A 72089-nucleotide genomic window follows, 5' to 3' on the forward strand; every position below is an offset into this window, starting at 1 on the left:
TGGCCACCTGACAATCAGCACAGCCAGTTCAGCCTGTGACCCTTAATGAGAGGAAAAAAGGACTAACCTGTTGGGAAGCAAAAGTCAGATGAAGGTTACTTTCCTTTGTCTCACATTCAGAGAGCTGCCCTCCCTCAGCCTTCTCTCCTGATGATTGTGAGAATGGTGGGGATGATTAAATAGCAATAGCAAGGCTGTCACCTTCATAATTGTATCTTATGACCTCTTAACAGAGTAGCAATGATTGCAGATAAATTTTCCTAACTCATCACAAGACTTTTTTCCACCTGCCCCCACAATATTGTCTTCCTTAGATTTACAGATTAGTCATTATCTTTTTATTCTGTCATATAAATTCAACTGAAAATTTGAATGACTTGATTATTCCACAACTCTATTTTCACATAAGAAACCAATATTTCCATCTCCATCACAGAGTCTGATGGTAGATCCAAATCCAGACAAATAACAAAGAGCATTCTGAACTGTTCTAGGAGCGTGTAAAACAAACAAACACAAAGATGTCTTATGTATTTTTCTGCACTTAACACATATAATACCTAAATAAGATGCAAGAAAAACACATAGAAAAAATGAAATAAGACATCATGAAGTATTAAACTAAATATGAAGACTCAAATGTATAAAAATAAACACTAATGATAATAATAGTGTTTGCTATAGGTATAAAGCTTAGGAATGTCAAGGCCATTTTATTTTAAGACTTTTTTTTTTCTCAGTAGGGTTTCTGAAGGTAAGGAGAGCAAAAATTGTTTCTTCTGCACTAAAGATAAGGAAAATTGTTTTTAGAGGTAAGTAATACTATACAATCTCATGTAACCAAAACATGGCATACTTTGGACTAGAATTTTAGTCATTTTCTAATAATATATGTCAGAGGCAATCACAGAATTATTATAGGCTTAAGTTAGAACCTTTCATGTTAGTGTTGGGAGTTGAGAAAGTAAAATCAATGAGCAATATTTACAGAGCACTTTCATTCTGGGTCCATTGCTGTACTAAAAGTACTGTGAGACATATGAGAACAAGAAGAATATGCAGAGGATTTCCTTTTGCCTTCACAGTGGTTACTCCCCATGCAGAGCTCACCTAAATGTCATTTTTCCAGGAGGTAACAGGTGAATTATTTGCAGTGCTTTCTACAGAGGCCAAATTGCAAAGCGATTCTTTGGTAATTTGCTAAGCTTCTAATAGAATATTTTAAGGTAGAAAAAAATCGAATTTTCTAGAATTCTACTGAGACCCTAACTGAATCCCATTAAATAATTAGAAATAAAAAAGAGAGAGAGGAAACATGATCTATTCTTAAATATGAGGTGTGTAGGGAGAACCTCACGGCTGCAGAAATCCAGATAATCCTTTACTTTTTTATTCAGTAAATGTTTCCCATAAGAGATGCATTTCAGAAAAGAAAGGTGTTTGGTACCTAACAAGCACCCAATATAACTCTCCACTAGGTTTAGGAGACTATTTAGGGACAGAATTTTAAAGAAAGACATCTACCAAGAAAGTAGATCATCAATTCTCACTGCAAATTTCAAAAATCCAAGTTTTCCTTCCTTTAAAATATTCCATAGGAAATATGAGGACTTTTCCAAGACTATCTTGTGACTGGGTAATTAGAACAATAATCAATTCCCCAACTCAAGGAGAATGACCCTAAGGGACATTCCTCTGTGTTTGGATGGGAGGGTGTACTACAGGAAAGGTCATTGAGGAGGGTAAACGTCAATTCCAGTCTGCTCCTCTCTCATACTGTCATATTCCTGCACATGCTTATTTATTCAAAAGGAAAAACAAAAATAGCAAGGAATGAAACTAGCTCAATTACTTAATACTACAAGAAACATTGTGAAATAGGTGTATGTTTGTTCCAGCAGTGTCCCATTTGCATGTGTCTTTCATCCCCTGCCCCAGACGAGATGTCCAAGTGTTTCCCACACCCGCCTCCCCAGCTGTAGAAGCTACAACCTCCGTTTACATCCCATAAGCATATGTCCTCAGATAATTGTCACCTCGTAAAGAATCTGAGAAGTACTTTTTTGGCTATGTGGCCACACCAGGTTCTGAAAAAAAGCTTCTGGAGTGGAGAATCAATAGGTATAGGACCCAGTATTATGAAATGAGTATAAGATTTTACACAAACCAAGATGCTTGTGAATCATAGTAAGTGTGACCATTGGAGAGATTATCTGCAATGAATTTTCCAACTCTGATGCATTATAACATTACAGAAGAGATGTAAATTCCAAAGTAGTGAGTAAATGTAAAAGTGCTTTAAATACTAATATGTAATCATTAAATAAATGCTGTGCAAGTCATCCCTTGAAGTACATTCACAATGTGCTGACAGGACACTGGTTTGGGGAGGAGAATGAAAAGAATTTTGTTGTTTACTGGCATCATTTGCTTTCTGGACTGTGGCGTTTGACCTGCCCAGACGCGCCATTGCATATTATTCCGCCTCTACCTTCCAAATGTGAAGGATTCATCCCAAAGTCATGGCCTAATATGTCTGGGGGGATGGGGGGGAGCTCTATCATCAAAGAGACCAGAGGCATAGGTTTTTGAAAAATCATCTCCAGCCATGGAAATCATCAAGCCATATTCACACTGATTTGCTTTTTCACAACAAAAATGGAAATTCAGATACCCTTTTACCAGGACACTGTCTCCAGCCCTTGACCCACTGTGTAAGCCCCACCTCCCTCATTATCACCTGGCTTTTTGTCTCTCCTGCATGTTATTTCCATCATAATGGAGCATGACTAACAATAGGGGCACCATGCCAGCTCCCTTTGCTGCCTGATGCTCCAGTGGGCTTTGGATGTGTACACATGTTGAAGGGACATTTAAAGGATGTTTGTGTGCTGCACAATCAGAAAAACAACATTTCCGCACTGGCTCCTTTGATCTCCTAAAAGCTGGCTATCATAATACAAGAAGATTTTTTAATGGCTATAAGTAAATTTAAGTGGCTCCAGCCTACCACATGAAGCTTCACATGGCTCCAATGGCTCATTGAGGATTGCTTGTCCTCAAACCTCAGTGGGCTCAATTATCACATTTCAAGTACACTTGGGTTCCAAGAATACCCTCAAATTAGAAAACAAGAGAGAGAAATAAAACCCGTTGTACTAGGATGGTAAGAGACAAGAGTAAAGGTTGGAAAATAAACAGAAAGATACGAGGAGAATCCGTTTCATCGGAAAAGTCCTATAGAGCTTTCTGTCCTGAATAATTAGCAGCTCTAGGGCAAAACAAATGGTGTGCTTCACTTTCCTTTGAACCTGGTGCTGGTATGAAACACACAGATAACCACAAGTTGTGATTATTTTGCAAGTTGACAAATTTAATTGAAGCAAATTTCAAATGGGAATAATTCAGAGGAAACAAGAATTAGAAGACTTCTTAAAGCAGCGGTTCTCAACCTGTGGGTCGTGACCAAGAGGAACTGTATTAAGGGCCATGGCATTAGAACTGTCTTAAAGGAAGCATGTGACCAGGATGGTCGGTCTCTCTCTCTCTCTCTCTCACACACACACACACACACACACACAGACACACATACACACACCATTCTAAAGGAGGAAACTGCTTGAGAAAAGGAACACAAATAAACCAAAGTATAATCTGTTCTGGGAGTTGTGAAAAGAGGAGTTGTTAGACAACATATTGCACAAGGTGGGGTGGCCACGGGAAAGACAAACTCAGTTTGTTAGTAATGTTTGGAATTAGAATGAGAAATATTAAGAGCCTTTGAAAAAATGCCAGCGAGGTTGCAGATGACAGAAAAGTGAAAGACTTAGCATATATCTGAAGGGCAGGATCAGCAGAAATTGTTGGGTGGCTAGTCGAGGTTACTGAACAAAACACAAGGCTAAAAAGTAGAAGACGAGAACATGATTTGAAGAAGGTGAAGTCTCATGGACATTGGATCAGATGTACCACAGAAGACAGATTTGAAAAATTGACAACAGCTAAAAATATAGTTCTTGGTGTGAGGAGAGAGAGAAAGGCTGGACATTTGGTAAGAGAAGCAAAGAGACTGAACTTAAATTTGTATAGTTTAAAAGAAGTTGGAAGTTCCAGGGATGGGCTGATGAGGAGAGTTATCAGTGTCAAAAATGAAGGACCAGCAGGAGGGCATGGGACATAAAAATTAAAATGGGAAAGTATTTCATGGTATGTGCACTCAACATGGCAAATGTTCAAAGAATCCCAATAGTATAAGAAATAAAGACTGTTATTGGTTTTGTCAATTTGTGGATTATCAGTATAGTTAGCAAATTAATTTCAAGAGAAACATAGGACAAAACAAAATCCCAAAGGGAGAGTGGATGAGAGACATTAAACTGAAGATTTAGATCGTGACTGATCTTTGACATAAGTAAAGAGAAGAGCAATACCTTGATTCTTTTGTAGATTGAAGGGAAGGAGATTACAGGTGAGGAGAAGTTGCAAGTGAAAGGAGAAATTGATGTATATTACATGTCAGGTACCACCAAGCTCTATCACAACTTTGTAGAACTTTTGGAAGAGAAAGTGTCTCAAGTTATCAGGTTATTCCAGGTTATCATCTTGGCTCCCATTTCTCAAATTAGACCTAGATTTCTAACAGTTAAAAATCATCTGGAATCCTTGATATCAATTCTCATTGATATGATGCTATAATCTGGACCCAGGCCCGAAGGATGGAGGCACGGTGTGCATGTGCCATGCCCATAGGCCACCTGGGTGACTCAGTCTCTTAAGATGCTGAAGTAACTAAAGGGAAACCAAAAAAGAAATCAGAATTTGAACTGGTGGTAACATTTAACATGACTGTTAAGCAAACCTGATAGTACATTTGAGTTGCCATGTCCTCAGCACAAACAGAAAAAATAAGAGAAGATATCTAGGATACTGTGCTTGACATAAAATTAGGATCTTGGACACAGAAAGATTAGAAATCAGGATGTCTGGCAAGGGATAGAGAGACACAGACAAGGCTGGAACAAGTAGGTATTATAGAATGACTGTCAATAAAGCAAGTCAGTTATGAGGAAAGGGTACAAAATCTCAAGCAAGGATACTGGACCAAATGAGAAGATAAATAGCAATTCAGAAATCTAATAATTTTCCTCTGCAGAATTGTGATTGGTCAAGACAGCAGGAAGCCATTTAAAGCTGAACTCATAGAGTCTCTGATTATGCCCCTAGAAGCAAGTCAAATGTATCCAAACTTAGTTAGGGAGAAAGTAACAAAGACAAATACAGGCAAAATGGAAATTGAGAGAGAGGAATAACATTGGGAACAAACACCAACATACTTGTGCAGAATGATGGTCACAGACATGAGTAGTGATGGTGCCTTTGACCAATATCTCTCTTGTACATATTTTAGTTAATTATGATATCCTCTCATTTCATCCACATAGTAACGATGTTAGCAAAAATAAGGGTAGAAATAATAATCTCCATTTCTATTTTAGAAGAGGGTGAACCAGCATATTAAAGCAATTATCTCGAGGTCTGAAATTATTAGTAATTATTAGCACAACAAACTGGAATGTTGGTCAACTGAGTACTACCCTGTTTCCCCGAAAATAAGACAGTGTCTTATTTTAAGGTGTGCTCCCAAAGATGCGCTAGGTCTTATTTTCAGGGGACGTCTTATCTTTCCTGTAAGTAGGTCTTATTTTTGGAGGATGTCTTATTTTGGGGGAAACAGGGTAATCTAGTGTATTTTTTTGGTGTCCTACTTTATAAGTTCTAATGAGATTAAAGCAAAATAGGTACAAATACAAATATTCTACTTTTTTATTTTTGCCTTCTTTTCTCTCAAGTTGAAGATATGACAGATTCAAAATTCCACATTCCAAAGTTAAAAGGAATCCCTTTTCTTCTGCCATCTAGATTTCTTAATGAAGGACTAATTGGATCAAGAAGGATTTGCAAAAAATCCCATGCGAGCTCCCTGAGCATTCTCTCCTGGATCTTCAAACATTCCACAAGCAAGGCCAGGAGCTAAGTCACACCTACCCCTCCTTCCCTATCACTCCCTTCCAGACTCACCCCCTTCTCCTACTCCTTCCAGGTCTTTCATAATTTGGAGAATTAGACTAAGATCATGATATCTGCCCTATGAATGGTCCTGCAAATGCAGCTAGTTCTTTAGAAAAATAGCTCTTCATCTCTTGGAGAGATACAAGGAGTATTTGGGTGAGTGGATTGAAAAGATAATAAAAATAACCAGCTAAATCTCAGATTTTTTTTTAATTACCAAAAGAAGATTAAAGAAAGATTAGCTGTTCTCTGAATGGCAGAGTTTCCAGGAGACCAAATAAGTCTTCTATAAACTGATTTGCCTTCCTGACGGTGATTTACCAGACTGACACCTAATTTGTTCAGAGTACAGTTGATGCCTCAGACACAATGGTGGATGACAGCCCACATAACCTCTCTTTCAGCTTTCATCTCATATATTCCATTTGAAGTTGAACTCCAACAAGAGAGAAGCATAGAATTAGTATTACCTTGGATTGGTTCAGTCTCCAGAGGGAGCAGCAAAAGCTTTTCTGGAAACAATAAACCCTTTAAACATGACAGGAGGAATGGGACCTTAGGAGGTCTCTGAAAGTATTCATTATTAAAGAAAGAGAGGGAAAAACCCTCGTGGGTGACTTTGGTTTTTTTTTCTTGCACAGCAAAAGCAGTGGATGAAACTAATGCCAGTTTTACATACAAATTTAAAGATCTGGGATGGTTTATGTTTAAATCTCTTTTTCCCCTTCCCCTTAGCATATTAAGTAGAGAAAAGGAATTCATCATGAACTATATTTGTCATGACATTAATATCCCCCTTCTGTTTAATCTTTACTAAATAAAATTAAAATAAAGATTGATAATTTCAACAACAGAAGCCAAAGAAGAAAAACACATTATATCTGATCATATATATGGTCTAATTTAATTATCCAAATGTACACAAAAGAAGTATATGTGAGAATCAGGAATTAGAGAATATGTTAATTGAAACTTAACCTTGTGGACTTCCAGAAAATTTTTACAGTGAAAGTACTACACAAACACACATACTGGATATATAAATAGTGTCTAGTAATAAAAACACATTAGTGTAATATCTTTATTGCTGATATTTCACAGAGCATCTTATATTTCTAATATTTTTGTAGAGTAGCTTGTAATAGCTTCCCTAACTATAATATTTAAGAGAACAAGGCAGAAGCAGCCTCCATATGACATACTTTACATTGACACTGGAGTAAAATCACATTGTTTGCCTTAAACTTCATATTTATACATATGGTATAAATTGTACATTTTGTATTCTTTCCAGGCCTTGATATTCTTGTCTATGAAATCTGTATAATAATATGTTATTATTTTTGAAAGAATCAGAGAGGCATATATATGAATTGTTAACAAACACCCATGCAGGGGGAGCTAAGGAGCATTGTGGCTCAGTGTTTAGGATGAAGGGAGCATGGACTGAGCATAAGATTGGGTAGGGCTGGGGTATATGAAAAAGGTCTCAAAGCTCACTTTTTGGATGGTACTGGTCCAGGGCTGCAAGAGGGCCAAAATTGTTATCCCATTGCAACTAAAGAGATTGTATGTTTTAATTATCTATTACAATACAGGGATAGCATTACCTCAAAATTTTATGGTATGGAACCAAAGATGTTAATATCTCATGATTTCTGTGTGTTAGGAATGCAGCAAGTCACAGCTGGGAGTCTCTGCCTAAGGGTTTCTCCTAGGCTGTAACCAAGGTTTTGCCTAGGGCTGCAGCCCGTCTCAAGGCTGCCTGGGAAGGATAGACATCCGAATTTCATTCACTTGGCTAGTGCCAATCCTCAGAAGATTGTCTACCAAACTCACTCAGGTAAAGGTTGACAGGCATGGGGCTTTTCATCAGGTAAAGGGAAGCATGAACAGAGATGTTTTCAACATCTCAATAGGTTGCTGGCCCCATGGGACAGGTCATTGAGTATAAAAAGTTGCTCCAAGAAGAGTATTGCAAGTCAACTTCTTTACTAGGTGCAAAGAAACTGCAATGAACTGCAACACATCTGAAATTAATTAAGTACCCAATTCCTCCACCCATTAGAATTCTCCTGTAAGGAGACAGAGGCTGATTATAGTAAAGTGAGCTGATGTTAGCAATTTCTCACAAAAAGCCACTTCCCGGGTATGTCCTGGGGTCATGACACACTAACTTGAATTTCCTACACACTATTAATTGATGTCCCTGAGGGATCACAAACTTACCTATTCAAGGAAGATTCAGTGATAATCACCAGGTGGGAATTAATGAGGCAAGAACATGGAACCACACATTTACAAAAATTTTTCTGCAGCTAAATGGGATTAAAAGTAATTAGGTTCTGAGTCTAGATCTCTGTTACACAGAAGAAAAATAAAATAAAATAAAATAACCAGAGATTACCATAAAGTATAACATACATGTGAAGAGTTGATCTCTTAATAATTTTGTTTAATTTCTTTGGGTTGAAAGTGACGCCATTGAGGATTTAAAATTTAAATTAAATTAGCTACAGTTTTTTTTTTTTCTTTTTTGGTAATAATGTCTCCTATTTTACAAAGTACTTTCACACATTATCTGTAGCTAACTTCAATCATAGCCATTTTCCCCTTGCAAAAGCTCATGAGAACTTTCCCCAGGTGAAAAGTTTTGTCCAGATTTTTATTATCATTGTCACACTTCCTAACCACATTCTTTCCAACACACACAGGTGCACACTTAAACCCACACACTTACACACTTGACCTGATAAACACCTATTAATATTTTAGATCTCCACTTAGCAATCGCATCCTCTAGACTGATTCTCATCTGGGTGTGGACCTTAGCATTAACTAGAAAGGCCATCCTCAAACGAATGATATTGTTGTCATTTGGGAAAAGGCCAGGTGTCCATAGTTTTGTAAAGCTTCCCAGGTGTTTCCTATGTACAGCCATTATTGAAAACCCTTTCCTAGATCCATACATATTTGAAATTAAGCAATACCATTTTAAAATGTGAAACATAGAAAAATAAAAATTCCCTTTTCTATAATTTTCCTGGTAGATGAGAACTTTGGAGACATAGACCCAAGGGAAGACCCTGAACTCACACTATATGGGCTCCATGACCTAAGCGAAGTCGAGAATTTAAAGTGCACTGCTTTGTATTAGAGTGGTAACTCTAATAATTTTACTATTTCTTTAATACTATATAGATACTTTGATTTTAAATGAGACTTATAGAGAAATGGCAGTGTTTAACTTAAAGGAATTATTTTCATGATTATTTTCATACTGCAATAAGTTGGAAAATGCTACAAGATCTATTTTCAGGCCCAAGGGTGATTACCGTATAAAACAAGGTTAGTTTTCAGGAGCAGTAATCCCACAGCCCATTATATTTATGATCTGATCTTTATTATTACTAATTATTTCTTCAAGTAAATATCACTCAATATTTTATACACTCCAGGCAATATTCAAGGCACTGATGATGCACCAGGAATCATACAAGGTACATGTACTCCTACAACTTTCAGTTTATTTGAAAGGTAAATATAAAATGGGCAAACCAATACATAAACAAGAAAATGCCAGTTGTTGATAGGTGTTCATGATGAAAAGGGACTAGAACACTACCATTTTATTTTTCATAATTATGTGGTCACCATAATTATAGTAATTATTTATTTTTTTTAAGATTTCTGGGAGCAGATGGACTGGACATAAGAGAAGGCATCATCTCACCATTCAACAAATGTTTATTGAGCTTTTACTGCATGACTGCATGGCAGGTACTGTCCTAGGTGCTGGAATTGACACTTTCTATTGAGCTGTGCTTATATGACTCAGATTTTATATTTTGACTTTCTTTACCTATTTCTTTACCTTTTAACTTCTCATTTTTCACAAGAACCACATTCTTCTTCATGGTTAAAAGTAACATTTTGATTGAAAAATATCTTTATCATATCATCTTTTGTAGTATGACTTCAAACTAGCCAATTGTTCTGCCTGAGTTGTCACAACAAGGTCAGTGTTCTGGTTCAGTAACACTCAGCCTTTCCCATACTTTGATTTGGAAAATGCATTGTCTAATAGGAAAAGCTGGAGGTCAAAGGTATGCCTCCAGCCATATAGGGTTTTCTTGGCCATGAATTTTGTGGAAAAAATGTGAAGGATTAATTCATGGGAAATGTATTCCTTTGCTAAACTTTTTTTTTAGCATTGATTATATGATAGAAACTGAAAAAAACACAGGAGTTATAGCAACCAATCAAACTAACCATGCAAATCAACAAACAAGTCCCTGGCCTCATGTGCCTGATTATTTTGCCGGTGAAATTTGTGAGGGAAAGTTTTTGTTAGTTTCAAGATTGTCTTAAGTGTATATGCTTATTTACTTGCTTGTGTATTTATTTCTTTGTAAGATTTTCTGATGATTCTGAGTACATTGTATAACAAATAAGAAAGATATTTCCCAAAGCTTTGATTAAAACCTGTTTCCTAGGCCAGGTAAGGTAGCTCATAGCTATAATTCTAGCACTTTGGGAGGCCAAGTCAGGAGTTCAAGATCAGCCTGAGCAAAGTGAGACCCGGTCTATACCAAAACTAGAAAAACTAGCTGGATGTCATGACAAGCACCTCTTGTACCAGGTACTTATGAGGCTGAGGCAGGAGGATTACTTAAATGTAGGAGTTAAAGGTTGCTATGAGCTAGGCTGAAGTCATGGTACTCAAGCCTAGTTGACAGAAAAAGACTTTGTGTCAAAAACAAAAACAAGTACAAGAAAAACAAAATCAAATAAAACTCTCCCTCCAAAAAGATGAACAATGATGCAAATCAGAGTTGGGATTATGGCAACCTGAGTCATAGGAAGGTCAAAATACTTATAGGGTAACAAAAACAGTGAACTAGAAAAGGTAGCTGGTCAGAAGAGAGAAGGGATTTGATCATAGAAAAATGTTAGAGACGCAATAAGAGATTAAACAATTTATAAAGCTACTTGGGCAATGTAGCTGATGTTGTCTGACTGTGTTTCTGAATCTTTTGATATTTTTTTCCAGCAGTAAAGTTCCCATTACTTAAGTCAGGCATCCTCAAACGTTTTAAACAGGGGGCCAATTCACTGTCCCTCGGACCATTGGAGGGCCAGACTATAGTTTTAAAAAAAAACTATGAACAAATTCCTATGCACACTGCACATCTCTTATTTTAAAGTAAAAAAACAAAATGGGAACAAATACAATCACACCACCTCATGTGGCCCGTGGGCCGCAGTTTGAGGACCCCTGACTTAAGTAAATGTATTGGGCACTCTGTTGCCTGCAGCATTAATAATAATTTTAAAACTCTATCATTTAATCACCTGAAAATTTGAATTAAGCTAAAAACACCAACTTTGTTTATGTTTCTATATCCAAGCTATATATCAAGCTGTATATTTGTTATACAATGTGCTTGTTGTTTCTATATCAACAAGCTTTGATTCTGAAATAAAGTGTTATTACATGCTAGAGTTCAGGTAAGGGTGGCTGAGGGAGCTTTTTAACTCATTATAATGTCACCAATTTTTTCCAGGGACCTCTCTCTCCTTGAGTGGGTCTGTGTGAGCTTCTCCACTTTCCAATCAAACTCAGAATTGCAGTAATTTAATCTTCATCACAGTACTCTATACCATTTCCAGGAGAACAGGGAACCCATTTTTAGAAGAAACTTGCTTAGGAAATTCCTCCTAATCCAATTCATGTTTTTCCACTCAGCAGCCTGGAAGTGGCCCACCTCCATTTGCTAGTACTATGCTCTCCTTAATTACAGGAACTAATTGACACTTCTCTGTGCCATACAGGCTTCTCCTGCTCTTAAAGCAGCCACAAAGCTAAGTCAGCATGAAGAATTTGACCCTGTAACTGAGCTGCTCTTTTAATTAGGGGTGTAGTAAGAAGGAGGAAAAAAAAGAGAGAGAGATTGTGCATACTGCCTATGGAGTGTAAGCAAGCCCTGTGGATACATTTACATATCTAAATTTAGCCAACTTTAGGCTTCTAACAAGCTCTGTTTCTTCCTTTAACTCAGCACTTTAAAGGGATTTGCAAAGAGTTCCCTGAAGTGAAATTAAACATGAGAATAAACATGATATGTTCTTATATTTTCTAACTAGAAGATTCTTATACATATATTTGGCATATACTTTTAACTTCCTGACTACTCTTGATGATTTTTCATTACTTTTATAAATTGATACAAGAATATAGAATTTAATATTGACATTAGCCTCACTGGATTACAGAAACAGTAAGCTATATATTACTTTAATATAGTGGGTAACTGTGGCAACTATAATTCAGATGAATTGTGCTTTCATTTGGTTAATTAGCTAAATATTTTAGTCAAAAATGGCCTGGATTAAGATACACAAGTGTATGTTTTGGGATACATCTATGCTTGATCAATATCAGTCATGTGCTGAAATATGCTTTGATTGTTGTTTATCTCTTCAGTTCATTGTTTGAGTAGTTAGACTACTCAGTCCAGCCTCATGAGTAGCCTGCTCCCTAGAAAGAAAAGGCTAAACCAGAAGGGCCTGTAATTGGGAAGTTCTTTTTTAAATTATTATTTATCATTATCATTTACTTAATCAAGGGGAATGGTGAATACATTGGATTGGCATAGGAAAATCCTAGCCTCATTCTAGTGTGCCATGTTCTTAAAATTAATTTTTTATTGTTTTTTTGTTCTTAAAATTTAGAGACTATAAGTCTATAAACAATATTATCTAGACTCTTTTGTGACTTAGGTTCTCATCCTCAGTAGTCCTCAACCTTTTTGTCACCTGGGGCTGGTTTCATGAAAGACAATTTTCCATAGATAGGGATGGAAGGGGGAAATAGTTTTGTTGTAAGTCTGTAAGCAGTTGATTTATATAGTGTCTGTGCAGTCAGCCCTCTCTGCTGATGATAATCTGTGTTTGCAGCTGCACTTCAGCACTAGCATCACCACCTCAGCTCCACCTCAGATCATCAGCTATCAGATTCTCACAAGAAGGGTGCAAACTAGATCCCTTGCATGTACAGTTTATAGTAGAGTTCATGCTCTTAGGAGATTCTAATGCTGCCTGCCACCTTCTGATGGGAGCAGAACTCAGGCAGTAATGTAAACAATTGGGAGTGGCTATATATACAGATAAAACTTAGCTCACTTGACTGTTGCTCATCTCCTGCTGTGCGGACTAATTCCTAACTGGCCACAGACCAGTGTTCATCTATGACCCAGGGGTGGGGGACCACAGCTCTACATGGGTTGAATTCAATCAGATGTACTTGCTTAATTTGGGAATGTTAATCATGCTATTATTGATTCCAAAGAAATCCATAGTGGTGTTACATTTCTGTATAGCAGAATTAACATAGGACCTAGCATCTTGTCAGTAGCTTCACTTATATCAAAAGGTGGAGGATCGGGCATATATTGTCTGCTAGTGAAAATATAGCAGGTGCAAAATGTTTCTGGGGTCAACAGTTATAGGTGGCAGCTTCTTGGTCCCAGCTAATGTGATATTATCCTGAAGCCAATAATCCAAGCCTGACACTTAACTTTCTGATCATGGAGGATGAAGCAGCTCCAATCACAAGCCAAATCCATTGTGCTGTGCAATTTATTTCTCCATGCACACCCTGGATTTTAACTCTTTCATCATTGGAATAATTTGCAAGAACCTCAGTCCTTATATTAATTTATATCCACTTAAAATAACTACAACATTTTATTTTAACTATTTTGACACTAACTAATATATTATTGGTTTAAAATGTAGCTGTGAGTAACAAGCAAACAAATGATCAAAATTTCATATTGGATATATGGGATTAGTTATCAAGATTGAAGGCAGTATGAATTTAGTATTATCAAAGGAAACGATAGTAATGGTACCCAGTGGTGAAACAGGTATTGGAATTGTTCCTTGTAATCTGATGTAAAGTGCCTGTTGAGGGACAGCTGACAGTGAAAAACAGCACTGTATAATGTTTCCAGAAAATACAAGGACTGTAGAAAAAATGGTGAATTCCAATTGCATTGGGGAGATTAACATACAAAATGACAAACCAGGGGTTTTAAATTCTCAGTATCCTCAGTGAAAGAGGTATAGTTTATTGCTTTCCTGTAAAAATGATTTTATATTTTATAGTCATAGTACTGACATATTAAAAAACTAGACTTAGACAAAACCTCTGTATTGTTAAACTAAAATGTAATTTGTATTCACCAGCCTTACTAATGAAAGCTGAAACCTTGGTTATGGTGAGATGTTTAGAATGAGTATACCAAAACTAACAATTACAGAAATACAAGCCCCAAACTGATATCCTCTTCTATCAGCAACCCCTCTCTGATCTGAGGATCATAGTTGGTGTTTGCTTGAAGGCCAAAACAGTGTCTCAGATTCTGTCTTTCCCCATTATTCTTAGTTACCTCCATGTAGATAATCACAGTCAGATTACATTAAAATTCAGAGGCTACCCAAAGGTTTAATATGGAAGATAAATACATAAGATAAAACAATTATTAGATTTTTAAATTCATGATAATTTATATTGGCAATATAATTGAGGAATATATATAGGAAGTTGCAAGATAAAATGGACAGAGATATTTACATCATGTTGAATTCACTGATTAGGTAAATTACTATTTTGGATTCCATAAGTGAGATTTAAAAGCTAGAAATAGTTATAGTTGTTTAGACCATTAGTTAACTAATACCTACATTTAAAAATATCCTGCAGTGAATAAGTAGAAAATCCAGAAATTCCTTGATATAAGAAGAAAAAAAGTCCAAGTATGGAATGGATTTACTGCAGATGATTATCTTATGCAATCTCGTAACACCATGTTTTGAGAGCATCTAGAATTCTATTTACAAAGTTATGAAAAATGAACTGCTGATGGGAAGTCCTAGCACCCCTGAAAAGTGCTTTGCATATTCTCTGCAGGATGATTGTAGAAAAGATGATAGAATATAAGGTTCATCACAGTGCTTAGCTGTGAGAAACAAGGGATGTATGGAAATCAGAATATTTTGATTTGTAGAGAACTTTGATGGTGTCTCATTGATCATGAGGTCCCTAGAAATAAAATGTTACTTAATCTAAGCTGAGTCACAGATTTGCAACCAGTTCCCCTCCATCAGTATCTGTATCTGAAATGGTAAAGATTGTTTTCCTTTGTAAAAAAAAAATGGGAGAGGAGACAGTGTTAGAGAGCTTTGAGGAATATCCTTGAAATAATTTCACAAGAATGTGCTCAAATTTTTCTTTGTGATGCTCTTCAAAGTGGTTGGCATTTGCTTTATGGTATAAACTGGCTATGCACTGGGCAAAGAGAAATATCTGGAATTTTTGTAGAATGATTGAATCCTAAATCTGAGCTACTTCTAATCTCAGAGACCCCCTAACCTCTAACAATCTACTATCAGAGTAAAAACTTACGGGGTTAGGTGGTAAATGACGCTTTGCTCACGACAAAGTAAAACTGCTAGGTTTATTCCCGTTCTTTCACATATAGTTAGAGTAGATATACTCAGCAGGTTGCAGAATTCCCTTGCTGATTGTTTGACCCATCAGGTAAAAACTTTGGGAAGAGCCAAGTGAGGACCCAGGAGCCCCTCATTCTCATGAAAACCATAAACAAATGCAACATTTGATTTATGGAGTTCTGCCAAAGATCAGTTCCATTATCAATCACTTAAAAGACATAGGATGGTTACACATAGCCCACCTTGTTTCAAATTACCAATATGGACAGTATAAAAAATAAATGAATATAGTAAATTACCATGATTATTGTGAATTTAATGAATTTCCAACATCAGTTGCAACCAATCCACAGTCTCCCACTAGACAAACCAGCACAGTCACAGACTGATATGTAACTATTAATACTTTGGGTATGTTTTCTTTTATGCTAGCTAGCATGCAGAACTCAGCAGGTTGCTCTCACCTGACTTGAGCAAAAGTACAACTTCATTCTTTCACATCAGAGTTATGGCAACTCAGTTCTGTGATTAGTCTGCTGTAAATTTGATTCTCTCAAATCCCTCAGTACACATTGGTTTAGTACATTGTTTTTCTCATGCTGATAGGACCTGATAAGCAGAAAGTTGCAAAAAAAATTATGTCTTGGTAATTTGCCTTTCTTATCTCCAAGGGTCAGGAGAAAAAAAAAATACAGAATAATTTCAAGTCCCACTACCTTGATTAAACTTTTAAAAGTTATTCATCTGTGGCCTGTTGAGATATTCTCATTAGAAGGAAGAGAAAAAATTAGAACACCTTGTAATCACTACTACTAAGAAATAGCCGTTTATTTTTTGACATGGTTCTTGGAATTGTAGGGGCCACATATAATATATTTGGTTCCTTTTCCCCTCGCCAATTATTGAGAAGGTCCCAAATTGGCATCTTTGAGTAAGATCCAGGAAAAAATAAGCCTCTTGACCTGGTATGGGATTCAGTTCAAAAAGTTTTGCTACTTGGCACTTATCATATCACGGCAGATCAGGATGACATAAGCAGGTTTGAAAATCCTTGATAAGAAATGAGGCCTGTTTATTAAATTAAGCTCACACAATTAAGGTTGAACACTCCTTCTAGAAAAAGTTCTACATACTTCATTAATGAATATTACTTCATTCACCTTGAAAGTATACCCCTTGGGAATCTATGTGCTTATACTAGCACCTAGTCCACTTTTACTAGGATGAGTTCATGAACTTAATTGCCAGATCTCTTATGATGACTACTCTCATGGCCATTCAAGAAAAAGGGTTCCAAAAGTGCTTTGAAGGGTGGGCTAGGCAGTAGAATTGGTATTTAGCCTCCCAAGGGGAGTACTTCAAAGCTGACCATGGTGATGTTCCGCAATGAGGAGGTATGCATTAATTTTTTAGAATGAATTTGTGTATTTAATTGTCTAACATTGTAAGTTGTGGGCTTCTAGAGATTTGGTGCAAAACTATCCTATCATGTGTGAATGACTCTATTTTTAGGGACTGTATTCTCAAATTTTGGTTTCAGGAGTTCTTTACACACATAAAAAAATTGAAAAGAATGAGTTGACTATGGCCAACTAGAGACATAGATTGTCAGATAGTCCCAAATAGAGGAAGAATTTTCAGAATAGAAAGAAAAGCCTAGGTGAAATACTGAAGGAAAACAACCAAAGATCTCATGGAAAGAAGCAGTGGAGCAGAAGGAGCAAAATTCTGCTGGAGACTAGAGCCCAAGGGATTTGGAGCAGAGTGGAAATGGTGAGTAGAAGTGATTACTTTTTTTCCTCCCTTTACAAATGCAGAGGTCTGCCAGATCCTGATCCATTAGAGAGCACACCTACCCTGATGAATGCAGGTGCTGCTGCCATGGGTGAAGCGAAACTTCTTGAGAAAAGATGCTGTGGTTGGAGGCCCTTGTAGGGTCACTTCACTTCATCAGGCTGAGATGGCAAGTGCCATAGTGCCTTCTCACATACTGGGTGCCTCTATTTGGCTGAAGAAGATACAACCCCTCAGGCTCCCTGTCCCTGGATCCCACACAAACATTCCCCAACACCCTCCTAGACTCTGACAACCAAAAGGAATGAAGAGACACAGGAGAATAACAGTGTCCTGTAGGCTGCTCCATGGGGACTGGGAAGGGCCACAAATATTTTTTTTAGGACAAAGGAAGGTGGAAAACATGTTCTGCTGCACCAGAGAGCCCTGGTCCATGATCTGAAGTTATCTGCACCCCTCTCGGTGGAGAAAATCTTCACCCTTTGGGTCATTCTCTTCCTCTTTTTCTCCCCTGTCCATGTCCATGTCCATAGAGGCATCTGCAGCTGAAAGGCTGTTTCCACTCAGGACTAATGGCAATTCATCAGGAGACCATTAAACCAGAGCACTTGGAAGGGGTTGCCTAGCCTCTGATAGAGTACCTACCACACCCAACCTTCCATGGGCTGGAGCCTCACTCCCTCCCAGCTAAAAAGAAGCAGTGAGCACTTTTGTGTGTCCCAAAGACAAAAGCCACCACCTCTTCTGAGGTATTGTGCAGCTAGAAATACTCTGTATGAGATTCAAGCTGCCTATCTATTAGGCAAGGAGCCTATCCTCCCTGAAAGCAAGTCCTTGACATAATGACAAATCCCCCTCTGGAGCATTTTAGCCACAGCCCACACCTAGTCTGGTAACCCTACACACCATGAGTTAACTCTTGGTGAAAATGGGCCACTATGGGACTAGGAATCTGGACACTTTTGTTCCTTTCAAGGACAAAAACCACTGTCATTGCCAACAGAGGGAGGTGTGAGCAGCTTATGTGTCCCACAACTGCCTGACTTTGCTAATCTTGTGAAGAGGTGACACCTCTCCTGTCACAGGCCCATAGTGCATTTATCTTTCTCTCACCTAAGCATTCTTCTGGAGCATGGGAGAGCCTCAGCCCTCACTACCACAGCTACCACCTGAACCCAGGAATGCTTGAAAGCAGGTTTTCCAGCTCAATCTTGGTCTAGACTCCAAAAACTGAAATATCCTACCAGAGACTTAGGAACTAGGGATTATCTAACCTTTTTCTATCACTGCTGGCACCAGAACACTCTCACAGGGGTCTGAGGTCCAATCAACCAAATCACCAGAAAACCACTGTGGGCACTTACCTACACAAGCTGAAAAGTAAGATCTCTTTATCTCTACACTGGTAGCATAATTCCTTGATACAGGGAAAATTAGCCACGTGCCGAAGAATGAAACTCAATCTCTATCTTTCACTATATAAAAAACTAATTCAAGATCTGTTAAAGACTTAAATTTAAGACATGAAAACATAAAATTTCTACAATGAAGCATAGGAAAATTTTTTCTGAACATTACGCTAGGCAAAGAATTTATGACTAAAATCTCAAAAGCAAATACAGTAACAACAGGAGGCGGAGCAAGATGGCAGCCAAGTAACAGCTTTCTTGCATCTGGGCACCGTGAGTCTGGGGAGATAGAACTCCGGGCATCTCTGGCTGGTGGGATCTGCCTATCATCACCCCTGTGTGGATACAGGAAGTCAGCGAAAGACTTCTGGACCCCAAGAGGAGGACTAAAACAGTGGAAAACCGGCAAGTGGTCGCGTCTGTTCAATCAGTCAAAACACGCCCGCAACTGTAAGTTCAGTAGCAGCGAGACTGCAAACCAGAAAGGCCTTACCTGTGAACTGTTTTGGTGTCTTTGGATTTGGCACTCAGTTAACTGCCTTGGGGAGAGACTGAGTGGGAGTGTGGAGAACTTTGGCCGTTGTCTAGGGCCCCAGTCTGAGCTGCTGAGCCAGACGGAGCTAATGGTGTTTGATGGTGGGTCACAGGGAGCCATTGTGAGCAATCTGCCCGGGCAAGCTCCGCCCTCAGGGTCGCAGAGCTAGAATTGGGTGGGAGCTGGTAACCCAGCGACCAAGTAGCCTAAGGGCGGGGTCTGAGCCGCCTTGCAGCCCTAACCCTCAGGGGCAGAGTGAGACCAGTTTTGGCACACTGGGTAAGTGGATAGCCACTTCAGCAGTGATTCCAGCGACAAGCACTTTCCTGGGAAAGCTTCTGCTCAGCAAGTTTACAAGTTCAAAGTGTCTTTTAAGTGGGCTGAAGAGAGATTTAGGGTGTCTACCTGCTGGGGTTTGAGAAATCAGCAGCCTCCAGTCATATCAGAACTGTGATTAACATCTCATACCCCAGAAGACCACGAGTTGCCCAGACAATATTCAATAACATATACATACTGCTTTGTTTTTGGTTGTTTTTTTTTTTTTTTTTTTTTTTTTGGTTTGGTTGTTTTTTTGTTGTTTATTTTAATGTTGTTGATGTTGTTATGTTTTATAAGTTCAACCTTTTCCATACAGATCATTTTTCTTTCTCAATTTTTCTAGTTTAATTATAATTTCCCATTGCTGTCTTTTTCAATAATTAGAACTTCATTCTTGCTAGTGTTTCTACTGCTGTCATTCGGTTTTTCACTCAATTTTATCCCGTAAAGTTTACTGTTTGGTTGTTTTGGTTTGATTTATAGCATTTTTGTCTTTCCCCTCTACTTGGTGGAGGTGGTGTACTGTGTCTGATCAGGTTAGCAAAGAGCTGCTGACCTCAAGGGAACCACCCAACTGGGCACCCCCAGAAGGTGTTTTTATTTTTTTAAGATTGTGTCAAAGTACCCTACTGTACACCTATATTATTCTGTCTCCCTCTTTCTGTGCCTCTCTTCTTTTGGTCAATATTCCTTTTACCCACACCCTCTCCTTTCTCTATTTTTCTTTTTTTTTCTTATCACTCGGTCCTCCTTTCTTTCATCCCTTTTTTGCTCTTCAACCTTCTCACCCTTCTGGTCTTGTAACCCTTAGTCCAAAGGCACGACAACTTAAAGAGCAAGAGGAAGTGAGAGGAAAATTAGGGCAAGGAAACAGATAAAAGAAATCACTCATGAGGAAGAATCAGCAGAAAACTCTAGGCAACATGAAGAACCAGTCCAGAACAACCCCGCCAAGAGAACATGAGGTAGCTAATGCAGATGATTCCAACTATGAAGAAATGTTAGGAATGACAGACAGGGAATTTAGAATACACATGTTGAAAACAATGAAAGAAATGATGGAAACAATGAAGGAAACTGCTAATAAAGTGGAAAATAACCAAAAAGAAATCCAAAAACAGAATCAAATAAGAGATGAATGATATGAAGAATATAAAAAGGATATAGCAGAGCTGAAGGAACTGAAACAGTCAATTAGGGAACTTAAAGATGCAATGGAAAGTATCAGCAACAGGTTAGACCATGCAGAAGAAAGAATTTCAGAGGTAGAAGACAAAGTTCTTGAGATAACTCAGATAGTAAAAGAGGCAGAAAAGAAGAGAGAGAAAGCAGAACGTTCACTGTCAGAATTATGGGACTTTATGAAGCGTTCCAACATACGAGTTATAGGAATTCCAGAAGGGGAAGAAGAATGCCCCAGAGGAATGGAAGCCATACTAGAGAATATTATAAAAGAAAATTTCCCAATTATAACCAAAGTTTCTGACACACTGCTTTCAGAGGGCTATCGGACCCCAGGTCGCCTCAACTGTAACCAAGCTTCTCCAAGACACATTGTGATGAACCTGTCCAAAGTCAGGACAAAAGAAAAGATTCTGCAAGCTGCCAGAAGTAAGCGCCAGTTGAGTGACAGGGGCAAATCCATCAGAGTGACTGCAGACTTCTCTAATGAAATTTTCCAAGCAAGAAGACAATGGTCATCTAACCTTAATCTACTTAAACAGAGCAATTTCCAGCCCAGAATTCTGTACCCTGCTAAGCTAAGCTTCAAAATTGATGGAGAAATCATATCATTTACGGATATACAAACATTGAGGAAATGCGCCACAACAAGACCAGCTCTACAGGAAATACTTCAACCTGTTCTGCACACTGACCACCACAATGGGTCAGCAGCAAAGTAAGAACTCAGAAATTAAAGGACAGAACCTAAGATCAACACTGATGCAAAAGATAAAACTAAGCAATGGGCTCTCACCAAATAAGATGAATAGAATACTACCACACTTATCAATTATCTCAATAAAAGTTAATGGCTTGAATTCCCCACTGAAGAGACATAGATTGGCTGACTGGATTAAAAAACACAAGCCACCTATTTGCTGTCTGCAAGAAACACACCTGGCTTCAAAAGACACATTAAAACTCCGAGTCAAGGGTTGGAAGACAATTTTTCAGGCAAATGGAATTCAGAAGAAAAGAGGAGTTGCAATCTTATTTTCAGATACATGTGGATTTAAAGCAACTAAAGTCAAAAAGACAAAGATGGTCACTTTATATTGGTCAAGGGAAAATACAACAAGAAGACATTTCAATTCTAAATATCTATGCACCAAATTTAAATGCTCCCAGATTCTTGAAACAGACCTTACTCACCCTGAGCAATATGATATCTGACAATACCATAATCACAGGGGACGTTAACACTCTTCTTACAGAGCAGGACATATCCTCTAACCAGAAATTAAACAAGGATAAAAGATTTAAATGATACCCTCGAACAACTATGCTTGACAGACACATATAGAACACTCCACCCCACAGATAAAGAATATACATTCTTCTCATCACCCCATGGAACAGTCTCCAAAATTGATCATATCCTGGGACACAAAACAAATATCAACAGAATCAGGAGAATTGAAATTTTACCTTGTATCTTCTCAGACCATAAGGCACTAAAAGTAGAACTCAATTCTAACAAAAATGTTCGACCCCACTCAAAGGCATGGAAATTAAACAATCTTCTGTTGAATAACAGATGGGTGAAGGAAGAAATCAAACAGGAAATCATTAACGTCCTTGAGCATAACCACAAGGAAGACACAAGCTACTAAAACCTGTGGGATACTGCAAAAGCAGTTTTGAGAGGAAAATTCATCGCTTTAGATGCCTACATTCGAAAAACAAAAAAAGAGCGCATCAACAATCTCACAAGAGATCTTATGGAATTGGAAAAAGAAGAACAATCTAAGCCTAAACTCAGTACAAGACAAGAAATCTCCAAAATCAAATCAGAGGTCAATGAAATTGAAAAGAAAAAAATCCTTCAGAAAATTAATGAAACAAGGAGTTGGTCTTTGGAAAAAATCAATAAAATAGATAAACCATTGGCCAGAATAACGAGGAATAGAAAAGTAAAATCTCTAGTAACCTCGATCAGAAATAACAAAGGGGAAATAACAACTGATCCCCCAGAGATACAAGAGATCATCTCTGAATACTAACAGAAACTCTATGCCCAGAAATTTGACAATGTGAAGGAAATGGATAAATATTTGGAATCACACCCTCTCCCTGGACTTAGCCAAGAAGAAATAAAGCTCCTGAACAGACCAATTTCAAGCACTGAGATCAAAGAAACAATAAAAAATCTTCCAACCAAAAAATGCCCTAGTCCAGATGGCTTCACTCCAGAATTCTATCCAACCTTCAAGGAAGAGCTTATTCCTGTACTGCAGAAATTATTCCAAAAAATTGAGGAAGAAGGAATCTTCCCCAACACATTCTATGAAGCAAACATCACCCTGATACCAAAACAAGGAAAAGACCCAAACAAAAAGGAGAATTTCAGACCAATGTCACTCATGAACATAGACGCAAAAATTCTCAACAAAATCCTAGCCAATAGATTACAGCTTATCATCAAAAAAGTCATTCATCATGATCAAGTAGGCTTCATCCCAGGGATGCAAGGCTGGTTTAACATATGCAAGTCTATAAACGTTATCCACCATATTAACAGAGGCAAAAATAATGATCACATGATCCTCTCAATCGATGCAGAAAAAGCATTTGATAAAATCCAGCATCCTTTTCTAATTAGAACACTGAAGAGTATAGGCATAGGTGGCACATTTCTAAAACTGATTGAAGCTATCTATGACAAACCCACAGCCAATATTTTACTGAATGGAGTAAAACTGAAAGCTTTTCCTCTTAGAACTGGAACCAGACAAGGTTGTCCTCTGTCACCTTTACTATTCAATGTAATGCTGGAAGTTCTAGCCAATACAATTAGGCAAGACAAGGAAATAAAGGGAATCCAAATGGGTCAAACTCTCCCTCTTTGCTGACGACATGATCTTATACTTAGAGAACCCCAAAGACTCAACCACAAGACTCCTAGAAGTCATCAACAAATACAGTAATGTTTCAGGATATAAAATCAATGTCCACAATCCAGTAGCCTTTGTATACACCAATAACAGTCAAGATGAGAAGCTAATTAAGGACACAACTCCCTTCACCATAGTTTCAAGAAAAATGAAATACCTAGGAATATACCTAACGAAGGAGGTAAAGGAACTCTAAAAAGCAAACTATGAAATACTCAGAAAGGAAATAGCAGAGGATATTAACAAATGGAAGAACATACCATGCTCATGGATGGGAAGAATCAACATTGTTAAAATGTCTATACTTCCCAAAGCTATCTACCTATTCAATGCCATTCCTATCAAAATACCAACATCGTACTTTCAAGATTTGGAAAAAATGATTCTGCGTTTTGTATGGAACTGGAAAAAAACCCGTATAGCTAAGGCAGTTCTCTGTAACAGAAATAAAGCTGGCGGCATCAGCATACCAGATTTTATTCTGTACTACAAAGCCATAGTGGTCAAGACAGCATGGTACTGGCACAAAAACAGACACATAGACACTTGGAATCGAATTTAAAACCAAGAAATGAAACTAACATTTTACAACCACCTAATCTTTGATAAACTAAACAAGAACATACCTTGGGGGAAAGACTCCCTATTCAATACATGGTGTTGGGAGAACTGGATGTCTACATGTAAAAGACTGAAACTGGACCCACACCTTTCCCCACTCACAAACATTGATGCAAGATGGATAAAGGACTTAAATTTAAGGCATGAAACAATAAAAATCCTCCAAGAAAGCATAGGAAAAACACTGGAAGATATTGGCCTGGGGAAAGACTTCATGAAGAAGACTGCCATGGCAATTGCAACAACAAAAATAAACAAATGGGACTTCATTAAACTGAAAAGCTTCTGTACAGCTTTTCGGGAACAGCTTTTCTGTCTAAGGAGACCATAACCAAAGCAAAGAGACAACCTACACAATGGGAAAGGATATTTGCATATTTTCAATCAGACAGAAGCTTGATAACTAGGATCTATAGACAACTCAAATTAATCCACATGGAAAAAGCCAACAATCCCATATATCAATGGGCAAGGGACATGAATAGAACTTTCTCTAAAGATGACAGACGAATGGCTAACAAACACATGAAGAAATGTTCATCATCTCTATATATTAGAGAAATGCAAATCAAAACAACCCTGAGATATCATCTAACCCCAGTGAGAATGGCCCACATCACAAAATCTCAAAACTGCAGATGCTGGCGTGGATGTGGAGAGAAGGGAACACTTTTACACTGCTGGTGGGACTGCAAACTAGTACAACCTTTTTGTAAGGAAGTATGGAAAAACCTCAAAGCACTCAAGCTAGACCTCCCATTTGATCCTGCAATCCCATTACTGGGCATCTACCCAGAAGGAAAAAAATCCTTTTATCATAAGGACACCTGTACTAGACTGTTTATTGCAGCTCAATTACAAATCGCCAAAATGTGGAAACAGCCTAAATGCCCACCAACCCAGGAATGGATTAACAAGCTGTGGTATATGTATACCATGGAATACTATTCAGCCATTAAAAAAAATGGAGACTTTACATCCTTTATATCAACTTGGATGGAAGTGGAAGACATTATTCTTAGTAAAGCATCACAAGAATGGAGAAGCATGAATCCTATGTACTCAATTTTGATATGAGGACAATTAATGACAATTAAGGTTATGTGGGCAGCAGAAAGAGGGACGGAGGGAGGGGGGTGGGGCCTTGGTGTGTGTCACACTTTCTGGGGGCAAGACATGATTGCAAGAGGGACTTTACCTAACAATTGCAATCAGTGTAACCTGGCTTATTGTACCCTCAATGAATCCCCAACAATAAAAAAAAAAAATACAGTAACAACAATAAAATATCCTAAAGACAATATTGGAGAAACTCTTATAGATACTGGCCTAGGCACAGAATTCATGAAGATCCGCAAAGCAATGACAGCAATAATAAAAAGAAAATAAATGGCACTTGATCAAAGTAAAATCATTTTGCACAGGCAAGGCACAATCAAAATAACAGACAACCCACAGAATGAGAGAAAATATTTAATGCTATGCATCTGATACAGGACTGATAACATAAATCTAGAAAAGGCTTTGTGCCCCTAGCACAGTGGTTACTGTGCCAGCCACATACACCAAGGATGGTGGGTTCAAACCCAGCCAGGTCCAGATAAAACAATGACAACTGGAACAAAAAATAGCTAGGAATTTTGGCAGGTTCCTGTAGTCCCAGTACTTGGGAGGCTGAGGCAAGAGAATCACTTAAGGTCAAGAGTTTTGAGGATGCTGTGAGCTGTGACAATAGCACTCTACTAGGGGTGACATAGTGAGAATCTGTCACAAAAAAAAATCTAGCGGCTGGAGACAAGATGGCTGACTGAAGCCAGCTTTCCACAGAGGCTCCCATCCAGAAGGAGAGTTAAAGGACAAAAATTTAGCAAGTAACCTAGTAGATTTGAGCTGCACCAAGAGAGAAGGTTGAAGAATGCACAACAACCCCGCTGAGGTGAGATGCGACCACAAGGATACAAACAAAAGTACAAAATCCATCAACAAGTGAACAGGAGTCTGGTCCCCCATGAGGGTGGCTCAGAATGCCCCACAAACAAATGGGAAGAGTTCAAATGTCCTCCGACTACACTCCACGGGAGAGACCCTCTAAAAACTGGACTTACCTCCCCTACTAGGGTGCCATGGCATTCTCCTGCCAGGCATAAAACTGTATATATTCTCTACCTGCAACTCTGAGCTCCCAGCACTCCCCTCCACTCTCACTCTGAGGTCTGGAAGCCTTTCCCCCAGGAGTCAAGATTCTTGGGTGATTTCTCAAGGGATGTGGACAGTGCCTAAACTGCATCTGGTCAGTGCTGACTCTGGGGCACGGGAGCGAGGAGAGGATGGTCGGCTGAGAGGGAACCACACCAGAGCAGCAGTTTCCTGAGGCTCGGATCAGCAGCCGTCTTTTAGCAGCAATATGGCCCACTCCCGCATATTCTGAAGCCACACCCCTTGTCTCCCTGGACAACCAGAGGAGGCCAAAAACAACCCATGAGTAAAGGATTTGCCTGAGGCGGAACCAACTCACAGACACAGGAAGCTCCCAGGGTGGGGCTGACCAACAGGACCGCTTTACTAAGCCTAAGATGTACCTGGCCCTCAGGGGATTGTCAGCCTATAGACAAAGGAAGGCAGCAGATAGAAATGACAGGTAACCTAATACAAACCTACAAGAGCAAAGACATGGCTTTGGAACTCAAAACAGCTTCTCTTCTGCAGGGGAATTTAGCAGTTCTGTTCAGTTCTGTCAGTGACATCAATCAGGGGCGGGCTGGACCTGAGAGAACACCCCCAACCACCCAAGGTTGTCAGGCCTCACCTCCTCCTGTAGATAGAGGCAGAGCGCAGAGGCCTGGCAGCTGTCCTTGTGATTCAGGCAAGTGCAAACCCCTGGAGTATCTGTTCACTAAAGGCAACTGGGTCAGCCAACTGCAGGGCTATCAGTGACTGGGTGTGACAGATGTGCAAGGTGGGGAAGGAGGAATCAACCTTACCAGACTGATCTATTTGCTGGGTGGCTCCTCCTGACTACATGCAGCGCTGGAGCAAGCCATATCAGAGTAGTCACCAGAACCCTGTGATCCAGTTCCCAGAGACCTCTTAAGCTATCCCACCCAAGACAGGTGCTGACTGAGACAACTGATTTGGACCTTCTGAACTGAGCCAATCGCCTGAGGACTATTCAGGTGGTGCCCTGGGTGTGTGGTCATAGGAAGGTTTGATTTTCCTTTTCCAATTGTTGCCTGTGGTGGGTGGGGTGACTTAATTGCTGGTATTTCTCCACAGCTGAGACTCCAACCCAGAGTAACTGTTTCACTATGGTCGAACAGAAACTAGCTAAAAACAAGACAGAACCACTTAGCCCCACCACACCAAACAGGGCCCCAGTTTCTCAGGCCACAGCACTGTACGGGTCCTCGACAAAACTCCAGGGGAAAAAATCAAAGGGAGTAAAACAATCATGGGGTGGAATCAGCAGAAAAACTCTGGTAACATGAATAACCAGAATAGATCAACCCCCCACCCAAGGAAAGATATGGCAGATGTAATTGAAGATTCCATTCATAAACAACTGGCTGAGATGTCAGAAATAGAATTCAGAATTTGGATTGCAAACAAGATGAATAAAGTGGAGGAAAATTTGGAATTAAAACTTCGAGCAGCAATTCAAAAGTCAGAATTAGGAATTCGAGGAGAAATTCAAAAGTTGTCTCAAGAATTTAACGAATTTAAAGACAAAACCACCAAAGACTTAGACACACTGAAGCAAGAATTTGCAGCCCTCAAAGATATAAAAAATACAGTAGAATCCCTCAGTAACAGAGTGGAGCAAGCAGAAGAAAGGATTTCTGACATTGAAGACAAAGACTTTGAATGTTCCCAAAAACTCTCAAAGAGGAAGAGAAATGGAAAGCAAAAATGGATCATTCTCTCAGAGAGCTCTGGGATAATTCGAAGAAGGGCAATATCCGAATAATTGGAATTCCTGAAAATGATGAGGTTGCCTCGCTGGGCACAGAGGCCCTTCTGCATGAAATTATGAAAGAGAATTTTCCAGACATGCCTAGAGATTCTGAAATTCAGATAACAGACAGCTTCAGAACCCCAGCATGACTCAACCCCAATAAGACATCCCCCAGGCATATCATAATTAACTTCACTAAAGTTAATATGTAGGACAAAATTCTCAAAGCAGCCAGATGTAAGAAAGCCATTACCCACAAAAGGAAGACTAATAGAATGACTGCAGATCTCTCTGCTGAAACTTTTCAAGCTAGAAGAGGGTGGTCATCGACTTTTAATCTCCAGAACCAAAATAACTTTCAACCCTGGATTCTGTATCCAGCTAAACTGAATTTCATTTATGATGGATAAATTAAATACTTTAATGAAATTCATATTTTCAACAAATTTGCCATAACCAAACCAGCTCTTCAGGATATTCTCAGACCTATCCTCCATAATGACCAGACAATCCTATACCACAAAAGTAAACTCACTCAGAAACTTTTGATCAAACACCAACTTCCACACTGGCAAAAGGATTAAAAATGTCCACTGGACTTTCAAAAAACTCGATACCCAAAATTTAACCAGACTTATCAATACTCTCCATTAATGTGAATGGCTTAAACTGTCCTCTAAAGAGGCATAGGTTATCTGACTGGATACAAAAATTCAGGCCAGATATTTTGTACATACAAGAGTCACATCTTACTTTAAAAGACAAATATAGACTCAGGTTGAAAGGATGGTCATCCATATTTCAGGCAAATGGTAATCATAAAAAAGCAGGTGTTGCAATTTTATTTGCAGACACAATAGGCGTTAAACCAACAAAAGTAAGGAAGAATAAGAATGGTCACTTCATATTTGTTAAGGGTAATACGCAATATGATGAGGTTTCAATTATTGATATCTATGCACCCAACCAGAATGTACCTCAATTTATAAGAGAAACTCTAACAGACGTGAGCAACTTGATATCCTCCAGCTCCATAATAGTCAAAGATTTCAACACTCCTTTGGCAGTGTTGGATCGATCCTCCAATAAGAAGCTGAGCAAAGAAATTTTAGATTTAAACCTAACCATCCAACATTTATATTTAGCAGACATCTTGAGAACATTTCATCCCAACAAAACTGAATACACATACTTCTCATCAGCCCACGGAAATTACTCAAAAATCGATCACATCTTAGGTCACAAGTCTAACCTGAGTAAATTTAAAGGAATAGAAATTATTCCTTGCATCTTCTTGGACCACCATGGAATAAATATTGAGATGATTAACAAAAGAAATCTGCATACTCATACAAAAACATGGAAGTTAAATAACCTTATGCTGAATGATAGCTGGGTCAGAGATGAGATTAACAAGGAAATTGCCAAATTTTTGGAACAAAACCACAATGAAGACACGAGTTATCAGAACTTCTGGAATACCGCAAAGGCAATCCAAAGAGGGAAATTTATAGCACTGAAAGCCGTCCTCAAGAGAATGGAAAGAGGGGACGTTAAAAACTTAATGGGACATCTCAAGCAACTGGAAAAGGAAGAACATTCCAACCCCAAACCCAGTAGAAGAAAATAAATAACCAAAATTAGAGCAGAACTAAATGATATTGAAAACAAAAGAATTACACAACAGATAAATAAATAAAAAGTTGGTTTTTTGAAAAGGTCAGTAAAATAGATAAACCATTGGCGAACCTAATCAGGAAAAAAAGAGTAAAATCTCTAATCTCATCAATCAAAAACGACAAAGACGAAATAACAACAGACTCCTCAGAAATTCAAAAAATCCTTAAGAATATTACAAGAAAATTTATTCTCAGAAATATGAAAATCTAAAGGAAATTGACCAATACTTGGAAGCACGTCACCTTCCAAGACTTAGCCAGAATCAAGTGCAAATGTTGAACAGGCCCGTATCAAGTTCTGAAATACCATCAACCATACAAAATGTCCCTAAAAAGAACAGCCCTGGACCAGATGGTTTTACGTCAGAATTCTACCAAAACTTTAAAGAGGAATTATACCTACATTACTCAACCTGTTCCAAAAGGTAGAAAAAGAAGGAAGACTACCCAACACGTTCTATGAAGCAAACATCACCCTGATCCCCAAACCAGGAAAAGACCCAACAAGAAAAGAAAATTATAGACCAACATCACTAATGAATATAGATGCACAAATATTCAACAAGATCCTAACAAACAGAATCCTAGCAACACATCAAACAAATTATACATCATGACCAAGCCAGTTTTATCCCAGGGTCTCAAGGATGGTTCAATATATGTAAATCTATAAGTATAATTCAGCACATAAACAAATTAAAAAACAAAGACCATATGATTATATCAATTGATACAGAAAAAGCTTTTGATAATATCCAGCATCCCTTCATGATCAGAAGACTTAAGAAAATTGGTATAGAAGGGACATTTCTTTTTTTTTTTTTTGGCCGGGGCTGGGTCTGAACCCACCACCTCCGGCATATGGGACCGGCGCCCTACTCGCTGAGCCACAGGTGCTGCCCTAAAGGGACATTTCTTAAACTGATAGAGCCTATCTACAGCAAACCCACAGCCAATATCATATTGAGTGGAGTTAAATTAAAATCATTTCCATTCAGATCAGGAACCAGACAAGGCTGCCCATTTTCTCCATTGCTCTTTAACATTGTAATGGAAGTTTTAGACACCACAATTAGGGAAGAAAAGGCAATCAAGGGTATCCATAGGGTCAGAAGAGATCAAGCATTCACTCTTCGCAGATGATATGATTGTATATCTGGAAAAGACTAGGGATTCTACTCAAAAACTCTTAGAAGTGATCAAGGAATACAGCAGTGTCTCAGGTTACAAAATCAACATTCATAAATCGGTAGCCTGTATATATACCAACAATAGTCAAGTTGAAAAAACAATAAGGACTCTATCCCCTTCACAGTAGTGCCAAAAAGATGAAATATTTGGGAGTTTATCTAACAAAGGACGTGAAAGATCTCTATAAAGAGAACTATGAAACTCAAAAAAAAAGAAATAGCTGAAAATGTTAACAAATGGAAAAACATACTATGCTCATGGCTGGGAAGAATCAACATCATTAAAATGTCCATACTACCCAAAGCACTATATAATTTTAACGCAATACCTATTAAAGCTCCACTGTCATACTTTAAAGATCTTGAAAAAACAATACTTTGTTTTATATGGAATCAGAAAAAAACCTCCAATAGCCAAAACATTAGTTAGAAATAAAAACAAAGCAGGAGGACCAGACCTCAGACTACCAGACCTCAGACTACACTACAAATTGATAGTGATCAAAACAGCATGGTACTGGCACAAAAACAAAGAAGTAGATGTCTGGAACAGAATAGGGAACCAAGAGATGAATCCAGCTACTTACTGTTATTTAATCTTTGACAAGCCAATTAAAAAAATTCAGTGGGGAGAAGATTCCCTATTTAACAAATTGTGCTGGGTGAACTGGCTGGCAACCCACAGAGGACGGAAACTGGACCCACACCTTTTACCATTAACCAAGATAGACTCTCACTAGATTAAAGATTTAAACTTAAGACATGAAACTGTAAAAATACTTGAAGAGAATGGAGAGAAAACCCTTGAAGAAATCGTTCTGGGTGAGTATTTTATGAGGAGGACCCCCCGGGCAATTGAAGCAACTACAAATATACAATACAAACTAAAAAGCTTCTGCACAGCCAAGAACACAGTAAGTAAAGCAAGCAAACAGCCCTCAGAATGGGAGAAGATATTTGCAGGTTATGTCTCCAACAAAGGTTTAATAACCAGAATCCATAGAGAACTCAAACGTATTAGCAAGAAAGGAGCAAGTGATCCCATCGCAGGCTGGGCAAGGGATTTGAAGAGAAACTTCTCTGAAGAAGACAGGCACACAGTCTACCAATATATGAAAAAATGCTCATCATCTTTAATTATCAGAGAAATGCAAATCAAAACTACTTTGAGATATCTTCTAACTCCAGTGAGACCAGCCTATTATCACAAAATCCCAAGACCAGAGATGTTGGCATGGATCTGGAGAAAAGGGAACACTTCTACACTGCTGGTGGGAATGCAAATTAATACATTCCTTTTGGAAAGATGTATGGAGAACACTTAGAGACCTAAAAATACATCTGCCATTCAATCCTATAATTCCTCTACTAGGAATATACCCAGAAGACCAAAAATCACATCACAACAAAGATATTTGTACCAGAATGTTTATTGCAGCCCAATTCATAATTGGTAATTCATGGAAAAAGCCCAAGTGCCCATCGATCCATGAATAGATTAATAAATTGTGGTATATGTACACCATGGAATATTATGCAGCCTTAAAGAAAGATGGAGTCTTTACCTTTTTCATGTTTATATGGATGGAGCTGGAACATATTCTTCTTAGTAAAGTATCCCAAGCATGGAAGGAAAAGTATCCAATGTACTCAGCCCTACTATGAAACTAATTTATGGCTTTCACATGAAAGCTCTAACCCAGTTACAACCTAAGAATGGGGGGAAGGGGGAAAAGGAAGGGAGGGAGGGAGGAGGTGTTCAGAGGGAGGGGGATTCGTGGGATTACACCAGCGGTACATCTTACAAGGGTATATGTGAAACTTAGTAAATGTTGAATGTAAATGTCTTAGCACAATAACTAAGAAAATGCCAGGAAGGCTATGTTAACCAGTGTGATGAAAATGTGTCAAATGGTCTATGAAACTAGTGTATGGTGCCCCATGATCACATTAATGTACACAGCTATGATTTAATTAAAATAAATAAATAAATAAATAAATATCTATTGAACACTCAAGCAAATCATCAAGACATAACCAAATAACCCCATTAAAAAGTGGGCAAAGACAGGAACAGAAAGTTCTTATGAAGAAGACTGCCATGGAAATTGTAACAACAACAAAAATAAACAAATGAGACTTAATCAAGCTGAAAAGCTTCTGTACAGCTAAGGAGACAACAACCAAAGCAATTAGACAACCTACACAATGAGAAAGGATATTTGCATATTTTGAATGAATCAGACAAAAACTTGATAACAGGGATCCACAGAGAACTGAAATTAATCCACATGAAAAAAGTCAACAGTCCCATATATTATTGGGCAAGAGAGAGGAATAGAACCTTCTCTAAAGAAGATAGATGAATGGCTAGCAATGTATGGGAAAATGCTCATCGTCCCTAATTGTTAGAGAAAGTCAAAACCACCCTGAGATATCCTCTAACCCCAGCGAGAATCACCCACATCACAAAATCTAAAAACTGCAGATAGTGGCGCAGATGTGGAAAGAAAGGAACACTTTTACACTGCTGCTGGGACTGCAAACTAATATAACCCTTTTGGAAGGGAGTATGGAGAATCCTCAAAGAACTCCAGCTAGACCTCCCATTTGATCCTGCATTCCCATTACTAGGCATCTACCCAGAAGAAAAAAATCATTTGACCATAAGGACACTTACACTAGACTGTTTTTCACACTCAATTTACAATCACCAATATGTGGAAATGGCCTGCATACCCCCCAACCCAGGAATGGTTTAACAAGCTGTGGTATATGTATATCATAGAATACTATTCAGCCATTAAAAAATGGAGACTTTACAGCCTTTGTATTAACCTGGATGGAGATGGAATATATTATATTCTTAGTAAAGCATCACAAGAATGGAGAAGCATGAATCCTATGTATTCAATTTTGATATGAAGACAATTAATAACACAGTGGGGGTGGGGGAAGGGGAGAGCAGAAAGAGAGAGAAAGAGGGAAGGGAGTGGGGGAAAGGAAGACCAGAGAGAGGTAAGAAGGGAGGTGTGGGGGTCTTGGTGTGTGACACATCTTTTGGGGGCAAAGCACACATGTAAGAGGGACTTTACCTAACAAATGCAATCAGTGTAACCTGGTTTCTGTAACCTCAATGAATTCCCAGCAATAAAATAAATAAATAAATAGCTTGGAAGAAAACAGTTGTATTCTCATATTTGCTACTCCAGTCTATTTTAGCAGGTTCTTTTTGAAAGAAGTACATAAAAACAATCGGATTTCTAACATAGCTATGTAATTAGAAGAGGGAGGAAAAAATTAATAGCTTTTTCCTATTATTGTAGTTATTCTTGATACCATCCAAAACTCAACCATAGTAGTTTTTCAAAGTTAGTTAAATATGGTATCTTAAACTATATCAATAAACATTTCATTCTCTTTTATATTAAAACTCATTTATCTAACTTGAATGTTTTATGCATCTTTTACCTATGCATGTTTTGAAAAGTTATGCAATAATCATTTGGAAACTATTGGTTCACTGACTTAGGCAATAAGGTGGGTAGAGGGAAGGGGATTGGTAGGATTACACCAGCGGAGCATCTTACAAGGGTATATGTGAAACTTGGTAAACAGTCTGTGAAGCTAGTAATGATGCCCCATGCTCATATCAATGTACACAGCTATGATTTAATAAAAATAAATAAATAAATAACAAATTTTGACACATTTCATCTATGTGATATCTCAAATTTATGCTTATTAATATCACCACTAATATCATCAGAAGGCACTTTAAGTATTGAAATATTGGAAACCTGTTAAGTTTTCCAAACTTTTAATTTTTAATTGAAATCTTGAATTTTATCATCAGTAACAAATACTGTCAGTTATTTTCATTGAAGTTTTAAGTACACTGTATTCACTTTATTTCTATTTTTGAGAAAATGTGTGCCAAAAATGTTATTATGAATAACCATGGATTGGTTTCACTCATTCAAATAAAAATGGAGTTCCATGGAAAAGGAACAAGTTTAGCTCATAACTCAAACTATTACATAAAACTTTTGTTAAGACAATTATAATACTTCCATAGGCAGAAATGCTTTATATATACTTCCCATTTTATGACGCAGATTCTTAAAGTTATGTATTTAAGCACTAAGACTTAATAAAATTAATACTTTTTACTGCTATTTCAAAGGAATTCTTAAGTGACATGAATTTCTTTTGTAAATTCATGATGATATGGAACATGATGACTATTAGTACGTACTGTTTGATGCCAATTCCTGATTCATGGCAAAAGGCCAATATATTTATCCACTATTGTTTTGTACCATCAGTAAAAAAATATTAGCACAATGGAAGGATAAATAACATTGTATTAATTCATTCAAGTTTCTATTAAATATAACAGAATACCATTGAGTGAGTGGTTTAAACAACTGAAGTTTGTTTCTCACAGTTCTTTTTTATTATTATTATTTGTCCTACATATTTTTATTTATTTTTTTATTGAATCATAGCTGTGTACATTAATGTGATCATGGGGCACCATACACTAGTTTCATAGACCGTTTGACACATTTTCATCACACTGGTTAACATAGCCTTCTTGGCATTTTCTTAGTTATTATGCTAAGACATTTACATTCCACATTTACTAAGTTTCACATATCTGGAGGCTAAGATTATGGTGCCAGATAATCCAGTCTTTGGTGAAGGCCAGTGTCCTGGTTTTCAGATTGTCAGATTATTATAACCTCATGTGAAAAGAGCAGAAAGATTAAGGAAACAAGTCTTTTTATAAGGCCATTAATCCCATTTAATAGGGCTCCACCATCAGGTCCTAATTACCTCCCAAAAGCCCTACTTCCACCATCACACTGGAGGTTAGGATTTTTAATTTATGAATTTTAGGAAACCACAGACATTCAGTTCATAGTAAACATCTTAATGTTATTATGAAAATCATTATGATGTTCAGAATCCCTGAAATGGCCTTTGGGTCCCCACAAGTCTACGGGCAGCAATCTGAGAAGAGCTGCTTTAGAGAGAAAGCTGCCAAGTTTTTAATGGACTTTAAGTAGAGAATTAAACTGATACATTGAAAAATCAAATGATTTGGTAACCCAAGCAACTTTCTTTCCTTCTTTATTTTTTTTTCTTAATTGTTTGGGATTCATTGAGGGTACAAAGAATTAGGTTACACTGATTGCAGTTGTTAGGTAAAGTCCCTCTTGTCATTGGGTCCTGCTCCCAAGAGGTGTGTCATACACTGAGACCCCCACATCCTCCTCTCTCCTCCTCTCTCTCTGATCCTTCATTCCCCTAACCCCCACCTTGTATTAGATTATCTACTGCCTTCATATTAGAATTGAGTGCATTAGATTCTTGCTTCTCCATTCTTGTGATGCTTTATTAAGAAGAATGTGTTCCACCTCCATTCAGGTTAATACAAAAGATGTAAGGTCTCCATCTTTTTTTATTATTATTAAATCATAGCTGTGTACATTAGTGCAGTCAAGGAGTAAAATGTGCTGGTTTCATATACAATCTGAAATATTTTCATCAAACTGTTTAACATAGCCTTCATGGCATTTTCTTACTTATTGCATATAGACATTTGTATTCTGCATTTAGTAAGTTTCACCTGTACCCATTCTAAGATGCACCATAGGTGTGGCCCCACCAATTACCCTCCGTCCACCCCAACCTACTCCATCCTCTCTCCTCCCTTGGCCCTTTCCCCATATTCTTGTGCTAGAGTTGGGTTATAGCCTTCATATGAAAGCTATAAATTAGCTTCATAGTAGGGCTGAGGACATTGGACCCTTTTTCTTCCATTCTTGAGATACTTTGCTATGAGGAATATGTTCCAGCTCCATCCATGTAAACATGAAAGAGGTAATGTCTCTATTTTTCTTTAAGGCTGCATAATATTCCATGGTATACATGTACCACAATTTATTAATCCATTGGTGGGTCTATGGGCACTTGTGTTTCTTCTATGACTTAGCAATTATGAATTGGGCTGCAATAAACATTCTGGTACAGATGTCTTTGTTATATTGTGATTTTTGGTCTTCTGGGTATATACCTAGTAAAGGAATTATAGGATCCAATGGCAGGTCTATTTTTAGATCTCTGAGTATTCTCCAAACATCCTTCCAAAAGGAAGGTATTAGTGTGCATTCCCACCAGCAGTGTAGAAGTGTTCCCTTTTCTCCACATCCACACCAACATCTCTGGTTTGGGTGTAGTTTTGATTTGCATTTCTCTGATGATTAAAGATGATGAGCATTTTTTCATGTGTCTGAAGGCTCTGCATCTGTCTTCTTTAGAGAAGTTTCTCTTCAAGTCCTTTGCCCACCCGATATGGGATCACTTGTTCTTTTTTTGCTAATACGTTTGAGTTCTCTGTGGATTCTAGCTATTAAACCTTTGTTGGAGGTATAGCCTGCAAGTATTTTCTCCCATTTTGAGGGCTGACTGCTTGCTATACTTATAATGTTCTTGGCTGTACAGAAGCTTTTTAGTTTGATCAGATCCCCGTAGTGTATTTTTGATACTGCTTCAATTGCCTGGGGAGTCCTCCTCATAAAATATTCACCCAGGCCAATCCTTTCAAGAGTTTTAACTGAACTTTCTTCTAGTATTCTTATAGTTTCATGTCTTAAGTTTAAATCTTTTATCCAGTGAGAGTCTATCTTAGTTAATGGTGTGAAAGATGTGGGTCCAGTTTCAGTCTTTTACAGATTGTCAGCCAGTTCACCCAGAACCATTTGTTAAATAGGGAGTCTTTTCCCCACTGAATGTTTTTAATTGGCTTGTAAGTAGCAGGGTTCATCTCTTGGTTCTATCTCAGGTCTGGTATCATGATTCCTCCTGCTTTGTTTTTATTTCTGAGTAATGTCTTGGCTATTCAAAGCTTTTTCTGATTCCATATAAAACGAAGTATTATTTTTTCGAGATCTTTAAAATGTGATAATGGAGCTTTAATGGGAATTGCATTAAAATTATATATTGCTTTGGGTAGTATAGACATTTTAACAATGTTGATTCTTCCCAGCCATGAGCATGGTATGTTTTTCCATTTGTTAACATCTTCAGCTATTTCTTTTCTTAAAGTTTCATAGTTCTCTTTATAGAGATCTTTCACTTCCTTTGTTAGGTAAACTCCCAAATATTTCATCTTCTTTGGCACTACTGTGAAAGGAATAGAGTCCTTGACTGTTTTTTCAGCTTGGCTATTGTTGGTATATATAAAGGCTACATATTTATGGGTGTTGATTTTGTAGCCTGAAACATTGCTGTATTCCTTGATTACTTCTAAAAGTTTTGTAGTAGAATCCCTGGTGTTTTCCAGATATACAATCATATTATCTGCAAAGAATGAAAGTTTGATCTCTTCTGACCCTATGTGGATACCCTTGATCGAGGTCTCCACCTTTTTAATGGCTGAATAGTACTCCATTCTATACATATACCACAGCTTGTTAATCCATTCCTGGGTTGCTTAGGTTGTTTACACATTTTGGTGATTGTAAATTGAGCTGCGATAAACAGTCTATTGCATATGCCCTTATGATAAAATGATGTTTTTCCTCTGGTTAGATGTCTAGTAATGGTATTGCAGTATTAAATGGGAGGTTTAATTTGAGTTCTTTGAGGATTTTCAATACTTCTTTCCAAAAAGGTTGTATTTGTTTGCAGTCCCACCAGAAGTGTATAAGTGTTCCCTTCTCTCCATGCCAGCATCTGCAGCTTTGAGATTTGGTGATGTCGGCTATTCTCATGAGGGTTTGTGTTTCTCTGATAATCAGGGACAATGAGCATTTTTTTTCAAATGTTTATCAGCCATTCATCTGTCTTTGTCACAGAAGGTTCTGTTCATATCTCTGGCCCAGAGGTTGATGAGATTGTTTACTCTTTTTCTGTTGATTAATTTGAGTTTTCTATAGATTATATTTATCAACTCTTTGTTAGATTGATACCCTGAAAATATCTTTTCCCATTCTAAAGTTGTCATTTTGCTTTACTTGCTGTGTCCTTAGCTGTGCAGAAGCTTCTCAGCTTAACTAAGTCCATTTGTTAATTTTGTTGTTTTTTTGGCCAGTGAAGCTTTGTCTTAAAATTTTTTCCCAGTCCAACATCATCAGGAGTTTTCCCCACACTTTTTTAAAAGATTTTTATCATTTCATCATTTCATTTTATTATTTTATCATTTCATCATTTTATTATTTTATTTTTATCATCTTGAGTCAATTTTTGTAAGAGGTCAAAGTTATAGGTTATAGGTCAAATTTCAGTCTTTTCCATGTGGTTATCCAGTTTTCCCAGCACCATTTGTTGAATAGGGAGCCTTTTCCCCACTGTATGCTTTTTTTTGGTTTATTAAAGATTAGATGACATGTAGAGACTGGTTTCATCTCTTGGTTTTCTATTCTGTTCCATATGTCTATATCTCTATTTTTGTGCCAATATCATGCTGTTTTGATTACTGTGGTTTTGTAATATAGTCTGGTAGGGTGATGCCTCCAACTTTGTTTTTATGACTAAGAATAGCCTTAGCTATACAGGGTTTTTATGACTGGGTGTTATTTGAAGCATTAAGCCATAAAGTTAGGTTTGCTTAATAGCACTGCATCACTAAGTAAAAGTGGTATGCATAAGACTGAACTCAATCAATCACATATACAAATAAACTGCATGAGTAGGTCACTCATTTTTGCTGTTTATTTGCTATAATTATACTGTCAACTCTGTAAAATCATATCCATAGCCTCCTGCTGAGTTCTGGAAAGAATTCAAGTCTAATATAGATTGGTCCACATCATATGCTTGCATCATTGGAAGAGACAGTTGTATAATCACAGTCACACTCGGTTATGGCCCTAAAGACAATGCTAAAGGAAAACCCATCAAATAGAAAAAAAATTCCCTCTCTTTATGGATGGAGCACAAGTCAATGTAATTGATTTACATCAATTTCGCAGGCTGACTAATAGAGTGGTCAGATGATGAACAAGTTAGCAAGAATAAGATTACATGGTTGCTGTTAAAGACATCTAAAATGATGAGATGAAACGAGAGATGTGAAACTTTTGGGAGAAGTTCAAAATTTGGGAATATTTCTGTCCCATCAAAATATTCACTGGTTTCTCAATAATCAAGTAGGCAACAGCTGGTCACATTGGCTCATTCCTGTAATCCTAGCACTGTAGGAGGCCAAGGCCGATGAATTTCTTGAGCTCAGGAGTTCAAGATGAACCCAAGCAAGAGGGAGACACCATCTCTACTAAAAAATAGGAAAACTATCTGGACCTTGTGGTGGGCTCCTGTAGTCCCAGCTACTTCAGAGGCTGAGGCAAGAGGATTACTCAAACCTAGAAGTTTGAGATTTCTGTGAGTTATGATACCATGGCATTCTACCCATAGTGACAGGGTGGGAGTCTGTCTCCAAATAAATAAATAAATAAATAGTAGTAATAATAATAATAATCAAGTAGGCAAAATAACTCTTCCATCTTTTTTTTCCCCTCAATCTCCTCTATGGTGGTTAATTTGGCATGCAAAAAAAAAAGGCCAAAGTGATACAAAGGTAAATTATTTATGGGTTCAAAAAATAGGTATGATTAATCCCCCAAAAGACCAATTTGACACAAACAGTACACAAATAGATTTAATATTCAATCTATCAGCCTATCCAGAGGGGAAGGCTAGCCATCTGCTGCTAGGACAGTTAGATTGGAAACCATACCTTATTATAGTTTAGACAAATATTTTTCCTTGCTTGGATTGTACTTATAACAAATATTAAATTGCATTATCTTTCCATCTGCCAAAACTCTCTATGGACCACCCGAATAACTCATTTGCCACTATAATATCCTAGACTAAGTTAAAACTTTTTTCCAGCAAAAGAAGCATATCAATGAGGTAATGCTGATGCAATTCACTAGCTTTACCATCACTTGGAAGTAGTTTCACTGCTGGACAGCAGAATACCCATTTTAGGAATCATTTACAAAGCCAATTAGGAGATGCTTTTCAATATGTCAACATGATGCTACTTTCCCATAATTATTTTACCAAAGTACAATGACAGACATAAAATAGAAATGTGATTTGCACCTCTGAGTATTACATATAAGGAACCATTCACTAAATAGTTGTTTACTAGTGATTTGACTTTAAGGGCTTCTTATTGAGAGGTTTTCATACCCCAAGATGAAAACTTCTATGGAAAACAATATAATTCTTCATTTTTATTGGAAATTTGAGATGCCTCTTAGTAAAGTTTGGCTCTTAAGGCATTGAAGGGGAAACTCTGTTTATTAGGATAATTAGTCCTTACTCTTTCAGAGAAATTAATTTACTGGCCTAATCAATGTAGATAAGAAGGAATATGTATGAAATCTTTTGGATACTCTGAAGTTTCTCCTAGTACTGCTGTGTCCATCACAGCAGTAAAATTCTCTGGAGTAATTTAGAAACTCATATACTTAGAATAACTAAAGACATTCTGATTAGCCTAGGACTTGATTTATTTATATTTATTATGCTAGATTCTGGTTTGCCTAGGACTTGATTTATTTATGCTTATTATGCTAGTATAATATTAATAAAACTCTCATCCTCTAAAATGTCTCAGATTAAAAGGTAAACTATACAATGATTTTAATCATATTACAAAACTTTAGATATTTAGGTACTTTAGGATTTATGATTTGGATTACTCTTTCAGTAAAAAACTCCTGACAAGCTAGGGTGGTGGTTAAACACAAGAGAAATGGACAGAGAAAGAAATAAGTTAAATATGTTAATCCAGCTTTGTGGAAAGCTGTAGAAATAAGAATTCTAGAACCGACTCATTTTTTTTTTCTGTTATCTACTTAGTCACACATCTCAAGGGTATCTCAAGATACATATCTTCATTTACATCTATGTATAAAAAGCAAGCATGAAGATATATATGTATGTATATATGCATATGTGTATATCTATTCTATATTGATAATACTTAAGCTATCTAAAACTATAGATCTAGATCTATAGAAATATATAAATTGATTATGAGATCTAAATAATATCTATTTATCTATGTACAATATACATCTCTGTGCATGTGTATAGAATTTACTTTTTTTCTATAATATTCCAGGATATGGTAACTGTGATGATAACTTAAAGTAGACTGACTTCATTGCATACAAAAAAAGGATTGAATTAGAGAAAGAATTAGCAGATAGTTATTGATGGGCCATTCTACTTGTAATTGAAGGTAAATACATTTCCATTTCCTTGAGGAATATTTGCATTCTGCCAGGAAGCAAGTTGTTGCTGCTATGGTCTATAACTGGAAAATTAAGTATGGGAAGAAGTGTGAGGAAACTTCTTAGTTATGTAGGTCTTTTGGGGACAACTTCACTCTGAATTCAGTAGATTGAGCAGTAGGGTCAGAGGTTTTGTTTTTTTTTTGCTTGTTTGTTTTTTTTTTATTTTTATTAAACCATAGCTGTGTACATTAGTATGATCATGGGGCACCATACACTTGGTTCATAGATCGTTTGACACATTTTCATCACATTAGTTAACATAGCTTTTGTAGCATTTTCTTAGTTATTTTGCTAAGACCTTTACATTCCACATTTACTAGGATTCACATATACCCTTGTAAGATGCACCGCAGGTGTAATCCCATTAATCCCCCTCCTTCCCCCTCCCCCCCGTCCCTCCCCTCCCTTTCCCCTTTCTCCCTATTCTTAGGTTATAACTGGGATATAGCTTTCATGTGAAGGTCCTAGATTAGTTTCATAATAAGGGTGAGTACATTGGGTACTTTTTCTTCCATTCTTGAGACACTTTACTAAGAAGAATATGTTCCAGCTCCATCAAGTAACCAATGTACTCACCCTTATTATGAAACTAATGTAGCACCTTCACATGAAAGCTATATCCCAGTTATAACCTAAGAATAGGGAGAAAGGGGAAAGGGAGGGGAGGGAGGGGGAAGGAGGGGGATTAATGGGATTACACCTGCGGTGCATCTTACAAGGGTATATGTGAATCCTAGTAAATGTGGAATGTAAAGGTCTTAGCAAAATAACTAAGAAAATGCTACAAAAGCTATATATGTACACCATGGAATATTATGCAGCCTTAAAGAAAGATGGGTCAGAGGTTTTGTATTGCATAGTTAACCATCACTGTAAGAAACTTGGAAATAGGTAGGTCCTAAGTCACAAACTGAGGAATACTATGTTAGAAGAATAAAGTAAAGCTCTGCAGGATTGCAGTCAAGTTTAGGATTGCTGATTCAGAGGAAAGCCAAACTTGAGGAGGGATTTTAGGATTGCCCCCAGCTGAGCAGAGAGTATAAAGGGAATGGGTCCTGGTTTCTGCACACCACGCACACCATAGCCGGTTCCTCTGCCCGTATTGTCACCCTTGGGCTTACAGAGAGTCATTTGCACGGAGCCTTTGATGACCCATGACAGACAAGTGCTGGAAGCTCGGGGCTAAACAGCTTTCCTCCCAGCCCAAGTTAGTTATACTTTCTCTTTGATCAGTGGCACTGGTGGCAGCCCCATCAAGATTTTAAATTTTTGCTACAAGGATGGTCCAGATCAAACCAGCTATACTTCACCTCCAAGACTTTTCTTAATTCAGGTTTGGAGCATAATTGAGGCTCCAGGAAATAGTAGATGCTTTTAATTTGCTTTCACCTCTCTCTGCTGCCTGCTAGAAAAGAGCCTTTGGTGAGAAAAAGATTCAGGAAATATAAGAGAAGAAAATGAAATTTCTATACATGTGGATGAGTGGACCTGTCATTTTGACTCTTTAGCAACCTGTTCAGCACTTAAAGAGGAAGAATAGTTATTGTTTAACCACCATTATCTGTTCATGGCATGGGTTTCCTGGTTAAGATGCACTGGAACTGGGAATGGGTGGGGGGAATAATAGACTGGTTTGAATTGCTTTGGCTAATCTCTTGTAAGTCACTGGGTTTAATGATTGTACAAAATGCTTTGAGATTTTAATAAGGCAAAAAGCTCAGGATTCAGAACTGTAAGCACTCTTTGAACAACAGTAGTAAATTTTTCATCCAAAGGGTATTTAGCTTCTTTTGACCACCTAACAAGGGAGAAGAAAGATAAAAACTACTTTTGCTATTTTTTCTCTTAATAATTTCTTCCTAAGAAAGTAGAAAATGTAGAAGGGTTGTAATGTCATAATGCCCCAGCTTATCACAACTAAGAGAAATATTAGTGAACATCTGATACAACTTTGATTTCACTGGTGGGAAAATGAAGCATGAAGAAAAATATATAACTTGTCCCAGATAAAATATCTAGCTAGATTAAAATAGAAAGATGAATAACATGGTAATTACTAATAACCAATTCAATATTTCAATCTTCTTCATAAGATTTTTTTTTTTTCAGAAGACAGTATATGTTAGATTAAGTAAAGATTCTGTGTCTTGACAAAAATAGTGATCCCATAGGAATTTGACTGGCTTGGAAGCTGCTGGCAGATATCAGATATATATATGGAAATAGAAACATATGATATTTTCCTCTCATACAGCAGCTCATAAAACAGATAAGCTTAGTATAACTTACTTAAGGCAAAGATAGTTATTATTAATGATATACATCTTTCACTCATCTTTAAAAAAGAAAAAAATTAATGTACATTTTACTTTTAAAAAGGAGTAAGCAAACAATGTAAATATTGTTCAACTGATGGCTTACCACATAAAAATCGTTAATCTGAAACACGATTAATAATGATGTGGAGGGAGAAAGGAGGAAGAGAGGAGGCACATAAGTGATATGATTTTGCTATAATGGTGCCAGTTTCCACAAAATAATTTAATTTCCTTGATGGAGCTATAGTAAAAGCAGTGCTGAACAGGGGCCTAAAGACAGGTAGAACATTTTACACGACTCCAATCTTACTTATGCCAAGTGTGTCCCCAAATGCTCCAGTAGAGTGAAATGTCTCTATGGCTCAAGGCTCTGTGAACTGGGGGGATGAGCCATAAGAGCAACTATCTCATGCCAAACTTAGCTGGACCAAGCTAAAGGGAAAGTGTTTCTTGATTTGAAGAATCTGAAGATTCTGGTGTCAGAACTCAATTAGGACTAAAATCAGGCTCCAGGTGGGGGGACTGGTATGTGCCGAAGGTAGAGGGACATGGTGTAGTATTTGGAGTCCAGAGATAATAGAGAGTAACAATGAATTATACCAGGGTTCAGATAACAGTGCAATTACAATAAAATCAAAATAATGAATATTATACAGAAGAGTTCTCTTACGGAAGCAGAATAAAATAGGAAATTAACAATAAAAGGATGCCTGAGAAATTCCCAGACACATGGCAGGGGAGGTGATAACCAAAGAGAAATAACCAAGAGAAAATTTTGAAAAACATTCCCAATAGAATATTAGTGAGGGAACAAATTCCCTAGTAGTTTTTTTTTTTTTTAAACAGTTTTACAATAGTATTATTGAACAACAATTTGTTATTTGGGACCATAGCAGTGTTTAGTCTAGGACTAATTATTTCCCACCACTGAAGCAAGGCCATTCTGAGTTTTCTTCCCAATACCCTGTGAAAATGTTTTTTTTTTCCACAATAGAAAAAAAAATGTTTTTTTCCACAATAGAAAAGAAATGTTTTTTTTCCACAATAGAAATTGTGGAAACAGGCACCCCACCTGAGTTAGCACTCCTATATCCCTGGTCTTGGGTAGTTTACTCACACAGATTCACTGACTAGCTCACTATTGAATGCCTGAGGTATGCCCTTTGCAGGTCTCTCTCTCTGAAGCTCTCTTTCCTCTGATGTGCCTTGAACTTTAGTCATCTTGGTCTCCCTGGACTTTCATCTCTGTCTTATCAGCTCAGGAAATCCACTAGGCACAGCTTGGATTCCACTTCTTGCTGTCACACAGAAATTCCCTTAAGTCAGTAAGCAGGGGAAATTATAGGATCTGCCTCATTTTGTTTCCTATTGCCGTCATTTGTCATCATTGCCCTTTACTGCTGATGTGCAGTGTCCTAAAAGCTATTATTTCATATCCATTGCCTTTTATAGGAGCATGGGGTGGAGATGAAGTTGTTTTGACTGATAAGGTAAATATTACTGCCATTATATTACTTGAAATTAATCAGAAGGAAAAGTCCACCTCCCATTAGTTTTGAGCAAATAAAAAATGAATTATATGTTAAATAAAATTTTCTGCGTTATGTGTTATGATCCAAAACAATTTTAAGTGAATTTTAGGATCTTTATATTCCCTATTCTTATGTGGTTATATATTTTCCTTTACAATCCCTACACTTCTGTAGAGAATATAAAACATGAAGATAATGATTATAATAAAAAGGCAGAAAAGAATAAGCATCAAATTGATGAGATTAATGGTTGTGACAGTTTGGATGTAGAGGCAGTGATAGATTATTCTCAGCTAATGGAATTATGGAAAGTCTAATGGAAGAAAATGTTTTTTAATTGGATGGAGCTTATAGGGTAACCAGGAGAGGTGGAATAGTAATAATTACGAAGTAAATGTAGACAGGTACAAAACCAAAAAGAATGTTTGATACCAGAACAAAAAGAAAAAAAAAAGGCAACAAATTCTGTTAAACATTTGTGAAAGAAATACTAAAATTTTTCAACAAAGTCTTTCAGGAAACAGAGAAGGAAACTCTTCACAGTTTGCTTTATGAAGTGATCATGAACCTTGTACCAAATTTGCAACAAAAGAATATCACAGACTAACATCTTTCCTGAACATTGACACAAAAATTTGGAAAACAGTATTAGCAAATTGAATCTATAAACATATAAATGTTAAAACTTCCTAACCAGTGTTGTATATCCCAGAAATTCAAAGTTTATTCAATCTTTAAAACTTAATTAATGTAATTCACCACATTAATAGAATAAAAGAAGAAACTGATTAATATCTTGATAGATACAGAAAAAGCACTTGAAAAAATTCAACACCTATTCCTGACGAAAATCCTCAGCAAGCTGGGACACTACTTCAGTTTAATAAAGAGCACCCGAAAACTCCTTTGGCATACCTCATTCTAAGGAGCAAAAGCCTGGACACTTTACCCATATGAAAGGTCACAAAGCACATAGAAATGATCATTAAGACATTGTTTATTATCTGGGAAATATAATTTAAAATCATGACAAAGTACCATTGTACACCCACTAGAATAATTAAATTATAAAGAAATCAGGAATTGAGACTCTATCAGTTAAAAAGTTTACCAGTTTCTTATGAACTTATGCCAATCCTGTCACTCAACAATTCTCTTCACGGATTTACTCATGAATACTGAAAGGCACAGTCACACAAAGATTTTCCCACAGATGTTCATAGCACCTTCATTATAACAGCTAAAAACTGAAAGCAACTCAAATTCCCATCAACAGGGGAATAAATAAACAAACTACTGTACACACATACCAAAAATATGGCTTAATGATATAATCCACCAATACATGTATATGGAAAAACAGTGATAAATATGCTGAGTGAAAACAGCTGGACACAAAAGGGTTTATACTCTAATTCATTTGTATGAAGTTCAGAATAGACAAGACTAATTTATGGTGATGGAATTCAGAACATGTGTTGGTGACTAAGACTGGGAAGGGGAACATAGGAACTTTCTGAGGTGATGGAAATGTTTGGGATATTGTTAGCAGTGTGGATGCTACAAATGTATGTATTTATAAGAACACAATAAATCACACAGTTAAGATTTATACATCTCACTCTTTGAGTATTCACCTCAAGAAAAACAAACAAACAAAAACCAGAAAAGGCTCTCTTTGTTATAAAACCACAGCGTGGAGTTGCCAGTAAAGGACCAGGCTGTTGGATCTTCACAAGCTGCAAAGTTGGAAGGCCCAGGGACCACTTCAGTAAATGAACATCATAGAACACAGACAAGTCCAAAGAAGTGCTTTCAATGAATGAAGGGCCCTATTCATTACTGGAATCTGGGGAAAGGATGGTTAATGAACTAAAGCCAGGAAGTATTCACACAGGAGCAGCCAGTCTATATCTTAACCACATAAGCATTGAATTAGCCTGAGGACAGAGAATCAACACCCAATTACTGATGTAAGTGCAGAGAGGAGACATTGTAGGGCACTGAATTTAAATGCCTACTATATAGGGACACCCTTGCCTTTCTAAAGATGCAATTAAGGACTTTCAGTTCCAGTAACCACATACTCTGGAATTATATATATTTTTAACAGATGGCAGATATTCCAGCACAAGTTTCATTCTAACACATTTTAACGAGACATTCAGTTCACCACTTGGTCTATAGACAAGTATTGATATACAATGGGCTTCTATAAATTTAGTTCTACATATTCCATAATATGGATGTAAAAGTGATTAAAAATAATAACAGTCAAGAATGTCCCTGAAAACATAGAGCCTGTGTTTTAGTTGAGGTGGCAACTCATACTCATTTTTTAAACAAGCAAGAGAACTTAAATATCCAAATGAAGTTATCCTGCTAGCAATTTCTTGGGAAGCAAGGTCGTTTCTATTTTGCACCATTATTGGACATCTTTGACTACTGTTCTAAGAGCCTGTGACAGGCAATTTCACTACATATCCTGAAGAATGGTAAATCTTTGCTCTTTCAAGGTACAGTTCACTTTTTGTTTGTTGGTTTGTTTTGAGAAACAGTTGAAAATCACTTTAAAACAGTTCTTTCCAATAAATAAGGTGAGAATCCTGGGTGATACCACAATGATTAAAAAAAAAAAGGAAAGAAGGTGTTGACAGAAAACAGCTTCCTTGTATGAAACATGCTCTTGTTCTGAAGGAAAATCTGAGTGTGTGCATGTATGTGTGTGTGTTTAAAGGAACTGTGCTGTATACCCAGCTGTTTGGCATTTTGCAGCTCCTTCATTTACTTGATTGAACCGTAAATGTTTCACTTTCCATTTGCCTGTTTACCATTGTGTAAACTCTACCATTAGCTTTGTTATCGTAGCTGCTACAATCTTCCCATGCAAATACATACTCTCTTACATAGTTCATTAATGGTTTAGGCTTTTCCAAGGGGTGCTTATCTTCTGCGTGCTTCTATAATGTTATGTAAGTGTGTCAGGTATGACTTGACCCGCTGTCTAAATGAGGCATGGCCAGTGGCTTAGCGTCACGGAGGTAGGCAAGGCTGGTGCTGGGGCTGTGAGGAAGGGGCCTCCTTTCTGCTGACTTCCATGTTTTTCCCCAGGGCTGACTTTGAGAAAAGTTCATCTCTGAGGGTATCCGTTCCTCCACTCATGCTCCAAGTACTGTTCTAAATCGCCAAAAGTTTCTTTTCATTCTTTATACGAACTATTATTTTTTCCTTTGAGTGTGAGAGAACTGGACATAAAGAACAATTTTGCCTTTATCTCTTACAGGCAGATGAACAATTTGGATTTTTCTATTTCTTATTTCCTCTGTGGAGATCTTATTTAATGTGTCCCTGGGGTTCTCACCTATCTACAAAATAGTGTTCGTTTTGTCAGTTCTGAGTGAACTGACATTCAAATTTGCTATTCTATTTGTGGAGTGAATTCTTTCTTGAAGGATGGAGGACAAGAAGAATTATGATTATGTACTGAAATTGGATTTGTAGAGTAAAACACTACTATGCTTTTCTAAGGCACACCAAGATTTTTAAAAATGAAATCATACAATAGTCAAACAGACTATTCCAGGAGCCTCTCAATCCAGTAAGAGGCAGAAGTCAAGAGGATCTAAGTTATTTGCTGGAAAGTCTCTTAGAAAACAAAATGCATAACCAGGAATACAAATTCAGCCTCTCTCTGCCAGGCTGTGTGTCATAACCCTCTTTCCTTTTTCTCTTTCTTTTCTAAGCATGAGTTGTTGATTTTATCATAGTTTTGTTATAGGCACAGTTTTAAATTTTAATTTTTCTAAGCCTGGAATGTTCATTCAGTAAAAATTCAGTTTAACACTCGGGATGATTTTAGTTAACCGCTTCGTATCTAATTTTGTTGCCAAACATCAAACGTAAATTTTTACAAAAGAACATCTTGTACATCATATAAGCTTTTAAAAAGCCTATATAGCTGAATATACATATCAATTTAGTCTCAAAGTATTGAGGATTTCCTAACTAGCCACCCACTGATAAAATACAATGCTGGCTTGCAATATATGTCAAGCTATACTATGAACATAGGAAGTTTTCAATGATTTCAAAGTGCATCTAATGGTTTGAGTATAAGGAAGTAAAATAATTTCGAATTATAGTAAAAGAGTAATAGTTTATTAGCACCAACTATTAGAGACTATTCTCATGACAAGCATGCACCTTTTTGTAAATAGGTAAAGCAACTTGCCCAAGTTCACAGAAGTGTTAGGTGGTGACACAGTCTATCTTCACCAATGACACTCTTAAATACATCACCACCTGGCCACCCCTTACACAAGGGATGCTACCAGCACATCTGATCAGGATCTTGATGATCTGCATATATATTTTTTTTTCCCAAGTATGGAAAGTAGGCTTGGACTCTCTATTGCCACTTCCTTGTTTCACTGCACTTCTAATTCTCTTGATAAAAACATGCTGACTCTCTTCTCTACAGTTCAAACAGTATGGATTGCTCTAAGTGTATTCTGTGTTACATTTATCACCATTTGACTTTGACCCAATTATTTTCTCTTTATTGTTTACTTGTTCCTGAATTCCATAAGATTTTTCTAAAGAAGCATTTTCCTGTATGTTTCTTTCTTTCTTTCTCTCTCTTTTTTTTTTTTTTGGCAGTTTTTGGCCGGGGCTGGGTTTGAACCCACCACATCCAGCATATGGGGAAGGTGCCCTACCCCTTTGAGCCACAGGCGCTGCCCTTCCTGTATGTCTCTAATGTGTCCTTTACAACGTTTAAATATCCTTCGAAATATTCTTTTCCTACCCCACATCATATATTGCCTCTGCTTGCAGTGACCCTCCTCTTGTCTGTCTGTCGCAATTTTATACATACTTAAAAATCTAAAGTGAGTATTGCCTGGGCACAGTGGCTCACATCTGTAATTCCTTTGGGAGGCTGAGGTGTGCTTAAGGCAGGAGTGCTTGAGGCCAGATGTTTAAGACAAGACTTAGCAACATAGTAAGACCTGATCTCTATGAAAGTTTAAAAAAAAATTAGCCAGACATAGTTGTACACTCATAATCCCAAGTGCTCAGGAGGCTGGGGCAGGAGTATCACTTGAACCCATGAGTTTGAGGTTACAATGAGCTATAACGCCACCATTGCACTCTAGTCTGGATGACAGAATGAGACATTGTCTCTGGAAAAAATATACTAATAGAAAAAAAGTGAATGTTGTCTTAACTAAAATGTAATGCTTTTCTCTGTGCTTCCATAGCACTTAGTAATATTTTTAAAATGCTGACTCTTGTTGCTATCTCTTATGAAATGTTGCAAAAGTAAAGAGAAAAAAAATTGATGTAAGAGATACTTATGCTATAACACATTAGCATTTGCAACATTTTTTTAGGTTATTTTTTAGAAAAAAAAATACCTATATGACAAAATCCTCCTGCTCTTCCTGAGAAAATGGTCATCCTAAAATAATTATTTCTAGAAATAATAGTCTATTCTATGTTTTATATTTTAACACCTATAGGTATATTTTAATATATATATATGTGTATACATATTTATCATACAGGTGATTTTAAAATACATAGTATTGATTTCTGGGGATACTTTCTGTACATAGTATTTTGCAACTGGTTTTTCAACTAATCATTATGTTTAATAATTCATATTGGTTGTTATATACATTTGTTTAATGTGTAAGACATGAATTTTAAATCCACATGAGAATTCAATGAAATCTATTTGTTAATATATGACTGGATATTAACAATTCGGTGTTTTGTTTTATTTGTTCTATTTTATATTACAAACATTGTTAGAATAAACATATTTTCAGAAATTTCCATGTGGCATTATCTACAGAGGCCCCAAAGTCTCTTTATCCTAATAAGAAGTGACCTGTGTGTTCTATTCTTGGTACAAATATGTATTTTCTCATGTGATCATATAAACATTTCGGTAGGAGTTATTATCACTAGGGTACCTGATAGCTCTTATCAGATCATTGCTATAAGCAGGGATCTCCTGTATAGAGACTTTGTAGCTGCCCTATACATGAAAGAGCATTGTTTAGTCGTTATTAAATATTGCCAAAGTAGTCCTACTTCTATAGATCCTTACCAAGAATTGGTATTAATATACTTTTAATTCTTTCTTTTATCCAATGTATAATAAAATTATTAATTTCATTATTTTAATGAAAATGTTATTTTCATTATTTATTATTATTAAAATAATGAAATTAATATGAGTAAGAGTTATTATCTTATGAGTAAGATAATAACTTATGAGTTATTATCTTATGAGTAAGAGTTATTATCTGTTTCCACACTTATTGGCAATAATATCTCTTTTCTGAGAATTGCCTATCTATAACCTTTAGCTAGTTAACATTAAGTATTTAGTTCCAGAAGATCTGGGTACAGCAGTGTTTTTCAACCATTTTATCTCATGGAACACTTGAACCTGTAATTAAAATTCCACAGCACACTGAAATTATATTGATCAAAAAAAAGAGTAAAAATAAGAAGATAGTTACTGTGCTATGAATTTCTTTCAAAAATAATTTAATTAATAATCTTTAAAATTTTTCACAGAACACATAAGATCCTCTGACGGTACATCAGTTGAAAATCACTGGTGTAAAGGCTACAGGAATACTACGTCTTTCATATATACATTGAAAATATGTACTTTCCATCTCTGGTTTCTTTTTTCACATTGGTTATGATTTCTTTCTGACACCGAAACAATTTTCACTCTAATACAGTCAAATATGTAAGAATATGCCTGCATATGAATTAGAAACATAAATTCTTATGTTTATATTTAAAGAAACATTATAAATGCAATCATTCTGAAGATATTCGCTTCTATATACTGTTATCCTTTGTATTTTCTAAAATTTTGAAGGTTTTTTTTATATTTTGATTTTTAATATGTGTAGATTATCTTTTGCTAAGATATAAATGCACTAATTTGGATTGGAGAGAGAATATAATAGAAAGGGAATAGCAAAATCTGCTATTATACTTTAATGAAGATGTCTATGAAGATTTTCCTTAAAATCTTAAAGATATATTACTTGTATCATTTAATACAAATAAAATGAAGCCTCAAAAATTAATTTTTTTAATTAATATCAAATACATTAACAGTGTCAATTCTTGCTTCCCCAAAGAAAAGAACATAAACACCTTCCATTATAACAATTATAAAACTGCTATCAAAATAATTCCATCATTAAAAATAATTACTATAAACCATTAAATAGTCTTCCTTCAAGTGACAGTGATAGTGAGTATAATCAAAATGTCTAAGTAATTTTGTATTTATCATCCCTAAAATACAAAATTTATCTAAGCAAATGCAAAATTTTATCTAAAATGTTCAATAAATTAAATGTGCAATAAATGTGAGTACAGTGTGAAAGATATATCTGGGTCAGCTCCATTCTGTATCATAGAGGTTTTTACATCTGCTTTCTCTGTTGTATTTAATGTCCTGGAAAACAGATTTAATGCTTTAGATATCTTTGGAAAAGTTGCAATCCTGAGTTGAATTGCCACACAATATAGGAACTCAATAATTGTTTAGTTTATTAGAACTTAAACCCTGGGTACCCATAAACAATATGACTTATAAAATTGGGACAGATAATGAACAGCTTTGGACTTAAGAAGATTCAATGCCTACAATTTTAGCACTCTGGGAGGTTGAGATGACTAGAGTGCTTGAGCTCAGGAGTTCAAGACCACCCTGAGCAAGAAAGAGACCCTGTCTTTCTTAAAAAAAAAAAAAGAACAAATAGAAAAATTAGCTGAGCATTGTGGCACGTACCTATAGTCCCAGCTACTCAGGAGGCTGAGGTAAGAGGATTACTTGAGCCTAGAGTTTGAAGTTGCTGTGAACTGTAATGCTACAGCATTCGACCCCCTGGCAACAGAGTGAGACTCTGTCTCAAAAATTAAATTAAATTAAAATTTTTCAAAAAGAAGATTCAATCCTTTAAAAAATGATGTGTTTTATCATTTTCTAAACCCATCTATATTTACATAAAGGTATAAATGTATTTATTTAATAATAATGAATATTATTTAAACAATAATAATAAAAAAGATCCCAATAATTTAGATCCCAATGACGTGTTTTTTATCATTTTATAATTGGGATGTAAATTCAGTTTCCCCATGTGACCCCCCACAAAATATAGCTACTTTTCTTTAACATTTCTGGAATTTAGCTTTTAGATTTGGAATCCACAATAACACAGACTTCCCATAATTTTTGGAACTATGGAACCTCGCATATGGACTCATACCTGTTTCTATTAGCTTCATTTTCTACTTCTGAAGTAAACCTACTATAAAACAGTTTCAATTAGGTTCCATTATATGCCAAATTCTCACTTCTATGGTTAATTTTGTCAGGCATACCTTTACCAATTACCATAAATAAGAACGTGATAAAGTCCAGATAATAAGGATAGTGGAGTCATTTTACTGTTAGGAAGCAGGAAAAAAAAGTTGACTGGAAAGTATAGCTGTCTCATCATTATTCAGTCATTTTCAGAACCTCATTTTACCTATTTGTAAAATGTGAAGGATTAGTCTACTCAATCTTCAAGATCATTTTTAGTAATATTATGTTACAGGTACTCGCTTTAGAGATTACTTTGATAATTATCCATGTCCTGCATGTTATATTACTTTTAAATTGACCTTTCTCTCAAAACAGTGTCTATTTCTCAATTTTTTGCCATTGTAATTTCCTCATGTAGTATGCTATTTCTAACTAATTTATTGGAAATGTTAGTTATAGAAGGTCAAATAGGTCTCTTGTTTTCAAAAGTTATGTCTTCTTGCAAAATGCCCTCATTTCACAAATACAGGCACATTTCATTTTGATGCTCTTCACAGATAGTGCATATTTTGCACATTGAAAATTTGGGGGAACCATAGGTCCAAGAAGTCTACTGGAACTGTTTTTCTATTAGCATGTGCTCACTTTAGATCTGTCACACTTTTTTGGCAAAAAAAAAGTTTTAATTGTTATATGCACTGCTTTTTAGATATACTTCCATTGTACATTTAATAGACTATGAAATGTACATGTAAACTTTCATATGTTGTATTCACTGAAAAACAAAACAAGTGTGTCATATGCTTTATTGCACTATTCACTTTATAGCTATAGCCTGGAATGAAACCTGCAATATCTCTGAATATGCTTGTAATTTTCTGTATAAATTCATCCATTCATGGATATATGGCCAATTATTGCAACACAGAGACAGATAGCCCCAGATGGGCTATTTACAATTATATAATTATAAATAGTCTGTAACCTGCTGCACTCGTGAGCAATCTTCATGTGATCTCTGCTGATTGTTTTTCCAAACTCAATCTTCCTTTAAATAATAATATCTGGAGTCTGGTTGAATATCAGTTTAAAAGCACAAGTTAAGTACAAATAGAAGTTACTACTTTTTTAACTCCTTCAATAGGTCATTATCTGTTCTTAGTCATAAAACGTTAAAAGAAGAAAATGAAAGTTCCAACGAGGAAGTTCTATATACTGAAACCCCTTCCCAAAGCACCTCAGAGTCCTCATATTTTTTTCATATTGTAGACAAAATATTGGGATTTAAGTGTATCTTCCTTATACATTTGAAATATATAAAAATATATGTTGAATTTACCTGATTTAAAAATACACCTCTTAAGAGTATTACAAAAAATTGCTATATAACATTTAACATACTAGTATTTATTTTCTTGTAGGGTGTGATTTTGTCATAAATGGCTTTTATTATTTTAAGGTGTGCCCCGTCGATGACTATATTCTTAAATATTCTTATCATAAAAGGGTGCCCTTATTTTGTCAAATTATTTTTGTTCATATATTGAGTATTATATAGTCTTTGTTTTTGCTTCTTTTTATGTGGTGAATTACATTTATAGATTTGTACATGTTGAACCAACCTTGCATCTCTGGTATAAGACATATCAAATGGGGAATAATTTAAAGCATTCCCACTTCGACTTGGAACCAGACAAGATTGCTCATTATCACCATTTCTATTCAACATAGTGCTGGAAGTCAGAACAATCAGATAAGAGAAGGAAATCAAGATTAAGTGGGGAAATTAGAGGTCAAACTATTGCTCTTTGTTGACAATGTGATTTTACATCTAGAAAACACCAAAGATTCAACCAAGAGACTTTAGAATTGATAAATAAATTCAGCAAAATCTTAGGTTACAAAATCAATGTGCAGTATCAATAACTTGCAAGTACACCAACAATAATCAAGCTGAGAATCAAATCAAAGATACAATAACCTTCACAGCAGCATCAAAGAAAATGAAATATCTAGGAATATACTTAAATAAGGAGGTGAAAGACCTCTATAGGGAGAACTATAAAACACTGAGGAAAAAATTTCACAGCATGTAAACAGATGAAAAAACATACCATGCTCATGGATTGGCAGAATCAACATTGTTAAAATGTCCACATTACTCAAAGTGACTTACAGATTCAATACAACCCCCATTAAAATACAGGGCCATTTTTGGAAGATCTAAGAAAAAATGGTTCTGCATTTCATATGGAATTAGAAAAGACCTTGACTAGCCCATGCAACTTTATGTAATACAAACAATCTGGACGCTTCACTTTACCAGACTTCAGGCTATACTATAGGCCTATAGTAATCAAAACAGCATGGTACTGGCATAAAAATAAAGACATAGACCTATGGATAGAACAGACAATCCATATATGAACCATCTTTATATTCCCACCTGATTTTTGACAAAACAGGCAAAAATGTACATGGGTGGAAAGAATCTCTATTCAATAAATGGTGTTGAGAAAACTGGATATCCACATGTAGAAGACTGAAATAGGACCTTTACCTCTCACCACCCCAAAAATTAATTTATGATGAATAATAGATTTAAACCTAAAGCAGGAAACTAAAAGAATTCTAGAAGAAAACATTGGGAAAACTCTGATAGATATGAGAGTTGGAAAATAATTTATAAAGAAGACCCTCAAAACAATTACAGCAACAGCAAAAATAAATAAATGGAACCTGATCAAATTAAAAAGTTTCTGTACAGTGCAGGACACAATCAATAGAACAAATAGACAACCTACAGAATGGAAGAAAATATGTACATGCTGTACATCTGCTGAAGGGATGATAACTAGAATCTGCAAAATATTCAAGCAAATCAACAAGAAAAGATCAAACAACTAATAATTGGACAAAAGACATGAATAGAAGTTTTTTTAAAACAATATAGAGTAAGGGCCAAAAAACACATGAAAAAATGCTCAATGTCCTTAGTAATCAGGGAAATGCAAATTAAAATCACATTGAAATATCACCTAACTCTTGTAAGAGTGTGCTATATATTAAAAAGTCCCAAAATGGCATGGATGTGGGAAGAAGGAAACACTGCAAATTAGTACAAGCTCCTCTCTGGAAAGTAGTATGGAGATACCTCAAAGAACTTAAACTAAACTTACCATTTCACCCAGCCAACCCACTATTGGCTAATTCATCAAAGGAAAAAAAGTGATTCTAATGAGAATGGCTATGAAAAAGACACTTGCTTTTGAATATTTATCATAGTACAATCCACAATCACAAAGATATGGAAACAATCTAAGTCCCAACCAATATATGAGTGGATTAATAAAACGTGATACTTGTACACTATGAAATACTATTTAGCCATAAAAAAATTGTGATCTAGGCTCTTTTGTAAAAATCTGGATGAAACTGGAGACTATTCTGTTAAGTGAAGTATTATGGGAATGGAAAAACAAATACCACACGTACTCAATACTAAATTTGAAGTAGTTTATCAAGACTTATGTGCACATGTGGAAGCAAAATTGAACAGAATTCAAGTAGGAGGGAGGGTGAGAGAAGAATGGATAAATTCACAACTACTGGGTATATAACACACTTTTTGGGTGAAGGGCACACATAACTTTGACTTACAATGTACGAAAATATACTATGCCAAAATATGTATACCCCCATAATATTTTGCCATTTTTAAAAAGTGTTTATTTTAACTACAAAAAATACCTACATGTGTGAAGAGCTACGTCATATTCAAAATGAAAAGACTTAGTGTCCTAAGAAATCAATTTTTTCTAAGTTAATCTATAAGTTTGATACCTAAATGAAATAATTATTAATGGATAATTATTAATATTAATTTTTGTGAATTTCAAACAGCGGATTCTAAGACATAATGTAGCTGTTCAAGGGATAATTCAGAAAAGCAAGAAGAAAAGATCTCCTAATCTATCAAGACATTGTAAAAAATCTACGTCTAATAAAATACTGTGTTATAGACCTTGGAAAGTGAAATCAAGCACTGAAATCAAGTGGAATTCTTAATAATAGGCTCATATACATATAGACTTTCCATATATGACAAAAATGGTTTTCTAATTTAGTGGGAGAAATAAAAGACTATTTTATAAAAAAAATGTTAACCAATGGGGAAAACCCCACAATTTTATTCTTACCTCACACCATGTATGCAAATAAGAAAAATTACAGATGAATTACAAATCTATATGTGAACATCAAATTTTTATAAAGTAGAGAATATAGATAAACTTTAAAACTTTAAAGGGAAAAGCATGACTTTTTTTTCTTTTTTTTTTTTTTGTAGAGACAGAGTCTCACTGTACCACCCTCGGGTTGAGTGCCATGACGTCACACAGCTCACAGCAACCTCTAACTCTTGGGCTTATGAGATTCTCTTGCCTCAGCCTCCTGAGTAGCTGGGACTACAGGCGCCTGCCACAACGCCTGGCTATTTTTTTGTTGCAGTTTGGTCGGGGCTAGGTTTGAACCTGCCACCCTCAGTATATTGGGCCAGCACCCTACTCACTGAGCTACAGGCACCACCCAAGTATGACATATTTAAAATGTTACAGAACATAAAGAAAAATTTTGCATATTTTACTACATAAAACTATGTTCAAAAAGCCTAAACAAATTGAAATGCAAACTGCATGCAAAGGAAATATACTTCCTATATGACAAATGTACTACCTATATGACAAAAGACTAGAATCTATAATATTCAGAGAGCTTCATCAAATCAATTTGAGAAAGAAAGATACTAAACAGGAAAAAGAAAAGTGTGCAAGGGACAATTCGGAGAAAACAAAATACTAATAGCCAAAAAATGTTAAGAAAAGATGTTCGATTTTACTTGCAATCTCTAAATGCTCATGAAACATCTGTTCATTTATTTGACTAAAACAGGAAGTCGGTATTAGAAAATCATCATTAGTCACACGATGCAGTGATAAGATCCTTTGGAAGATGCAAAATTTAAGGGGTGAAAGTTTGAAGAGAAACAGATTTTGCGTAGTCCCAAAATACCTCACTGCAGATGGTTATTGACTACAAAGTGAAAAAGAGTCATTTTACAGTACAGAAACCCAGTCAGACACTGCTTTAACCTAGTGATCAAGGTGAACATCACCGGTAGTGACACATTGACATCCTGGATCCCTTGACACCTTGAACCAAGCAGAACACATTGTTTCTGTGATATTGTTGCCAAAAATGCATTATCTTATTCCAATCTAAAATAAATAAATAAATGAAACATAATATAAGTCCAAACTGAAGGATATTCCAGAATAGAACAGATTAATATCCCCGAAAATTATCAAGACTATGAAAGACAAGGAAAGACAGAGAAAAAAAAATTGTGGATGGATTAGAAGAATGTAAAGAAAAATAGCAATTTAATATAATGTGAGATCCTTACTGGTATCCTAGAACAAAAAGAAAGAAAAACGAAAAAGAAACATGAAAAGAAAAACTGGTAATATTTGAGTTAATTTCTGTAGTTGGGAGAATGGAATTGTACCATGGTTAGATTCCTGGTTTTAATTGCACCATGGTTATGGAAGATGTTTACATTAAAGGAAGCTAGATGAGCAGCAAATGGGAACTCTCTTAATATTTATGCAATATTTTTGCAAGACTAAAATTATTTTAAAATTAAAAGGAAAAAACAATAGAAGGGGTATAGAGAAACAAGCTTTTATTAATTGTTGTGAAGAATTTTATGATTAATTTTATACCATATGGTAAAGTTTAATATAAGCATACTTGTTAAACCAACAAATATCCCTTCTGGTCACATACTTAAGGAGATAATTTTCAAATTATTAAATTTATTCAGTGGTTAGGCCAATTTTTTTAAGAATACACACTAGAGAACATCACAGTAACAAGAATATTGTTTTATGAATATAAAATTTATGCATGTGTGCACAGTGCCACCATGCACAATTGGGCATATGCAATACTGTGCACGCATGTGTGTGTTTATTGGATTGTGTGGCAATATAAATATATTTCTTGAGGAAGGTGTCAACACCATGGTTTTAGAGAAATTATAGGGCTTTTAAACAATAGATTAGAAAAATTTTAATGCTTATTTGTGGAACTAAAAAACTGGAAACAAATGTAGAGCTAAAGAAGAATGAGTAAGTAAATTGTGATATATGTGGCAAACTATGGTCTGTTAGCCAAATTTGACTTGTTTCCTGTTTTTTTTTGGGGGGGGGTGGTTTAAGTTGAGCTTTAATGGGACACAGGCCAACAATTCTTTTATGTTGAGCCTATGGCTACTCTCACCCTACAAAGGCAGAACTGAGTAACTGCATCAGATACTTTATGACTTAGACTAAAATATTTTTTATCTAAGCTTTTACAGACCTAGATATATACACCTCTGCTATATAAAAAAAAACTATTAAAGTGGAGCTATATACATCAACTTGATTAAGTTACTAAAATAGATAAAACTTTGCAGAATAATATATTATTTTTTAGAGTCTGAGAACATTTGAAGTAATGTGAATGTGTATGTGTAGTTTAAATATGAAAATATGCATGTGTTAATTTTCTATTGCCACATAAAATATTATCATAAGCTTAATGGCTTAAAATAAACTACATTCATTACTTCATAGTTCTGTAGGTCAGAAGTATAAGCACTAGATAGCTGGTTTTCTGTTCAGGGTCTCACCAGACAGAACCAAAGCCAATGCTAGGGTCTTATTTGTAGTTTTAGATTATTTTCCAAACTCATACAGATTGTCAGAAGAATTTAGTTCCTAGCAGTTGGGTATTTGATGTCACCATTTCCTTGCTGCCTCTTAGCTAGGGTCACTTGCAGCAACTATAGGCTTTCTAGGACTTTTCTGAGGTGTTGCTTGCCATGTATGTCTCCCTCAATCCTCAAAACCAACAATACAGAATCCTCCCCAAATTAAATTTCTTTCTCAGGAACAGTTAAGCTCTCTTAGGTCAGGCTATTTGAGAAAAATCTTCCTCTGCTAAGGTCCGATGATTTGGGATTTTCATTACATCTTCACAATTCCTTCACAGAAGCACCCAGATGACAACATGATTGACTAAGAGGTGTGTGTATACGAAGGCCTAGGACTCTGAGGAACTATCTTTGAATTCTGCCTGTACAATGTATAAGAAGCATAAACACCATTTAATAATAGTATTTACTGCAGAAATATAAGAAAGCAGACATACTTATTTTAAGAGGTACAAATATGTCTTGAAATCTATCTGTAATATTTTGTTTCCTAAACATAGTCTAAAGCAAGTATTGCAAATTATTAAAATGCAATTATGTTAGACATTTAGCCCATAGATGGGCATTACAATATTCTTTGTACATCTGAATTTTCCCACTCAAATAAAGGAAATTTATTTCTCTTGAAGTGGCTTTTTAAATCCCTCCTTTCAGCTGAAGTATTTTCTAACATTTTCTTTATTGTTACACCCTCATAACTCTCTTATCACCATAGTTAATACTCACAACCATCCCTAAGCATCATGTATATGCCATATAATTTACACACATCACTGCTAATTAATATAAAAAGCCTGTTAGAAAATAAGAACATCTACAAAAAAAAAAAAAAAAAAAAAAACAATACATCTGTCTCTCAGTAAGTTGAAGTTCAGGTATCCTTACAAGTAGATCTGCTTGGCTGAGTTGAAATAATTTTGTTTTTGTTTTTTTACTCTGTCTAATTAGATTTTAATTATTAGTGTCCATGTCTTCCTTACCACAAAATCTGAATTATTGAAGAAACTCATCTTTTATGATCCTCAGCCCTTAAAAACAGTAACACATATATAGTAGGGACTCTTAAAACACAAAATTTAATTAATTAAACATTGTAGAAGTGTTCCTGACTCTTCAAGTGAGAGGGCACACTAGAAAACTTAAATTCCCTTGTATATCTGTACAGTATGTAAGTGTGTATTTGGGGTGGGGGTTTAGATATAGGATCATATTTTGACATTAATAGTCGATGATAAAATTCTATTCTACTTGTCATGTTTGGATCATTACTCCCTAAGGTTAAAACTTTTCATTATCCTTGAAAAATGAGAAATTCCTTTCCCTATTCTAGAAGTTCATCAGCTGTAACCTGTGGGTTCTCACTTACATTATCTCACTGGTTGGCTAGAATCTCAAATATCCAATTCTTAGTATTAAAAGCCATCATATGAACTGTGCACATTATTAATAAAATATTAATAACATATAATTATAACTGCAAATTTTGCAAGGCATCAGAATTTCAAAGCAGTACACTAAAACTTTCAGTGTGGAAAATGTGCATCTGTATAAAGTGCTCCATTTGGGAAACCATGCACTGATGCCAGTACCTAGTCCCCTTTTCCACACAATTTTGCAACTTGTTTTCTGGGATGACCATCAGAGTCATTATCATACAAAGTCTAACAATTAAGTTCACGAACTTGCCATTGTGTGTTTACATTGGCAGCACTGTACAAACAACTCAGTAAGGTTCCATAACCTCAGTATATCAGTGTCTCAGCTGTGTTCTGGTCTATTTGTAGTGGTGACTTGCTGAGTGGCATTCATTATTGTTGTTTGATTTTTTTTTGTGCACCAGATAGTGACAACTCCTATGGTCATTCCAGAAAAAGAGTCCCAAAATTGCTTTGAAGGACAGACTAGGCACTGGCATCAGTGCATTATTTCCAAAGAGGAGTACTTCAAAGGTGACGGTGGTGATATTCAGCAATGTATGTAGAACTTTTTCTAGGATGAGACTGAATTTAATTGTCTGATCTCATACATACATATTTATAGAGTCTACTTATAATATATACATTTATAGAGCAGTTTGTATATGTAAATATTATAGATCAGCTTTATAATATATACATAATAATATATAATATTATAAAGCTTTTTATAATATTATACAGTTAATCTATAATATTTACATAAGCATATGTATTTATAGACCAGTGACTTTGTTTACTTATTTATTTATTTATTTTTATTCATAGAGTAGTTTCCTTGTATTTTTAGGGGATATTTTCCAATACCCCTAGTTGATGCCAGTAATAGTACCCAGTGGTATATGTATGATGCATGAATGCTTTTTCCTTGGTCACAATTTCACAGATAGATTTATTCTTACCATAGATTTTATGAACTTCAGCATACGATTTTTTTCTTAATTTACTGACTCTAGAACTGTCCACTTTTTCACTTAATGAAAGTACTTTATGGTTTCTCTTTACACATCTGGATTGCTAGAATTACTCCTCTTGCACTTTGAAACCATTTTAAGGAAAAAAAGGGTTACTTGAATACAAGCACTATGACAACATGACAGTTGATCTTATAACTCAGATGGTGACTAAATGACTTAATGGGCAGGAAAAACATGGACAACATAGATATGCAAGAAAAAAAGGAATGATTCACATCCCTGGTGGGATGGAGCTAGACTGAGAGATTTCATCACACTACTCAGAATGGCACACAATTTAAAACTTATGAATTGTTTACTTCTAGAAATTTTCATTTAATTTTTACAGAATCAGAATTATTGAGGGCAACTGAAATCACAATAAGTAAAATTGGAGGGACTGCTGTACTTACAAATATTTGATAATATTCATTTTTGATGAACCAGAGATAATCTTGTAATTGTTACAGATAGAACTGGATTTACATATATGTAAAGGATTAAATGTGATAAACTGTTAGAACTCCTGCTTTCTAATATAAATTTGTCTCCCTGCTATCAACAAATTCCCCAGGAGATCCTCCCACCTGCCGGGTGACAGGTTTGCCTGACTACAAATTCTATAAGCTACATTAAAACATGATATCTCCTGCATAGACCTTATTAAAAGCTGCGGATGTGGTACAAATAGCAAGAAATAAAGAACTATGACTCAAAAACCTGGATTCTAGAAATTTCCTGAATCACGTAGAATTGTGTGACCTTTGTGCAGATAAAATGAATTATCTAGTTCTCAAATAATTTGATCTTTAAATCAGGATAATCTGTATTATCCAAATATATCAGTTAAGTAATATGCATTATTCACAAAATAAGTATGACTGTAAATAAGGAAGATTTCTCTTCTGTCCTTTCTTTTATTCAACTAAAATAAGTATGAGCTACATTTTCCAGGGTCAACATATGGCTTCCTGAGTTTGTCATGGATTCAGGCTTTTCCAAGTCTAATACAGTCAGTTCACAGTCCTCAGTATCCAAATGATTGCTCAAATTCCAGCCTCATGTATGCATTTCCACTCAGCAGGATGAAGAAAGAACCAATCAAAACATGCTAAGTTATCCAGCTATATGTATTTTAATGCTGTTTCTTAGAAGTTCCTGCACAATCTTTCTGCTTATATTGACTAGTCATTTTGCTATCCCTTTTGCAAGGCAAGTGAATAATGCGTTCTTTATCCCGGGGGCCACATGTCCAAATCAAAGTCAGGCATTCTATCTCTAAGGAAGGACAGATAAGATATTAGTGTAGATGACTTGCAATTTCAATTACATAGGTAAATCCAAGGCCTCAAAAGATAACAAGGTATAACTTCCACATTTTAGAGTTATAACTCTATAATCTTTGTCTATAGGAGCATATAAAAAATTTTCACCATATGCACATGCACACATATATTTAACGTGTCTGTCAAATTTGTTAATATGAAAATCTAGCATAAAAACACAATCTTTTTGATATGCACAGCTTTTTAAAAATAACATTTCCATGAAGCATTAAAGTTTTAATATCCTCAACATTCCTAAAAAGGGGAAAATATATACACATACCACAGAGCTCAGAACCTGCTATCAATTCCATTCACAGTGGCAGAATGGCTCTAATAGCAAAGACATTTATGAGTCATAAGTTACCATTTATAAATGCAGTGTTTAGTGTTCATTTCAATGGACGACATATGGTTGCAACATTTCCAAATAGCTTACACTGATAAATAGGCCACCGAAGTGTTTGAATTTGTTAAAATGCTAACACGTTAGCTCGTGTAGGAGTTGGACTGCAGGTTTGCATCTGAAATGCTGAGTACTGACTTTGAGATTGCAAGATGCTACCTTTTGGAAACCAGGCCAGGATTTATGAAGTAGATCTCACAGTCCATTTTTCATCATGATTTATATTATTCCTTGCAGAGAGACTTAGTGATTCATCAAGAATAACCCCACTCATTTATCTTCAAATTTGAGAATGAACCTGCCCCAATACCTATGTCTTTCTGTTTTAGTTGAGTTTATATTGAGTTACATCTAGTTACATTGATATAATTGGGAATGAGAATGGTTCCAGGTATTTTAATCCATATCACTGGAATTTTAGCTCATCCACAGGGAAAGAAAAGATCCAGTAGAGAGAATTTCTGATTTCTGATTAACACATTTATATTAAAAATGAACATAAAGGAACCAGTATATAAGAAGATTTGAGGTTGTCACTCTGTCCTAACAAGTAAATAGCTGATTGAACAAACTGAAATACAAAACATCTTAGATATATCAAAGAATTTAGGTCACAAAGCAAACTTCTGCCCTCAAAACTTCAGACATAGGCAAGCAAGCAGTCACAGAAATTCAAAACTTGCCAGAGTGAAGAGCCACAAAAAAAGCTTCTGAAGGAACCAGTTCTGGCACAGGGAAATGAATCATGATTCATGATTAACAAATTGCTAGGACCTCAGGGCAAATAAGACTGAAAGTTGCAAACTCTAGGGACTTGACTTCAGGGAGCACCCACCCTTGTGACTTCTACCTCCAAGAACTCTTCTAGAATCTCAAAGTAAATATTAGAGAAAAATATTCCTGTATTTCTAGAATATTTTCAAATTAACTATTTTGAAATACATCAGAGAATTATATTCTTTTCAATAAGGGCTATCTTTAAGAAAAACTATAGAGGGTGCCATAAAAACGTATACACATTTTAAGGGGAAAAAATGTGTTATTATTGTAACTCAACATACACTGATAACATTTTTTACCATGTATATTGTGTCTTGTACCTCTTGAAATTGCAGAAGTCAAACAAGACTTGAATATTATAATTTTAATACAGCTTTTTTTTCTTTCTTAAAATCTGTATACATTTTTGGCACCCTCTGTATTTTACCCAAGCCTAACTGTTGAAGTGTTATCAGAATTTAAATGACTAAAGGGAAAGGAATTACCCAACTCCAGCTCACTCTAACCTTCAATGTGGTGCAAAAGATTTGTCCAACTCCAGCCACCTCTAACATCTTGTCCCATCTGTGGGGAAAAATTATGAGAAGTATGTGTGAAGTTCATAGTCTTGGCAAAGATTCAATAAAACTATATCCTAATCATAGGGCTATAGAATCCTTTCCCTCTCCACACCACCACACATAACTGAAGCCTATCTACTGTAGTTCCTTCTATAGAGTAAATTTTGTATGGTTCCCAACAACAACAAAAAAAATTACAATGATATTAAAATGAAAAACAAACAAAAAAAAAAACAAACTAACTAAAAACATAGTTTGAAGAGAAGGAATAAGTATTATACCTAACTCAGATATGGCAGGCATACTGGAATTATTAAACAAGGATTTTAAAGTAATTCTGCCAAGGACTCTAACAATAGACAAGAACAGGAGGGTGTTAGAGGAAAACAATAGACAAGAACAGGAGGGTGTTAGAGGCAGAGAGATAGAAATTCCAAGAAAGAACAGAGACAGAAATGCTAGAGATCAAGAACACTACAATATAAATGAAAAATAACATTGAGGGGCTCATTAGTACACAAAATATATTTGAGGAAAGATTATCTGAGTTTAAGGACATATAAATATGAACTTTGAACTGAAAAAAAAATCTAAATAAATGGATCAGAATACTCATTTATCCATTGTGGAACAACTACAAAAATTATAATGCACAGGCACTGGGAAAGAAAAACAAGAGAACAAGGAACAGAAGAAATATTTAAAACAATAATAACTGAGAATTTACCTGAATTAATGCCAGACACCAAACCACAATCTCAAGAGTCTTAGAAAACATCATGCACGATAAATGCCAAAATGAAAACAATACAAATATATTAACCAACAAACAAACAATAAATTCACATACAAATAAATTCAAATTCAAGAAAATTGAAGGCAAAGAAAAAGTCCTTAAATAGGCCAGAAGAAAAACAAACAGCTTATCTGTGGAGGATAATTACATCTATTTCTCTTCAAAAACCACACAAGTAAGAAGAGAATGAAATAAAATGTCTAAGCGTTGTGATTTGGCTATATATTCAAATTCAAATACCTTGTTATGTTCTTGGTATATTATTTTGAAAAACATTCTATTGGTTAAATCAACTAAGAAAAAATAAAATTTTAAAACTGTTGGTGTAAATACATAAGTGTAATGAATGCATGTATATTTTGTAAGTAAAATGAATCACAGCAATGATGTAAGAAGTAGGATGAGAGACTTAGTAATACTTTGTTAATAGAGTACTAGAGCTACCTGTGAAGCAGGATAGTATTATTTGAAAATGAATTTGGACTATGCGTAATTGTATATAACAAACTCTAGGTCAGATAATTAAAAGTAAAAATATATACTTGATATTCTAAGAAAGGAGAGAAAATAGAATTACATAAACTGTTCAATAAAAACCACAAAAAGCACAAAAAAAGGAAGACAAAGATAAGAACAAACAATAAGGGCAATGACAAGAAAACTGTAACAAATAATACAGTAAATATTAATCCAAGCATATAAATATTCACTTTAAATGTCAATAGTCTTGGTACATCAATTAACAAACAGAGGTTGTCACAGTGAATTAAAAACTAAGACTCAAGGGCTAGGTGTGGTGGCTCATGCCTATAATCTTATCATTCTGGGACACTGTTCAAGCTCAGGAGTTCAAGACTAGCCTGAGAAAAAGAGAGACCCCCCCCCATCGCCACTAAAAATAGAAAAACTAGCTGGGCATCATGGCAGGTGCCTGTGGTCCCAACTACTGGGGAGGGTGAAGCAAGAGGATTGCTTGAACTCAAGACACCAGGACACTCTACCAAAGATGAGACTCTTTTTCAAAAAATAAAAAATAAAAGAGCAAAAACAAAAGACAACTATATTGTAGATTTATGCTGTCTAGGATAAACCTACTTTACATAAAGACATACTTTAAAGGTAAGGGGACAGAAACATATACCATGGTAGCACTAAGATTTAAAAGGGTAGAGTGCTTATATAGATTTCAGATGGAGCAAACTTGTGAGCAAAAATGATATCGGTGCATTACATAATGAAAATGAGACCAATTCCCCAGTAAGACACAATGAATTTTTTTTTTTTTTTTTAGAGACAGAGTTTCATTATATCGCCCTCGGTAGAGTGCCATGACATCACAGCTCACAGCAACTTCCAACTCCTGGGCTTAGGAGACTCTCTTGCCTCAGCCTCCTGAGTAGCTCGGACTAGAGGAGCCCACCACAACAGACGGCTATTTTTGTTGTTGCAGTTTGGCCAGGGCCAGATTCAAACCCCCTACCCTCAGTATATGGGGCTGGCACCCTACCCACTGGACCATAGGCACTACCCAAGACACAATGACCTTTAATATATATATTTCTAAGAGCAGAGTATCAAAACACAAGAAATAAAAATTGATATAAATGCAAGAAGAAATAGATTAATCCACTATCACAGTTCAAAACCAAAACACAACTTATCAAAATTCCTTTGATGCAGTAAAAGAAGTGATTAAAAGGAAATTTGTAGCATTTAATGCACACATATATTAGAAAATAAGAAAGATATAAAATCAATCAGTTAAGCTTAGATTTTAGGAACTAGAAAAAGAAGAGAAACTCAAATCCAAAGGAAGAAGAAGAAATAAAAATTAGAGCAGAAATCAGTGCAATTAAAAATAGAAAAGCATTGAGGAAAATCAATGAAACCAAAAGCTGATTCTTTGCAAAGATCAATAAAATTTTAAGCTTCTAGGTAGGATACCGAAGTAAAAAAGAGAGAGGACACAAATTACTAATATCAGAAATGAAATAGACATCATTATAGGAAGTGTGTACATTAAAAGAATAATAAAGAAGTATTATGAAGAAATATGTGCCAACAAATTTGATAACCTAGATGAAATGGACCAATATTTCGAAGTGTGCCAAAACTTACACTAAAAGAAATAATTTGAATAGGCCTGTACCTATTTAAAAAATTGAATCAATAATTATTAACTTTCCAAAACAAATCATAAAAAGCCCAGGTGGTTTCACTGGTGAATTTTACCAAATATTTAAGGAAATCATTATATCAATTCTTTACAATTTCTTTCAGAGTATAGAAGCAGAAGGAATACTTTCTAGCTAATTCTATAAGCTCAGCATTACCCCAATACCAAAATCAGACAAAGATGTTACCATAAAAGATCAAATATCTCTCATAAATATGGGCACAAAATACTCAGCACAATTTTAGTTATTCAAAGTCCAACAAGGTATGAAAGTAATTACATAACACAATCAGGTGGCATTTATCCCAGGTGTGGAAGGCTGGTTCCAAATTCAAGTATCAATTAATGTAATTCATCACATCAACCAGCGAAAGAAGAAAAATCACAATATATGTAGTAGAAGCATGTGACAAAATCCAACATTAATTCATGATAAAAAGAAAAAACTCTCAGCAAACTAGGAATAGAGGGAAATTTTCTTAATTTGTCAAAGAAATTCACAAAAATCCTACTGCAAGTATCATCCCTATTGGTGAGAAATTAAAAGCTATATTATTAAGATCAGAAACAAGGCAAGAATATTTTCTCTCATCAATCCTTTTTGACATTGTACTGGATGTCCTAGCCAATGCAATAAAGTAAGTGAAGGACATAAAACATATACATATTAGAAAGGAAGAAATAAAATTACTTTTGTTCACAAATAATATGACCAACCACCTATGTAGAAAATCCAAGTGAATTAATTAATAAGTGGATTTAGAAGGATATAATGTCAAAACACAAAAGTCAATAGATTTCTTATATATCATCAGTGAACCAGTGAACAAATGGAATCTTAAAGATATAATAGCATTTGCATTAGCACCACTCCAAAAAATAAAATTCTTTACTATAAATTTAACAAAGCATACATGAGACATATGAAAAAAAGTATAAAAATGTGATGGAAATACATCAGAAAATGAAATAAAGGGAGAGATATGCCATGTTTGTGAGTAGTGGGAAGACTCAATGCTGTCAAGATTTTAGTTCTTTCCAACTTGATCTATAGATACATATGGATATCTATCATGACCTTTAAATTACTCAGTAGATAATCAGTAAATTGATTCTAAAGTTTATGTAGAGAGGCAAAAGGCAAAATACCCAGAGTATCCAACACTGCCTTGGAGGAGAAGATCAGAGCTGGAGAATGGGCATTATCATTTTCTTTTTTATTTTTTATTAATATTATCCATTTTCATGCCTTACAATAAAATTATGACAATTAAGCCAGTGTGGTATTGGCAACAGAACAAATAGAAATATGGAACAGAACAGAGACCTGCAAAATAGAACTACACAAATAATGATCTTATCAACTGATCTTTGGCAAAGGGGCAAGGGCAATTCCATGGAGAAAAGACAGTCTCTTAACCAATGGTGCTGGAAAAACTCTAGACATTCACATAAAATAAAAAAAAATAAAATCCAAGAAGATGAATCTAGAAACAGAGGTCATACCCTTCACAAAAATTATCTGAAAACAAATCATAGATTTTAATGCAAAACTATGAAAATCCTAGAAGATAACATAGGAAACAATGTAATCTTCTTGGGGTGGTTCAGTGATGCCATTTTAAATATAATAGCAAAGGTGTGATCCATTAAAGCAAGAATTGATAAGCTGGAATTGACTAAAATTCAAAACTTCTGCTTTGTGAAAGACACTGTCAAGTAGTGCGAAGACAAGTTACAGAATGGAAGAAAATATTTGTTAAAAAAAATTAAAAAACAACTGCCTATCCAAATATTAAAAAGAACTCTTAAAACTCAATAAGAAAATGAACATAATTTAAAAATATGCACAAGATCATAACAGGTACAGCATCATACATTATTAGTGGAAGAAAATTAAGACCACAATGAGGTACACACTTATTAGAATGGCCAAATCCAAAACACTGACAAAACCAAATGCTGATGAGAACATATAACAAAGGGAATTCCAATACATTGAGATTGGGAATGGTGTGCCCACTTTGGAAGATAGTGAGGTAAACTTTTACA

Source organism: Nycticebus coucang, chromosome 19 (assembly GCF_027406575.1).
Source record: "Nycticebus coucang isolate mNycCou1 chromosome 19, mNycCou1.pri, whole genome shotgun sequence".
Classification (NCBI taxonomy): Eukaryota; Metazoa; Chordata; class Mammalia; order Primates; family Lorisidae; genus Nycticebus; species Nycticebus coucang.